Here is a 72089-nt window from a genome sequence, read left to right as displayed (position 1 = left end):
AGTTTGCCCACTGACAAAGACATGAGCAGCCCATAATTGAAGGGTAGGTTATTGGTAACAGTGAGAGATAGCACATCACAAATTAAATCCGGAAAATCACATTGTGGAAAGTATATGAATTTATTTGCATTCTGCAGAGGGAAATAAGTATTTAATCCCTCTGGCAAACAAGACCTAATACTTGGTGGCAAAACCCTTGTTGGCAAGCACAGCGGTCAGACGTCTTCTGTAGTTGATGATGAGGTTTGCACACATGTCAGGAGGAATTTTGGTCCACTCCTCTTTGCAGATCATCTCTAAATCATTAAGAGTTCTGGGCTGTCGCTTGGCAACTCGCAGCTTCAGCTCCCTCCATAAGTTTTCAATGGGATTAAGGTCTGGTGACTGGCTAGGCCACTCCATGACCCTAATGTGCTTCTTCCTGAGCCACTCCTTTGTTGCCTTGGCTGTATGTTTTGGGTCATTGTCGTGCTGGAAGACCCAGCCACGACCCATTTTTAAGGCCCTGGCGGAGGGAAGGAGGTTGTCACTCAGAATTGTACGGTACATGGCCCCATCCATTCTCCCATTGATGCGGTGAAGTAGTCCTGTGCCCTTAGCAGAGAAACACCCCCAAAACATAACATTTCCACCTCCATGCTTGACAGTAGGGACGGTGTTCTTTGGGTCATAGGCAGCATTTCTCTTCCTCCAAACACGGCGAGTTGAGTTCATGCCAAAGAGCTCAATTTGTGTCTCATCTGACCACAGCACCTTCTCCCAATCACTCTCGGCATCATCCAGGTGTTCACTGGCAAACTTCAGACGGGCCGTCACATGTGCCTTCCGGAGCAGGGGGACCTTGCGGGCACTGCAGGATTGCAATCCGTTATGTCGTAATGTGTTACCAATGGTTTTCGTGGTGACAGTGGTCCCAGCTGCCTTGAGATCATTGACAAGTTCCCCCCTTGTAGTTGTAGGCTGATTTCTAACCTTCCTCATGATCAAGGATACCCCACGAGGTGAGATTTTGCGTGGAGCCCCAGATCTTTGTCGATTGACAGTCATTTTGTACTTCTTCCATTTTCTTACTATGGCACCAACAGTTGTCTCCTTCTCGCCCAGCGTCTTACTGATGGTTTTGTAGCCCATTCCAGCCTTGTGCAGGTGTATGATCTTGTCCCTGACATCCTTAGACAGCTCCTTGCTCTTGGCCATTTTGTAGAGGTTAGAGTCTGACTGATTCACTGAGTCTGTGGACAGGTGTCTTTCATACAGGTGACCATTGCCGACAGCTGTCTGTCATGCAGGTAACGAGTTGATTTGGAGCATCTACCTGGTCTGTAGGGGCCAGATCTCTTACTGGTTGGTGGGGGATCAAATACTTATTTCCCTCTGCAGAATGCAAATAAATTCATATACTTTCCACAATGTGATTTTCCGGATTTAATTTGTGATGTGCTATCTCTCACTGTTACCAATAACCTACCCTTCAATTATGGGCTGCTCATGTCTTTGTCAGTGGGCAAACTTACAAAATCAGCAAGGGATCAAATACTTATTTCCACCACTGTATGTCCATATGGCAAGGAGGGATCTGGGCATGTTTTGAGTGGACTTAGGGAGGGCCCAAAATATGGACATCCAGCTCCAATTACAGAAGGAGAAGAGACATCCAAGTCTAAAAAGATAGATGTTTATATTTATACCTGGTACTTGGCATGCCTAGTAAGTGCTCTGGCTGAGCAGTTCTCCATTGAATGAAGATAAAAGAAGTCAATGTAGGTATTTTTCTGTTCCTGGAGTGCTCACAATTAAAAATTACAAAAAGTTGCAGTTGAACTAGCAACCTCCAGATTTCTGCTTTGGTTCTCTGCTGATTGCCTTAACTACTAGGCTATTCCTCTACACAGATACCTCTGTGTCTGTTTTATAATATGTATGTTCATCTGTTGCTACAAAGACGCCCATGTCTCTCTTTTGCCCAGTTCATAATTTGGATGTTTCAGTTTGTAAATGGATGTTCATGCTGGACATTTTCAGCATATGGACATTGTGACTGAATAGATAGGGATGGGCTGGAGTGTAAAGTTTAAGGGGCTTCGATGTTAGCTTCAGAACTTAGTACAAGAACACTACTGGGCAGACTTCTACGGTCTGTGCCCTGAGAAAGGCAAGAACACATCAAACTTGGGTATACATATGTGGTATCACATACCATGTAAAATGAGTTTATTTTGTTGGGCAGACTGATTGGACTGCACAGGTCTTTATATGTCATCATTTACTATGTTACATGTATTTTAGAACAGACTGTATCCCATTATTAAATACATATGAGATGGACCTCCATTTATGACGTACTGACTTGGACATCCATATTCTGAGTTGGACATCTTTCCTAAAATGACGCTCCACATAAATTGTACTAGGGGGAAGTGAGGGCAGAATGCCCATTTATATGAATACTGGCAATATTTAGCCACTATCCATATAGGCCAAAAGGAACGATATCTAAAATTACACTACATAACTATGTATAATATCTGAATATTGCTGTTATACATATTGCTAGTTACAATGAGAACACTTTAAGAGTAATTCTATAAATGGGCACCTAGATCAAGGCTCTAGAAAAGGATCTATTTGAAGCCTGCTCTATAATGAAAAGTAGCCCCCCATTAAAACCGGATATTCAATGTCAGGCTGTTTCCGGCAACCAGCATTGAAAATATTGGGGGGTTTTAACTGCTAAAAGTTAAATAGTTATGCTGATATTCAGTGCTAACTGGTTATATTTTTAGCAGTCAAAGGTCCTATTTGACTGCTAAATGTATCTGGTTAGGAGCTGCATATCGGCAACTAATCGGATAAGTCATGTGATATTGCTGGTTATGTGCTAGACATTAACCAGCAATATTCAGCGGAGATGACCAGTTATCTCTCACTGAATATTAGTGATTAGGTGCTGATATGCTCTTTAATTGGTCAGCAGCTATGTCTGGCCAGTTAAATAGCCTTGAATATCGGGAGTGAGGGGGTGGAGGTGTCTATTTTTCTTTATAGAATACTAACATATGGCTAAAAGTGCTCCTACATTTAAGGCTTTTATAATATACCCTGCCAACACTTTGCCAAAACTCCTCCTATGTGAACACCCACTCAAAAAGTACAGGTCATCTCATCTAGGCACATACTAATAGAATACCTCTTAGCCAGGAACTGCTCATGGAAGTGTATATGTTTTCAGATATAGTAAATGACTAGAACACTAACTAAAACTATGCAGATCATTACAGAATTACCTCCATATGTATACTCAGAACTGCTGTCTCTCTGGATAATAGCACTAAATACACATGGCAGCATATTTTCAAAACACCAGACTTATAAAGTTACTTGGAGACATATTTTCAAAGCACTTAGACTTACAAAGTTACATAGAGGGGCATTTTCGATATGACATCTAAGTCCAACTTTGGACGTTTTGCTAAAAACATCCAAAATTCAAGTGGGGAAAATAGCCATTTTCAAAACAAAAAAAATCTTTTTTTTTTTTTTTCAAAAATGGCTGTTTGCTAGATGTTTTTGTGCTCTGTGCATTATCTTTTTGGTCCATTAAAAAAAAAATGTCCAAGTGAAAAACACACAAAATCAAGCCATTGGGATGTAGGCAGAGCCAGCATTCTTAGTAGACTGGCCACACAGACATCCCAGGAAAGCAATAGTTCACCCTAGGGGGTTCTGCAGTAGACGTCAAATAAATGCTCCCAGGTACACATCTCACAACTGATCCCCTATCTTGTCTCACAAGCCTCACAAATCCCACCCAAAACCTACTACCCCCAACTGCACACCACTAAATTAGCCCTTATGAGTGAAGGAGGCACCTATATGTGGGTACAGGGGGTTTCTGGTGAGTTTTGGAGGGCTCACAGTTTTCACCACATGTGTAAGAGGTAGTGGGAAGTATGGGACTGGGTCCACCTGTCTGCAGTGCACTGGAACCACTACTAGACTACTCCAGGGACCTGCATGCAGCTGTAATGGACCGGAGTATAACATCTGAGGATAGCATAGAAGCTGGTAAGTAATGTTTTTAATCACATTTTTGGGGGTGGGAGGGAGTTAGTGACTACTGGGGGAGTAAGGCGAGGTCATCCTTGATTCTCTCCAGTAGTGATCTGGTCATTTTGTGGCTTATTCGTTAATTAAACAGGTCTAGACCAAAACATCCAACTTATAGCCCTAGATGTTTTTGTTTTGTTCCATTACGGCAGAAAAATGTCCAAGTGTTAGGAACGCCCAGATCCTACCCCTGACATGTCCCCTTATGATTTGAATGCACTTCTGATGGACTTCATAAAGAAACATCTAAAAATTGGTTTCAAAAATACCAGTTTGGATGTTTTTGTGAGAAAAATGTCCAAATGCAGATTTATGCCACTTTTTGGACATTTTTCTCCTTTGAAAATGAGCCCCATAGTAACCTATGGAACTTTGTAAGTCTAAGTGCTTTGAAAATGAGCCCCATGTTTTTCCAAAGGCCATGGTCAGCATTTAGAAAAAGACATATGATTGCAGCCTTCACTGAATATTAACTCAATTTGAAAAAACTATAGATTTATAAATAGGGAGTGCAATTTTGAAAGCCTTTCCATAGTAAAACAAGGCATTACCCAAGGAAATTAGCTTTTGTAAAACTGTCAACCCTATACATTCACAATTTCAAAAATGTGTGTCTCATACAGACTGGTGATGCCTCTGCTCTCAGCACAGACTATAGCTGCTGGAGACTTGGCCAGAGTTTCCTTTTCAGTCTCCCTTCATGCACTTATCCCAGGGTCTACTTTTCTTTGATAGGTTCATGAACAAAGAATTAATTTTTGGCCAAATCACTAATTAGGTAGATGAATTTCCAAGGCTTAATTTCTGTGGGAATAGCCTAGAAATTCCACAACATCCTATCAGACTGCAGAGAATCAGAGATGTTCTGCTTCAGCCCTCCCTTCCATGCAGTCTACAGGCAAGATGAGGAGAGTAGATGAGTCTAGAGCAGAGAATAATCAACCAGTACTTCTTCTCTTGTTATTTCTAACACAGACTAGCCTCCTTCACTTTAAGGTTTATAAATCCAGCAAGGTTACTTACATGTAATATGGGTTCTCTGTGGACAACAGTTCAGCCAGAGCTCTGGAGTAGGATATTAAGGGGAGTGCATTTGTTCAGTGCTGTGTTGTAATAGGCTCTAATGACAATTGGACTATAACATAGGGGTTCTCCAGCTTGGGGTGTTATCATCCAGCACAAAGATAATTTTTTTGTTTTTTTGCCATCACACCCTGGGAGGAGAGATGATCGGAGAAGTTTGAAGGCCAGAGACACTGATGAGAGCCCAGAATGTGGGGAAGTCTCAGGCTGAAGCACTGTAAAGGAAGCCAGTGGAGTCTAGGCTATGCGGAAGGTCAACATATCCAGCCATCTTGTCAGGCCCTTGATTTCTCAGGAAGGGGAGAAATGATCTGAAGGGGGAGTGCCGACAGAAGAGGTAATATTACAGATCCACGTGGTAGGCCATTTAAAAAGGCTGGTTAAAAAAATGAGAAAAATAAGTACATGTATTGCAATAGAGGAACAGTCCGAAGGTTCATCAAGCCCAGCATCCTGTTTCCAAAAGGGGTCAATCCAGGTCACATGTACCTGGCAAGATCCCAAAACAGTACAATATATTTTATGCTGCTTATCCTAGAAATAAGCAGTGGGTTTTCCCCAAGTCCATTTTAATAATGGATTATGGACTTTTGTTTTAGGAAGTTATCCAAACCTTTTTTCAACTCCACTAAGCTAACTGCTTTTACTAAATTCTCTGGCAACGAATTCCAGAGTTTAATTACACATTTAGTGAAGAGATATTTTCTCTGGTTTTAAATTTACTACTTTGTAGCTTCATTGCGTGCCCCCTAATCCTAGTAATTTTGGAAAGAGTAAACAAGCGATTCACATCTACCCGTTCCATTCCACTCATTATTTTATAGACTTCTATCATATCTCCCCTTAGTCATCTCTTCTCCAAGCTGAAAAGTCCTAGCTGCTTTAGAATTTCCTCATAGGGAAGTCATCCCATCCCCATCATCATTTTCATCGCCCTTCTCTGTAACATTTCTAATTCTACCATATCCTTTTTGAGATGTGGTTATTATGCAGTTATTCGAGGTGCGGTCGCACCATGGAGCAATACAAAGACATTATAATGCCCTCATTTTTGTTTTCCATTCCTTTCCGAATAATGCCTAACATTCTATTTGCTTTCTTAGCCGCCGCCGCACACTGAGCAGAGGGTTTTAACATATCATCAATGATGCTGCCTAGTTCCCTTTCCTGGTCGGTGACTCTTAATGTGGAACCTTGCATTACGTAGCTATAGTTCAGGTTCCTCTTTCCTACATACATTACTTTGTACTTGCTCACATTAAATGTCTTCTGACATTTGGATGACCAGTCTCCAAGTCTCTAAGGTCCTCGCGATTTAACAACTTTGAATAAATTTGTGACATCAGCAAATTTAATTATCTCACTATTTACTCCCATCTCTAGATCATTTCTAAATATGTTATAAAGCAAAGGTCCCAGCACAGACCCCTGGGAAAACCCCACTATCCACCCTTCTCCATTGAGAAAACTGACCATTTAACCCTACTCTCTGTTTTCCATCTTTTAACCAGTTTTTAATCCACAATACTACCCTACCTCCTATCCCATGACTTTCCAATTTCCTCTCAGTATTTCATGAGGTACTTTGTCAAATGCCTTTTGAAAATCTAGATACACAATCTCGAACAGCTCACCTTTGCCACAAGTTTGTTCACCCTTTCAAAGAAAAGTTATAAATTGGTGAGACAAGATTTCCCCTCACTAAATCCATGTTGGCTTTGTCTCATTAATCCATGCTTTTAAATATGCTCTGTAATTTTGTTGTTTGTAATAGTCTCTACCATTTTGTCTGGCACTGACATCAGACTCACTGGTCTATAATTTCCCGGCTCATCTCTGGAACTTTTTTTTAAAAATCACCGTTGCATTGGCTACCCTCCAATCTTACAGTACCTTGCTTGATTTTAAAGATACATTTCATATTACTAACAATAGTTCTGCAAATTCATCTTTCAATTCTATCAGTACTCTGGGATGAATACCATCTGGTCCAGGTGATTTGCTACTATTCAATTTGTCAAATTGCACCATTATATCTTCCAGGTTTACAGAGATTTCATTCAGTTTTTCTGACTCATCAGCTTTTAATATCTTGTCTGGCAATGATATCGTTCTCAAATCTTCCTCGGTAAAGACCGAAGCAAAGAATTCGTTTAATCTCTCTGCTATGGCTTTGTCTTCCCTGAGTGCCCCTTTTACCCCTCAGTCATCTAGCGGTCCAAACGATTCTTTTGCCGACTTCTTGCTTTTAATATACCTAAAAAAAAATTCTTACTATGTGGTTTTGCCTCCAACACAATTTTTTTTTTCAAAATCCCTCTTTGCCTTCCTTACCAGCGCTTTGCATTTGACTTGCCATTCCATATGCTGTTTCTTATTATTTTCAGTCGGATCCTTCTTCCATTTTCTGAAGGATTTTCTTTTAGTTCTAATAGTTTCCTTCACCTCATAAATGACCTAGAGATGGGAGTAATTAAATTTGCTGATGACATCAAGTTATTTAAAGTCATTAAATCGCAGGTTGATTGTGAAAAATTACAAGAGGACCTTACGAGACTGGGAGACTGGGTGTCTAAATGGCAAATAACGTTTAATGTGAGCAAGTGCAAAGTGATGCATGTGGGAAAGAGGAACCCGAATTATTTTTTTTTTAGTTCAATCAGTTTTTATTGATTTTATAACATATTGTAAATTTTGTACCAATGACAATAACAGTTAACAGAAAGGTCAATGTACTCTGACTATATATATATACATATATGTATATTCGTATGAAGTATGCATGCATATCAGATGTTATAATATTAATGCCAGTATTTGAAAAGTACCTGTACTTTATTTATTTAGCTGGATGAATATTTAGTCACCGGAGACCAAATTTTATCATATGTCATGAAGGAACCACATTTCTCTGCTGCTACTTTTTCGTATTTAGCTGTTAGACATACTGAGTTCCACCACATTTCGTAGGTTAATTTTGTAAAGTCTTTCCAATTTTGACATATTAATTTTATAGCCACTTGGATCAATATACGTAGCAGTTTAATTATGTGTGGTGCTAATATGTTGTTGATGCCAAAATCTCCTGCTATTATCGTTTTGTAAGTTAAAGAAATCTTTAAATTTATTATATGAGAAATTGTTTTCTCTATTTGAGACCAATATTCATCCAGTAGTGGGCAATGATATATTAAATGGTCCAAGGTTCCTATATTGTTGCAGCATGACCAGCAACGATTGGAAGCTTCTTTTGATATCTTAGACAGTTTATATGGTGTCCACATAGCTCTATGTAATATATAAAACGACGATTGTGTTACAGCTGATGATTTTGACGATTTATATAGAGATGACCAGATTTCTTCCCATTGATCTTCTGATAGTTGAGAGTTGATTTCTCTATTCCAAATGTTCTGCAAAGCCAATGGAGGATGAGAAGAATTTTCTTGTAGTATTTTGTACCATATGGAGGCCGTTTTCTTTTTTGTATCCAGTTGATGACATAATGTTAAATAACTTGGTGTATCGTCCTTTAAATTATTAATGTTAAAGCTAGAAGAAATACAGTGTTTTAGTTGGATCCACTGGAAAAGGCAATGTTTATGCAGATTATATGTTTCTTGTAATTTAGAGAAGGGTATCCATTTATGTTTGTCCAAGAGTTGATGTAAATACCAAATTTTAGCTGCCATCCAATTGGGCCATGTAATACACTTCCCATTAATTTTAAGATTTGGATTGTTCCATAGAGGAATCATGGTGGTTGAGTGAATTGGTGCTTTTACACAGGAGTCCAGTGAGTTGAAAGATATTTGAGATGCTGAAATAATTGGATTAGTTTCTGATTTGTTTGTAATTGACCATGGTAGTAAGTATAGTGGGATATCTTTATATAGTTTTGCTTCCCATTTTAGCCATAAAGGTTCTGTTTGGTCTTCTTTAGAGATAATCCATGAGGAGCTTTGTCTAAGTATAAAAGCTTTGTGGTAATCCTTGAAGTTTGGAAAATTAACTCCACCATGTTGTTTAGTAGATTTAAGATACTTTAAGGCTATTCGAGGTGGTTTGTTAGACCATAAAAATTTTGATAGGGTTTGTTCTATATTTTTGTATGTATTATCATTAAGCATAATTGGTAACATGCTCAATATATAATTTACCTTTGGAGTAATCATCATTTTTATGGTATCTAATCTACCCCACCAAGATAATTTGAGTGGTGACCATTTTTTAGACATATCATTAACACAATTCAGTAGATGTGTTGCATTGAGGTTAATTGTATCATTAACATTAGGTCCAAACAATACACCTAAGTACTTCAAGCTGGTAGAGGACCATTTGAATGGTGATTGTGTATATTGATATGATCTTGCTGACATATTCATAGGTAGCATTTCTGTTTTTGTAGAATTTAGTTTGTATCCAGAGATCAGTGAGTAGTTATTTATTACTTCTAATATGTAAGGTATGGATGAGGGAGTGGTGTATAATAGTACGTCATCAGCATATGCCGAAAGTTTAGCTGATAAGTTATCCATTTCTATACCTTTAATATGGTTAGATTGTAGTATTGTTAAGAGTAGGGGTTCTAAGGCTATATTAAATAGTAATGGGGATAGAGGACAACCTTGTCTTGTTCCTCTAGACGGTCTGAAAGGGGATGAGAAATGTCCATTAATGAATAATTTATTGGTTGGGCAAGTATATAGTACTTTTATCATATTTAAAGCGTTTTGTGTAAAACCAAACCATTGTAGAGTATGAAATAGATATTTCCATTCAACACGGTCGAATGCCTTTTCGGCATCAAGACCTATGGCCACATAAGGGATGTTAGAAGATTGTGTCTGTATTAGTAAATTAGTAAATAGTCTAGTATTATTGTGTGATTGTCTGCCATGCATGAAACCTGTCTGATTAGGGTTTATGATTTTAGGTAGAATTACTTGTAGTCTTTCTGCTATGATTTTTGCATAAATTTTTGCGTCAATGTTTATTAGAGATAAAGGTCGATAATTTTGTATTCTTTGGGGATCTTTTCCTGGTTTGGGGAGGACGATGGTAGTTGCTTCTGTGAAGGATCCTGAAACTTCTCCAGATGTGATTAAATAATTGAAAAAGGAACTTAATATTGGAGCAAGTATATCTTGAAAAGTGATATAGAATTCCAAAGTGAAACCATCAGGGCCAGGCGCTTTTTTTTTTGCCATAGCCTTTATGGCTGATAATACTTCCTGATCTGTTATAGGAGTTGTAAATGATATATTATCTTCATGGTTGATGGTTTCATGTTTTATATTGTCTAAAAAGGAGTTATCTATATTATCAGAAGTAGTTTCAGATTTGTAAAGATCATCATAAAATTTACAAAAAGATGTTAATATTTGTTGGTTATCTGTTTGGATAGAATCATTAGAGTCTCTAATATGGGATATATCATTTTTTTCAGCTCTAGTTTTGAGGTAGCTGGCTAACAGATGTCCAGATTTGTTATTACTGGAATAGTATTGGGCTGACTTCATGAAGATTTCTTTATTTGCAGTATTAGCTAATATGGCATTGTATTTATATCTAACTTTCCGTAGTTTGTTTAGGATGTCCATATTGGAAGGGGATGACTGGTGAGTTTTTTCAAGATGAGCTATTGATTTTTCTAGCTCTGTAATTTCTGACCTTTGTTGTTTTTTTTTTCTTTGCTGCGAATCTAATAATTGATCCACGAATAAATGCTTTGAATGCATCCCATCTTGTTATCCAATTAGTATCTTTAAGTGTATTAAACTCAAAGTATTCCAATATATCATTTTTAACTTCATTATTAAATTCAGGATATGATAGTAAACTAGTATTAAATCTCCAGGATTTTGTTTGAGCTTTGGGTGAGAAATCTGATAATTTTATTGATATATGTGCATGATCAGATAGTCTAATAGTGTCAATATGCGTGTCAATTACCTTACTCAGTAATGATTCGGATATTAGGAAGTAATCTATACGAGAGTATGAATTATGTGGTAATGAGTGAAAGGTATAATCTCTTTCATTGTTATGTAAAATTCTCCAAACATCACATAACTTAAGTTGTTGCATTAGTTCTTTCAAAACATTCCATGCTTTAGTTTTCTTAAATGTGAAGCTTGATTTCCTATCTAGCTCAGGGTTTATGATTGTATTGAAGTCTCCTCCTATGATGACTGGGGTATTACCTTCTGCTGTAATTTTGTTTGCTATTTCGTGAAAGAAATCTGGGCTGTCTGTGTTCGGTGCATAGATGTTAAATAATGTTAAAGGATCACCATCTACTGTGATACAGACTTTGATCCATCTTCCTAATAAATCTTTGTCTGTGGAAATGATTTTGATATTATTTTTTTTCCTTATTAATATAGCCACACCATTTTTTTTCCCATCAGCAGCTGAATAATAAGGTATTTCTGACCAAGAAGTTTTTAATTTGAGGGATTCCTGGTCTGATAAATGTGTTTCTTGAAAAAATATTATATCAGGTACATATTTGTTTAGTGCTGTTAAGATTTTTTTTCGTTTTATAGGGTTGTTAAATCCCTTAACATTAAGGGAGATTATGTTAATCATTATATTGTATTAGATATATAGATCAGATATGAGAACATCCTGCATACTCTTTTAACATTGTGAAGTCTTATAAGCTTTGATGGTAATATGCTCTTATAGTCAGGTACATTAACAAAAAACATAACCATGTGTAACCAAAAAGCATGGTATGTTTTAACCATGAGTTGTGGGTACCAAGATAGTCAGCAACATCTCACTGACTCCCATTGTATGTTCCATATGTGAAAATGTTGAATGTGAAAATATTGATTTATATATATGTATTGAGAAACAACTATGACATATCTTGTATAGCTTATTATGAATGATATGAAGTATCGCATTAACTAAACCACTGTTCTCAATAGTTGAATTAACGGAAGTATGTAACATTTTTACATAGTTTGTCTGGTGGTGGGACACAGATCATCCTGCCTTCATTTTTACAACATCATAAATATTAATTGTTGTTGAGTGATAAAACACAGTTATGATTACAACTACATATTATGATTAAATTGTAGCTTAGAAAATCCTGTTAGTGGTAAATGTTAGCTTATCACAGAATATTGAATTTTCTTGTTATTCACTAAATCAATTAAACCTATAGAGCCTCACCATAAAGGCTTATTTAAATTCTGCTTATTGCATATCAGTAGCTATTCCAACTTTGTTGTTATATTGTGAAGGCACAATTATCTGCTATCAATTATAACAAATAACAACACTTATTTTACTTTTAGATATGTAACATGTCTCCTGTATAATAAACAAGTTAATGATGCTGATAAAGCTTATATATGCTGATTAATTATAACGCATTCCTTACATATCAATTGTAGTACCTTAAATTTCTGATTGAAATCTTTGTCATATAACACACATTGTACTTGCATTATGGTCCAATTTGTCACCACTCATATTATTTGGGCATCTCTTCAAGAGGAACCCGAATTATAGCTACGTCATGCAAGGTTCCACGTTAGGAGTCACCGACCAAGAAAGGGATCTAGGTGTCATCGTTGATGATACGTTGAAACCTTCTGCTGCGGCTAAGAAAGCAAAAATAAAATGTTAGGTATTATTAGGAAAGGAATGGAAAACAAAAATGAGGATGTTATAATGCCTTTGTATAGCACCATGGTGCGACCTCACCTTGAATATTGTGTTAAATTCTGGTCGCCATATCGCAAAAAAGATATGAAGGCTTATTTTCGAAAGAGAAGGGCACCCATCTTTCAACACAAATCGGGAGATGGGCGTTCTTCTCCCAGGGTCATCCAAATCGGCATAATCGAAAGCTGATTTTGGGCGTCCTGAACTGCTTTTTTGTCGCGGGGACAACCAAAGTTCGTGAGGGCATGTTGGAAGCATAGCGAAGGCAGGACTGGGGCGTGCCTAACATATGGGTGTCCTCGACCGATAATGGAAAAAAGAAGAGCGTCCCTGACGAGCACTTGGGCGACTGTATTTGGTTCATTTTTTCTTGCGACCAAGCCTCAAAAAGGTGCCCGAACTGACCAGATGACCACCGGAGGGAATCGGGGATGACCTCCCCTTACTCCCCCAGTGGTCACTAACCCCCTCCCACCCTAAAAAAAACTTTAAAAATATGCCAGCCTCAAATGTCATACCCAGCTCCATGACAGCAGTATGCAGGTCCCTGGAGCAGTTTTAGTGGGTGCAGTGCACTTCAGGCAGGCAGACCCAGGCCCACCTCTCCCTACCTGTTACACTTGTGGTGGTGAATGTGAGCCCTTCAAAACCCACCAGAAACACACTGTACCCACATCTAGGTGCCCCCCTTCACCCCTTAGTGCTATGGTAGTGTTGTACTGTTATGGGGAGTGGGTTTTGGGGAGGGGTTGGGGGGCTCAGCACCCAACATATGGGAGCTATGCACCTGGAAGCAATTTCTGAAGTCCACTGCAGTGCCCCCTAGGGTGCCCGGTTGGTGTCCTGGCATGTGAGGGGGACCAGTGCACTACGAATGCTGACTCCTCCCATGACCAAATGGCTTGGATTTGGTCATTTCTGAGATGGGCGTCCTCGGTTTCCATTATCGACCACCAGAGCCCTAAGGGGTGAAGGGGGCACCTAGATGTGGGTACAGTGTGTTTCTGGTGGGTTTTGAAGGGCTCACATTTACCACAAGTGTAACAGGTAGGGGGGGAATGGGCCTGGGTCTGCCTGCCTGCCTGAAGTGCACTGCAGTACACACTAAAACTACTCCAGGGACCTGCATACTGCTGTCCTGGAGCTGGGTATGATACTTGAGACTGGCATAGAGGCTGGAAAAATATTAACAAAAAATGTTTAGGGTGGGAGGGGGTTAGTGACCACTGGGGGAGTAAGGGGAGGTCATCCCTGATTCCCTCCGGTGGTCATCTGGTCATTTAGGGCACATTTTTGAGGCTTGATCATAAAAAAAAAAAGGACCAAGTAAAGTCGTCCAAGTGTTCGTTAGGGATGCCCTTCTTTTTTCCATTATCGGCTGAGGATGCCCCAGTCCCGCCTTCACTATGCTTCCGACACGCCCTTGTGAACTTTGGTTGTCCCCGCGACGGAAAGGAGTTGAGGACGCCCAAAATCGGCTTTCAATTATGCCGATTTGGGCAACCCTGGGAGAAGGACGCCCATCTTCCGATTTGTGTCGAAAGATAGGCGTCCTTCTCTTTTGAAAATAAGCCTGCAGGTCTATTATGGTCTGTATTGCAACCTCGCTATTGGGATACCCTATCTTCCCTGTTTTGGTGATATCTTTGAAAGATACCTTCTTCCGAACCATGCACTTTTGAACAACTGTCGGCCTTCCCCCAGGTTTTAGTTTAAAAGCTGCTCTATCTCCTTTTTAAATGCCGATGCCAGCAGCCTGGTCCCACCCTGGTTAAGGTGGAGCCCATCATTCCAGAATAGGCTCCCCCTTCCTCAGAAGTTTGCCCAATTCCTTACAAATCTAAACCCCTCCTCCCTAGACCATTGACTCATCCATGCATTGAGACTCTGGAACTCCGCTTGTATCTTTGGCCCTGAGCGTGGAACAGAGAGCACTTCAGAAAATGCTACCCTAGAGGTTCTGGATTTGAGCTTTCTACCTAGTTTGGCTTCCAGAACCTCTATACCACGTTTTCCTATGTCATTGGTACCCACATGTATCAAGACATCCAGCTCCTCCCCAGCACTATCTAAAATCCTATCTAGGTGATACCTGAGGTCCTCCACATTTGCACCAGGCAGGCAAGTATCAAGGAGATCCTCACATCTACCAGCCACCCAGCTATCTACATGCCTAATAATCAAATCACCAACGACAACAGGCAGAAGCTCCTGGAGACACATCCTCGGTGCGAGAGGATATTGCATCTCTTGGTGTGCTGGTTCTGGCTACAGGATTACTTCCAGCTTCAACAGGGTGATGCTCTCCTTTTAGACCTCCCTCCCTTCTCCAAGGCAGCACAGGGTCTGTCAGTCTGGAGGTGGGACTTCTCTACAATATGCCTGTACGCCTCCTTTATATACCTCTCTGTCTCCCTCTGCTCCACCAAGAGGCATATTTTCAAAGCACTTAGCCTTTCAAAGTTCCATAGAAACCTATGGAACTTTGGAAGGCTAAGTGCTTTGAAAATATGCCTCTTCAAGTGTACTACTCTAGCCTCAAGAGATCAGATTAATTCTCCGAGAGCTAGGCGTTCTTTGCATTGAGCAAACACCTATAACCTCTCACCAAATAGGAGATAATCATACATGTGGCACTCAATGCAACAGATTGGATAGCACCCCTCTCACTGCTGGACTTCTGTCTGCACCTTAGTATTATAGTTCTTTAATTAAAACTTCTTAAGTTACTAGGGATATCAGATGAATATAAAGAGCCTTAAGATTATATGTTGTAATATGTAAATTTAGTGTTTGCTTCTCAGAAACTAATTAAACGTAATTGGAGCTTCAATTAAAATGCTCCTCTTGTTGTTCTAATTAGAATAATTGACTATAAATGAAGAGTTGAGCTGGGGTTGGGTGGGAGCTGGGGTGGGTGGGAATATGGACTGAACTAGGCATAGCCGCCGAGAGGGAGAGGCGGGGGGGGGGGGGGGGGCAAAATTCCCTGGGCCCGGACCTCCAGGAGGACCCGGAACAGGGGTCTCTTTTTCTCTTCTGCTCCTGATGGGACCCAGGTGATCGCATCCCAACAAGAGCAGGAGAGAGAAAACTCCAGCGCTGGGCCTCCTTGCATTGCCTGCCTAGCAGCTGCTGGGCCCTAAGGCTGCGCATGCTCAGTTTTGAGACTGAGCATGTACGACCTGAGGAAAGCAGCTGCAGGGGCAGGCAATGCTGGGATGAGGAAGGAGCCACACTGCCTGCAACTGGCAGGGCCAGCCAAGGTACTTCAGGCAGGCGGGAGGGTGCATTGGCAGTTGCAATGATGATTTTTTGGGGGGGGCGGCGGCGGCGATGATGATTCTGCCCCGGGCCCGGCGGTGGTGGCGGCCCTGCCCCAGCTTGGCAGCCCTGGAACTAGGCCCTTCTGTTCCTTCTACAGTCTATCTGTTGATGCTTGTTATGTCTGGGGAAGTGAACCCTTGTGCCCCGGCAGAGCACGGCAAAGATGGAGCAGCACCGCGCTCGGTCAGGCAGCCAGACAACCCCTAGCTTCACCTTGGAAGCGACCACCGTTCCCTGAGAGTTGAGCCCCCAGGTGCAGGCGGCCACCAGTACTTCTGGGACCGGCGGGGTTGCATGGCCACTGACCCGACAGGCGGGCGAGCAGACACAGTCCTGGAGCAAGGAGTCAGTGAAGCAGCAAAAACAGGAAACAGTCCGAGGTCTGGGCAGGCAGCAACACAGCATGTAGTCGAGAAGCAGTCCGAAGGTCTGGGCAGGCAGCAACACAGCATGTAGTCGAGAAGCAGTCCGAAGGTCTGGGCAGGCAGCAACACAGCATGTAGTCAAGAAACAGTCCGAAGGTCTGGGCAGGCAGCAACACAGCACATGGTCAATAAGTAATCCGAGGTCAGGAACACAGGCAACCACTGGAACAGATGAAGACCACAACCTCTACGTAAATAGAAGCCGAAGCATGGAAGGACTGGAGGCAAGGCTTTAAATAGTGTAGGGAATTAGGCTCAAACATGGGCAGCTGATTCAAGATGGCAGCCTCCATCAGAAGAGATGTTCTTTGCCCAAATATGTACTTCCTTCCTGGGGCTGCCTAGCACCAAGATGGCCGCACTCAAAGGCTGATCAAACTGCACTTCCCAAGATGGCCACCCCCACAACTGAACCAACCAAGATGGCCGCCACCTGGAGTAGCCAGGTAGAAGTGTAACAATGCTGTGGCAGAAAATTCAGGTTTTAAAACTACGGGGGGAAATGTTATGGATACTAGCTAATAAAGTTTGCTTCTTTTTTTTTAAATTCTAACTGTGGTTATTAATATCCTACAGTTCCTCTTTTAAACCCATTCTTTAAGTTACCAAGCACAGAGGAGAGCAGAAAGATCAGTCTGCCTGGCAGGGCAGATGGAACAAACTGGAAAAAATGGGCAAAAACAATAGTAGGGGATAAGTTGCATATGATCAGCAAGGCTCTTTCCAGGCTTTTCTGAGCATAAGGAGAGCTAATCCATACATGGCACTGCTTGTCCATATAGAACTTACAGCTTTACTCATTCCACATGGTTTAATGTCCTCTTACTGTTTTGTAATTAGAGAAGTAATGAGTAACCCTTTTGGAACCTAAATATATAGGTATTGGTTTTAAAAACAAAGAAAGGATTTTTTCTTGGACAGTAAAATAATGCTGCATGCATGATTCCTCACAAGCATCATTATTCATATATCACAGAAGACAGTATCCTATGGTACTGAAATACTCCCATGGTACATTAAGGTGTGATAAAAACCTGACTTTTACCAAATCTTAAGAGCTACCGCCCATCATTGGGTGCAGCGAAGTTGAATGCATTTTATAAATCACATGGGTACCCAAGTACAGTATATGCACACATTTACTTAAGCAGGAAAGCTGAAAATCTGTACATAATTATTTGCATGCTATTGTAGTATATTCTGGGAGCCCACATGCCAATATTGCAGTTATGAAATATATACCTTTAGGACTTATCTTATACATGCCCTATTAAAAAATTGTCCACAATCCCTCTTACTCTATAGCTTGGCAACCAAATTTGTGTGCCAATGGTAAATTTATAGAATACTAGCACTTGTCCAGGTACGTACATACTTATATGCATAAGTGCTAGTTAAACACTAATTAGGGCCCTGTTAAAAGATGCAGTAGTGTTTTTAGTGCAAGCTAAATGCTAGAGATGCCCATGTTTCTATGGGTGACTTAGAGTTTAGCTTGTGCTAATCATTTGTGTGCACTACAAATGCTAGCTTGCCCTTAGTGTGGCTTAGAAAACAGGGCTCTAAACAGTATTTTATATTTTACATGCACAATCCAATGCATAAATGCAAAGGAGTGTTCACAGGGGAGGGGCATGGGTAGGACAAACATTTACATGCAATACTTATAGAATACGTTAAGTGGCTAAACGCAACGTTTAGGCACACTCACTTAAGCCTGCTATTGGCCTGGGACATGACAGGAACCTGGCAAACACAATGTACTTATCCTAAATTTATTTATTTATTACATTTGTATCCCGCGCTTTCCCGCTCTTCGCAGGCTCAATGCGGCTTACATAGTAACAAGAGAATATAATCTGTAGTATCTGAATCAACAAAGGAGGTATGTGGTAGGACAAATGAACAAGGGTAAATGGGATAAAAGAGGTATGAGAGAAAGGATAGGGATAGGTAAGGAAGTGGAGCGATGAAGAAGAGGTAGGGAAAGAGCATGGAGGGTAAGAAGATTGGTAGGAAGTAATTTCTGAGCCATTGTTGTTAATGATTAGATTAACCTGTAAATGGATGGGTCAGAACATGCTTCTGTATTTCAAAGTTTACCCATTGCATTATCTCTGTGCCATATTTGTGGTCTTTTAAACATCTTGGTTGGGGGGGGGGGGGCAGAGATAGTAGATACGTTTTACAATTGGCTTAGATGTACAGCCTTGCATGGCTCTAGATGTATTTGCTAAAATGTTGATAGTCCTACTTGTATGAACTATCTAAAATGGTGCTGCACATCTTTTTTAAGACGTGGCAACCACAGTTTAACAAAATACTCAAGAAGTGGTCTCATCTTGGAGCATTAAAGAGGGATTATGATATTATTTTATTCTCGCCATATATTGCTTTCCTAATAATTCCTAACATTCTGTTTGCTTGTTTTGGATGATCAGTTTTACAGCCTCTGCATGTGATTTAAAAACTTTGAATAGTTTTGTGTCATCTGCAAATGTTATCACCTTATCTACTAAATGGACTTGGGAAAAATCCACACTTTCGGGAATAACTTGTGTAAAATGTTTGTACGTTTGGGTAACTTGCCAGGTGCCATTGACCTGGATTGGCCGCTGTCGGGGACAGGATGCTGGGCTCGATGGACCTTTGGTCTTTTCCCAGTATGGCATTACTTATGTATCTGTTGTTCCCATTTGCAGATCATTTATAAATAATACCTTCAAAAGAACTGGTCCCAGTACAAATCTTTGCGGCACTTCACTACTCACCTTCCCCCACTGAGAACATTGACCATTTAATCCTACTTTCTATTTTAACTAGTTCCAAATCCACAAAAGAACATTGCCTTCCATCCCATGGCTTTTCAGTTTTTTCAGGAGTATCTCATTTGGGACTCTGTCAAAAAGCTATCTGAAAATCCAGACACATCAACTAGCTTGCCTTTATCGACGTTTATTCGTACCTTCAAAAAAATGTAACAAATTGGTAAGGCAAGATTTCCCTTGGCTGAACCCATGTTGACTCTGTTCCATTAAATCATGCTTGTCTACATGTTCAGTAAATTTGTTCTTTATAAGTTTCTCTCATTTTGCCTGACACTGACTTCAGGCTTAAAATGAAAAAATAAAACAAAACAGGAGAATGACCTCTGAAAAACCAGTAAGAGTTCCAAAGATAGTAAAGGTAGTCCAAGAAAGAAGGAAACCAGTAGTTCACTTAACAAAATTTTATTGAAGAAGGATCTGACTTAGCCATGTTTTGATGATAGCCTTCGTCAGGGGTCATTGGATTCTTCAATACAGAGTGAAATGAATATAACAATTCATTTCCTGTATTCCTTCTTCTCCAGACATCACTTGATCAATTTAAAACTGACCTTAAAACATAAGGATGCCTATAAATAAGTTTTCATTCTCCCTAGCAGGCATACGGGAGGTACCCTGGAAGATACTTGGAGCATTCCCTTTTGTTTTTTTTCCCTCCCCCTCTATCCTATGAATTATTGTTTTCCCTCTACCCTAATAGTCATGTCTGTGTTTTTTGACCATGTTGCTTATTTTCCACTATGTTTAGATTATAAGCCACTCTGAAGGTACCTCAATAGGGCGGGATTGTAGAACTATAATGAGCTTGAAACTTGACAGATTGAACCTTACATAATCAACACCTGTAGAAGATGTTTCTATTTTCTTTCATTTTAAAACCAGATCAGAAATAGGTATACAAGTGCTGTGTGTGTGTGTTAATAAAAATAAGCTTTGACTGGGTTTTGCCATCCCTTAGTAACGTGACTTTAACTAAGAGGAATCAATTTATTTAGCAGAGCTAAACTATACGGTTAACTTATCCTGATAGCAGCTAAAAATTACTGCTATTTGGATAATTTCCTCTGCCCACCCTTGCTAAACTTCAAACCCAACCCTTCACTATATAGGGAAGTATCAGGCCAGTCAAAGTGATTTTCACCCTATTTATCATCTATTTAGTGGCAGAAGCTCAATGGATAGCAAAGCTAATATGTTCACTGGCCACCACTGAACATAACAGGTTTATAGTGACCTATTAAAACATGGCAAGGCATTCCTAGTGAAATTCAAGAACATTGTGAGTGGAGTAAGGAGGTCCAGGAAGACTATAGAAAGGCAAAGGCAGCTGACAATAAACATGGAGAAAGGACCATATAGAAAAGGAAGAAAAACACACACACAAAAAAAAAAAACAGAGATAAAGAGAACCTCTCTTTCATGAAGGCAGAACTATATTTTTTAAGTATGTAAAACTGAGATTTCTCTATTAATCTTGTCTGTTAGAAATAGAGAAAAGGTTATATCTGAATGGATCTGGGCATAGAAGATTCTGGGGCAGTGGCATTTCCAACTGTGCTTAAGAGGAAATGTAATAGGGAAATGAGATTTTCTACCGATATGTAAAAAGCAAATAAGATTTATTTTCTGCCAAATATGTAATAAAAGGCAGATAATATAAAATGTGAACAGAAACAGGTTTATTGATGGATTGCAATATAATACATTCTCTTGGATCCTCAGCAATATTGTTATGCACGATTATTCCTTCTATCAGAAATCATTTATTTAAAAAAAATGTATAGCCCACATTATCTTAAAATCTAACCCCCCCCCCCCCCCCCCCCCCGTTTACTAAGCTGTACAGCAGTGCTGACACAGCCCATTCAAAGTGAATGGGCTGTGACAAGATTACTGCACCGATAGGTATTAGCACAGCTTAGTAAACAGAGGGTAAGTGGGCTACCAACAACATACATAATCAAATAATAACATGTCTAAAAAGCAAAACATATTATCTACAAAAACAGACTATAAAACATACATAATGCCCTGTTTACTAAGCCACATTATAGGTGTGTTAACATTTTTAATGTGCGTTAACCATGTGTGTGCCTACAATATCCCTATAGGCACCTACACAGTTAGCAAGCATGCTAATTGTAGGCGCGTTAAAAATGCTAATGCGCCTTAGTAAACAGAGCCCATAATTAATTGACTGCTGTGATCATGTTGTTGTCTAATCAGAATATATCAACACTCGAGGAAGAGAGGGTATTATATGTAAATATACAACAAAAAAGAACTCTCTCATGTAATAGTAAAAAATAGTAATTTCAACTGTAGACTATGGATTCTGTAGAGTGCATCTATTTTAAAGGGAGTTAAGGGAAAGGCCTCTGAGATTAACCCAACCTCCAACCCAAGTAGTCATTTAGTAATAACAACCAGTAAAAATGGTTTTCAGTCATCTCTGTCTCAGAATATGTAGTTAAATATTGTATTTAAAATACTTAAAAAGGTATTTTGTTACAGAGATGTAGAGGTTATTATTGTTAATATGTTTACAGTGAATGCAAATTAATGCAAATAAGTCTTAAAATGTAACACCTACTTAGACCAGGATGTATTTTTCAGTGTGCACAGCTTATAAATGTTCCCGTGAATAATATATATCATGGGTTCAAAATGGAGAAAATGCGTCTCCTGGGAGAAACTGTGGCAGGAGTGGAGAACAGGAAAAGGAGAGAAAAGACAGAGGAGACAGGGAAAGGAGGAGATAAAGATGAGAGAAGAGGATGATGAAGTGCCATACCATGGGCTCTGCAAGTAGTGCAGCCACACAGGATGCAAATATGGAGAAGCACAAAATAGTTTCCAGCCCATCATCTTCTTTCCTTGATGGTAGTGAAGTAGGCAGGGCAGGAAGGGAGATACATGCGATGGGCAAAAACAAAAAAGGAATACAATCCCTGAAGCTGATGGAGGACAGGAACAACAGGCCAAGGACTCCTGACCATCTTACAGGGCCTTCCACAGTATAATGAATTCAGTTAGAAATAAGCTAAAAGGAAAGGTGCAAGTCTTAAATGTTTGCATGTAGTAGGTGCATATGATGTTAGATGCTCAGATTAACCCCCCCCCCCCCCCCTTTTACAAAGCAGTGCGGCAATGCGGATACAGCCCAATCAAAGGGGTAAATGGTAAATGTATTATGAAAGAAAGAATTCCCACACAAATATTAAATCAAACATAATATGAATACAAGGTTTTCAAACATTCATAATTAGTGAGAGGAAAAAATCTCTCTCATACATTTTAATCATTGCATTGAACCATTAAAAAAATCATCTGTAACACTTTTTTTAATTGCAAAACTTCAAAAAAGAAAGAGCACAGAGTTGTAAGTGAAGGCATCCAAAGTGCACAAAATTTTCAATGAAACCATTTCAAATAGAAAAATATTTAACAGAGCGACACTTACCTGGACTGATAATCTGAATGCCAAATCTTAAATATTCAAAGTATGAAGTATCAGAACCTGATCTCTAAGCAGATGACTTGATCAACAACTGGGTTATTTAATTTTCCCAGCTTTCATAAAAAGTTGGGTGGGTTTTATACCACTTCACTTGGATATATAAAAATAAAGTTCATCAATAAAGATGTATTATAGACTAACTTGATAAGTCTTACTCTTCTATACAAGAATGTTATCAGGTACAACTAGCTAGTTGACCTTTATTTTAGTGCTGAGAATAGAAATTGCTGACAACTCTTCTAAAAATGGAGTTCAGAGAACAATGAAAGACAAGATAGGACAGAACAGAGCAAAAACAATAGATATAGAACATATACTGCTACAGAGCAGTATCACATTCAAAAATATACATAACATTAATATGAGGTCACTCTGATTTCTAAACAAACTCTGAATTGATCAGTTCAAGATGAGAATTGAGATGTCCAATCCTTGGCATTCTCAGTTTCCCTTGTATTTTACAAAATGTTCTTCCCCTTTGCAAATACAAAGGTATTTTCTGGGAGGAGTAAGGATGGGAATTTATAATTTATTGTCTGTATAGGGACAATATTCAGCCGTTATGGAGTTTAACCCCATAGGACTAGATTCTATATATCGTACAGAAATTTTCCGCGCAGAGATCAAGTGCGCGTAAGCGCATTCTATAAACACAACATGCTATATATATATATAATGCACTTACATGCAAATCTACACGTATTACATACAACACACTTTTTGCACTTAATTGTGAGCACTATATAAAATACACCCAAAATGTTATCACGTATCAGTGTCCTGACGTCACTACGCGGATATCCAGAGATGCCTCCTAAAAAAAGAAGAACAACAAATTTCTCCCCTAATGACAATGAATTACTTGCAAGACTGTTCCTCAGTATTTTGTAGTGCATGGGAGAAGAAGAGCATTTATCACCTGCTATCTCACCTTTGCTGGTCTGGGGCCTATACAAGCCTGAACCATTCTTTTATAACTAATACTAGTAAAAGAGGCCCGTTTCCAACAGAAAGGGAACGGGCGCTAGCAAGGTTCCAGGGCCCCCTCCCCATCCCCCTCCTCTACCCTCTCCCCCCCTCGTCTCAGAACCCCCCTGTTTTCGCAGGACCCCCTCCCCCCCTATCGTCTCAGGACCCCTCTCTCCCCCCCTCTCTCTCGTCTCAGGACCCCCCCTCATCACAATCATGGCCTTCTCTCCAAGCACCCTTCCTTCTCGAATGTAAAATGGGAAAGATCAAATACAAAATGGCGCCACTCACTTTTACCGGCGCAAGCACGGTCTTAAAACCCTGCCCCTCCTCCTGCAAGGCCCCATAGCTGTAGCTCCTCTTAACTTAGTTCCGTTTCTATGTAACCATTTCACCAATCATTAACTGGGGCCTGCCTTTGTTTACCGTATCCCACCAATTATCATACCCAAAAGCAACATCCGGTTTTGTTTCAGCCACTTAAAGCTCGAGGAAGTTTGACTTAATATAGGATACCTAATCCAATTTTTCCACTGAAGTCCCACCATAAGTCGAGCCTTTCTTACCTGCACCCTTTTTGGCCTATGAACATTTGTGGAGCGACATAACCAATGGAAATCCCAGTCTCAAGCCGCCAAACAGGGTTTCCGAAAGCGTGTTCGGCGTAATGGCCCAATCGGATTTCAAGAAGTACTGCTCCAGTTCAACAGCTTGTTATTTCGTTTATTGCTCGCAATTCTGTGCGAGTGGGGAGTAGAGGTAGGCGAGTATGCAAGTGAACTTTTGTTGATTTCTTTTCTAAAATGGTTTGGCTGGTGGTTGGTGTTGACAGGCGATGCGCCGCCAGCTGCTTGAGGGTGCATAGCTTTGGCACCCAGGCTGACAGCAGCTTACTTCTTTACTGGAGTTTAAAGGTATGTCGTGGTGTAGGCAATTGAATGGCAAGCAGGTGCAATTCCAGCACTTCTTCTTTCAGTAAGTGAGAGAAAATTAAAGCTTGGGTTGTTTACCCCAAAGGGGGTGCCCTGTTAAAAATGCCTGCGAGTTTCTGGGGACCAGGGGGGGTGTGTGGTGGAGGATAGGAGGGAGGGAGTTATCGTTGCTCTGCTGCTGCATCTTAAGTTTTTTAATCGCTGCCATCGGGAGGGGATGGAGATGATGGTGCGAACTCGTAGTGCCCGTGCTTGAGACGCGTTGCGGTTTCCCAGGCAACACGGTGACATCACCGGAAGGCTTCAGACATTATGAACCGGGCTTCAACTTTCTGGCAGTCAGCTTCCGAATGTTGGAGGTGCAAATTATTATAGTAGATAGATTCTACAGCTTGTGCTCCTTGTGATCTTGAGCAAGTCACTTAACCCTCCATTGCCTCAGGTACAAACTTAGATTGTGAGCCCTCCTGGGACAGAGAAACATCCAGCGTACCTGAATGTAACTCACCTTGAGCTACTACTGTAAAAGGTGTGAGCAAAATCTAAATAATAAAATAAATAAATGTGGACAAATGCAAGGTGATGCACATTGCAAAGAATAATCCAAATCACAGTTACCTAATACTAGGGTCCACCTTGGAGGTCAGTGCTCAAGAAAAAGATGTGGGTGTCATTGTAGATAATAGAAATCTTCTGCTCAGTGTGCAGTGGTGGCCAAAAAAAGCAAACAGGATGATAGGAATTATTAGGAAAGGGGTGGTGAATAAGATTGAAAATACTATAATGCCCTTGTATTGCTCCATGGTGCGCCCCTGAGTATTGCATTCAGTTCTGGTCGCTGTATCTCAAAAAAGATAGCGGAATTAGAAAAGGTTCAAAGAAAAGCGACTAAAATGATAAAGGGGAAGGAACTCCTCTGTGTCTTGCCTTCCTCTGATGATGTATCTCCTGTTTTCGCGAGGGTGGGACACTGAGAGGGACGGGAAGGGCTGGATGCGACCCCGCTGCAAAGTTTTCAGTGCCATCGCTGCGACTTAAAAGGTTTAAACACAGGGCGGCAGGAACGGAGAGGAGGGCTGTCGGGGAGCTGATGGTGGAGGGACCGAGAGCTGCTAGCAGCCGGGTTGCGCCGGCCCTGTGTTTTTTTTTTTTTTTTGGGGGGGGGAATACCCCTCCCACACTACACCCATGCTATCAGCTATAATATTTTTAATAAAGCTGTTTTAGTGATATTCATTTTTTATTTCATGATCTTTATACCTACACATGGGAAGCATTAAATTAAAAAGCTGTCATATAAAAATAAATATATATATCTTCCCCCCCACAATTTTTAAGGCACTGCCTATCCAACTGAAACAGCTTTAAACTTTTTACAGATGGTCCACGAACAGGCAGTCCGTTATTTCTAATAATCTTTTGCTATTTATTTTCAATAGCGTTTGCTATTGTTTAAGGCGAGTGAAAATGGCGGCAATCTCCGCCTACTGGCTTCAGCCCATATAATAGGCTAGATAAACTGATGCCGTCTCCTGTCCTCAATATATAACCTCTTTGAAATGATCCCGCCATCGTCCATGAAGATTTGGCGGGGGCGGGGGCGGGGGCAGGCAGTTGGGCAGTTGTCAGTTCCGGTTAGGTACACATGCTGAAATGAAATGGGGGGAGGGGACCACGCCACGTGACGCCACTATTTCTAATTTTTATTCCTTTTAAGTTTTACCTGTGTAGTATCTGGGATCTGTGACGCAACATTAGCTGAAAGCGCGCTCTCGAGTTCTCCGTTTGGCGCCGCTGGGGCTTCCGCTGCTGTGCCGGAAGTGGCAGTTAGTGGCGGCGGTTAGCATGTGCAGCTCTATGAGGACCGTGAGACTTTATGCTGTATCTTGGCTGCTGCAGCTTAACTTTGTATTCATAGTGAAGGCAATTGAGGTGTACACACCACGGGAGATCACAGCCTGGAATGGGATAGAGATAAAGCTTTTCTGCACCTTCAAGTCAACAGTGGCCGTGAGCGATACCACAGCGGTCACCTGGGTCTTTAAGCCCGACGATGGAGGACGTTCTGTCTCGTTCTTCTATTATGTTGCTTGGAAAGATTACAATCGGAACGTCGATCCCTTCAAGGATAGAGTCTCATGGGCTGGAGACCTCCACGAGAACGATGCATCTATTTACGTGGCAAATATGCAGTTTCAAGACAACGGTACCTACTTGTGTGACGTCAAGAATCCTCCAGATATTGATGCTACTGTTATAGGGGAGATACAACTCAAAGTTATTCCGAAAGAAGATGTGACATTAACTGGAAATGTGACATTAACTGGAAATGTGACATTAACTGGAGCAGCGTCTTGTTTACATTGTGTGGTACCTGTGGCTTTTTCCCACTCCTTGGCAGTCTGTTCTCTTCTGTTCATCGTAAGCTGTCAGGCTGTTTGTTTTTGGTTGGGGACTACTGCATCTTCAGTCTTCTCCTTTTTCCTCGTCTCCCCATTGCGAGGGATTCTCACCCACGGATTATTTCATCGTTTGAATTGATAGAACGCATTGTCTAACTACTTCAAAGAATCGATTTACCGATGTTAATTGCATTATTTTTCTTCTCTGTTTGCTTTATTCCGTTTATATGGCGTTAAATTTTGTTGCATTTGTAGGGTACATAAAGAAATAGGGCAGAGTTAAAAAGACAAATGCTCATTAGGAAATGGCAGGTTCACCTGATGCCACCAGATGAGGGCAATTACACCCAGGCATCAGACTTGTAAGGCAAGCATCCTTGCTTGAATGGAGCAAGTTGCCTGAAAAACTAATGAGGCAGTGATGACTAGAGATTTGTACAGAGATATAACTCCCTGTGGGAATCTAATATGGCCCCACCCCTCCCCGCCACAAGTAATCGCCTCCATCCCAGCCCCCCTGCTGCACTGCACTCATTTTGCCCCCCCCCCCCCCCAAGAAACAGATCTGTATCAAATATTTATTTTTATTATTTTGACTTATGAAAACCACTTGTCCCTGAAACATGCTCAAAACAGAATAATTCATTTATACAAAAGAGATGAGGTGAAGATGTGATCCCATGTGTCCCAATGAAAGATATTAATTTTACTTCCATAGTAACATAGTAGATGATGGCAGGAAAAAAGACCTGCACGGTCCATCTAGTCTGCCCAACGAGATAAACTCATATGTGCTACTTCTTGTGTATACCTTACCTTGATTTGTATCTGCCATTTTCAGGGCACGGACCGTAGAAGTCTTGCCCCGCCTCCCAAACACCAGCCCCACCACCCAATCTCCGCTAAGCTTCTGAGGAACCATTCCTTCTGAACAGGATTCCTTTATGTTTAAACCACGCATGCTTGAATTCTGCTTCCGTTTTCATCTCCACCACCTCCCGCAGGAGGGCATTCCAAGTATCTACCACTCTCTCCGTGAAAAAAATACTTCCTGACATTTTTCTTGAGTCTGCCCCCCTTCAATCTCATATCATGTCCTCTAGTTCTACTGCCTTCCCATCAACAGAAAATGTTTGTTTGTGGATTAATACCTTTCAAATATTTTAACGTCTGTATCATATCACCCCTGTTTCTCCTTTCCTCCAGGGTGTACATGTTCAGGTCAGCAAGTCTCTCATATGTCTTGTAACGCAAATCCCATACCATTCTTGTAGCTTTTCTTTGCACCGCTTCAATTCTTTTTACATCCTTAGCAAGGTATGGCCTCCAAAACTGAACACAATACTCCAGGTGGGGCCTCACTAACGACTTATATAGGGGCATTAATACCTCTTTTCTTCTGCTGGTCACACCTCTCTATACAGCGTAGCAACCTTCTCGCTACGGCCATCGCCTTGTCACACTGTTTCATCGCCTTCAGATCCTCAGATACTATCACCCCAAGATCCCTCTCCCCGTCCAAACCTATCAGACTCTCCCTGCCTAACACATGTCTCCCTTGAATTTCTACTCCCTAAGTGCATCACTTTGCATTTCTTTGCATTGAATTTTAATTGCCAAACCTTAGACCATTCTTCTAGCTTCCGCAGATCCTTTTTCATGTTTTCCACTCCCTCCCTGGTGTCCACTCTGTTGCAAATCTTAGCATCGTCCTCAAAAAGGCAAACTTTACCTTCTAACCCTTCGGCAATGTCGCTCACAAATATATTGAACAGAATCGGCCCCAGCACTGATTCCTGAGGCACTCCACTACTCACCTTTCCTTCGAGCGAATTCCATTAACCACCACCCTCTAGCTTCTGTCCGTCAACTAGTTCCTAACCCAGTTAACCACTTCAGGTCCTATCTTGAGCCTGTCCAGTTTATTCAAGAGCCTCCTGTGGGGATCCGTGTCAAAAGCTTTGCTGAAATCTAAGTATATTACGTCTATAACACGTCCTTCAATTCTCCAGTCACCCAGTCAAAGAATTCAATGACATTCGTTTGACACGATTTCCCTTTGGTAAAACCATGTTGTTTCGGATCTTGCAACTTATTGGCTTCCAGGAAATTCAGTATCCTGTCCTTCAGCATTGCTTCCATTACTTTTCCAATAACCAAAGTGAGGCTTACCGGCCTGTAGTTTCCAGCTTCTTCCCTATCACCACTTTTGTGAAGAGGGACCACCTCTGCCGTTCTCCAATCGCACGGAACCTCTCCCGTCTCCAAGGATTTATTCAATCTTTTAGAGGACCCGCCAGAACCTCGAGTTCCCTCAATATCCTGGGGTGGATCCTGTCCGGTTCCATGGCTTTGTCCACCTTTAGGTTGCCTAGTTGTTCATGTACACTCTCTTCCGTGAATGGTGCTATATCCACTCCACTCTCGTATGTACTTTTGCCAGTCCATCATGGTCCTTCTCTAAGATTTTCTTCTGTGAAAACAGAACAAAAGTATCTATGTAGCAAATTTGCCTTTTCTTCATCGTTATCTACATAGCAGTTCGCAGCATCTTTCAGTCTCACAATTCCCTTTTAGTCATTTTCCTTTCACTAATATACCTGAAGAAATTTTTGTCACCCCTTACCTTTCTAGCCATTTGTTCTTCCGCTTGCGCCAGATGTATCTCTCTCTTGGCTTCCTTCAGTTTCATCCGGTATTGCTCTCCGTGTTCCTCTTCTTGAGTTTTTCTGTATTTCATGAACGCCAACTCTTTAGCCTTTATTTTCTCAGCCACTTGCTTGGAGAACCATATCGGTTTCCTTTTTCTCTTGCTTTTATTTACTCTCCTTACATAAAGGTTTGTGGCCCTATTTATAGTATCTTTCAGCCTGGACCACTGCCCTTCCACTTATCTTATGTCCTCCCAGCCCATCAGCTCCTTCCTCAGGTATTCCCCCATTTTACTAAAGTCAGCATGCTTGAAATCCAGGACTTTGAGTTTTGAGTGGCCACCCTCCTCTTCAGCCGTCATAACAAACCAAACCGTTTTTTGATGGTCACTGCTGCCCAGGTGAGCACCTACTCGGACATTTGACACACTATCCCCATTTGTGAGTACCAGATCCAGCGTCGCTCCCTCCCTCGTGGGTTCCGTCACCATTTGTCTGAGCAGAACACTTTGAAAAGCTTCCACGATCTCTCTACTTCTTTCTGATTCCGCAGAGGGAACCTTCCAATCTACATCCGGCAGATTGAAATCTCCCAGCAACAGTACCTCTCTCTTCTTCCCCAACTTTTGAATATTTGCAATCAGATCTTTATCTAGTTCTCCAATTGTGTTGGGGGTCTATAGACAACAGCTACGTGGACAGAGGTTCTATCCTCTCTTTTTAAGGTGATCCATATCGCTTCTTCCTTTCCCCAGTTCCCTGTCATTTCAGTTGCTGTGATATTTCTCACATACAGAGCTACTCCTCCTCCTTTACGAACATCTCTATCCTTCCTAAAAAGATTATAGCCTGGTATATTTGCATCCCATTCATGGGAACCATTGAGCCATGTCTCCGTGACTGCAACTATGTCTAAGTCTGCCTCCAACATCAGGGTTTGAAGGTCATGAACTTTATTACTTAGACTGCGAGCATTTGTGGTCATCGCTTTCCATCTACATTTCCTAGTATGTGTTTCAATTTTAGTGATTTGGGGGTGTCGTTTCTCTTTGGGTACCTTCATATCTTTTTGTTCCACCTTCATTGCTTTTTCTTTTTCTTCCGCCTCAATTCTATTTTCAGGAACATCACAGTGCTGTAATGGAGCAAAAGAATTCTGTAGGGGCAACACTTGTGAGGGCGGATGCTTCTGTGTCACATAACGAAGCCTGCCTGAGCCTACTGTGAACCATCTATTCTTAGGTGGTTTTATCCTTTGAGGCATTGGTGAGAATTTGGTATGATTCTGTGCAGTATGATTTTGTCCAGTCCTAGAAGTTGCTTTAAGTGCATTCAATTCCTGCTTTTCTTTGCTGAGCTCCTGTTTTAAACTAGCGAGCTGGAGACAGATAGGACAAGCTTTAAGTCTCCAGATGCTTGGCCTTGAAACTAAAGCACCACAATTATTACAGAGAATAAAAGTCATTCTGATTGGTTGAAATGGGTATGAACAGGTGTACTATGATGGGGTTGTAATTAGGGTGGAGTTAATTTGTGATACATAGTATATTTGGGAAAGCTATTTAGGAGGTGTCAGTCTTAAGACCTGTGGAATGTGTTTACTGTACTGTAACCTATCTCTAGAACAGCATTGAAATGCCCAGAGCCACAGCTTTAAGGTAGGGGTAATCAGAAAATAGTACTACTACTACTACTTAGCATTTCTATAGCGCTACAAGGGTTATGCAGCGCTGTACAAGTTAAAACATGGGGAAGGACAGTCCCTGCTCAAGAGAGCTTACAATCTAAAGTCTTATCTGTGAGCTCCCAGATCCTTCCAGCTTCTGTGCAGAGACAAAACCTTGTGGAGAGAAGCCATACCTCTGCTTTACAAATGACTTACAACAAAACGCAGGTGGGGAAGGGGAGGGGCTCCACACACTATGGAAACCGAAAAAAAGGAACTAATACCGATTTTAAAGCACTTGTTAAATCCAGTTCTCAGATTATCAACTATCAAATACAAATAGCCAATAAGCAGTTTTAAAATCTGTTACATAGATTACAGATATCAATTAGAAATAGCCACTAAGCAGTCAGTTAGGAAACACAGATTATCAGATCACAAGTTTGGAAGATTTATCTGCTCAGCTAATCTTTATAACTCCAGGCTTCCCAAGGTAGATTACAACAACAGTTAAGATGAACCCATCAGTAAACAGGATATCCACACTGAAATTTGGCCATGCATTACTGCATTTGGATTTAGATTTATTATTTTTAATTTGTCTTTGTCCAAGGCGGCTTGTACAGAACAGTGTAGAAAAATGAGCACAAAACACAGCCTTTATTTGTGCTGTTTCTATCAGTAATACTTTTGAAGCTGTTTTAGTGATACTCAGTTTTTATTTCATGCTATTTAATTTTGAGCTTGTGAGCTGTCTGAGCTATGCTGCGCAGTTTCAGACATGGTTTGATTGTAAACTGTTGTGTCTTAATATCTTCCTGATAATCTGCTGACTTTGCTTCCTATTCTATCCTATTAAAAAATAGATCTGTCTTTTCCCTTGCAGAGGGTCTGACCTTTAAAAATTTCTAATCTATCTTCATCCTATTACCTATAATTTAAAATTGTTGTTGCATTATGATTTCATATTTTTATGCTGGTACTGTTTTAAAGGTTCTTTTATTGAACTGTGTTTTGAACTTCTGTGCCAGTGATTTAATATTTTTATGCTGGAATTGTCTTAAAGGTGCTCTCATTAGAACTATGTTTTGAACCTGCGCCAAGTGATTTAAGCTAATCAATTTGGTTACACAGAATTTGGTGACTGGTGAATCTGTTTTTTGTCTTAAAGGTGTGTTTATTAGAATTGTGTTTTGAAACTCAGTGCCAGAGACTTAATCAATTTGGTTATCTAGCATCTGGTGACTCATAGACTGCATACCTCTGGAAGAGGAGCAATTGTATACAGCTGTGTGGTAAAAGAAAAAAAAACAAAACTTAAGTTTACCTTGTGAGTTGTCTGAGCAATGCTGGGCTTGATGGACCTTTGGTCTTTCCCAGTATGGCAATACTTATGTACTTAAGAATAGAAGGCAAAGTCAGCAGATTATCAGGAAGATATTAAGACACACGTAACATCAGTTTACAATCAAACCAAGTCTGAAAGCGCCCAGCATCCTGTTTCTAATCTATAAAAAAAAAAAAAATAGACCTCTCTTTTCACTTGCAGAGGGTCTGACTCTATAGTCCTACTCACCCCTAGGTGAAATCCCTTTATATAGGGCAATCAAGGGACTAGTATCTTCATTACACCATAATTGGTCAATCCTACTCTTTGTTATCCTCTGTCATAGTTCACCTTTTCACTATTGTGATTTACATCAACATGAATGTTATTCAGTGCAATACATGTTCTGCTTTAATCCTAAGGCAAACTATCTGGAACCTTAGATCATGTCCTATCTGTCTCCAGGTATCAGCTTTGAAAGATGAGATCAACAAACTCAAGAAGGAATTAGCTACAATTAAAGAAGCATCCAAGATTATTCAATTCCCAACCAATTTACTACCAAAGAGAGTGAAACAACAGAGGAATAGATGGGTCACAGTAGGCTCTGGTAGACTAAGATCTGTCAATTTCTTTTGCTGTGTTGCATCATTATGATTCTGAAAAAAGAATTACTGTGGTGGAACCAGATGCAATGAAAGTAACACAACCCAAGAAACACCCCCCAACCAATAACAGATTGGTGAAAAGCAGACAATTCTTGCTGCTCAGAGACTCCATTATCAGAGGCATTAACTTAGGAACACAGTTCGAAGGTTCCAACCTAGTGAAATGCCTTCCAGGATCTTCAGCTACCATATGTACTAACCAAATACTGAAAGTAATAAGAGAAGACAGCAAGGCTTCAAATACTGATGTAATTCACCTGGGGATGGACAAATGACCTGGCCAACAATAGCAAGTTTACATCACAGAGAGAATTCCAGAAGCTTAGGGAGGGACTGAAATCTTTGGTTCAGACTGTGACTTTTTCCGAAGTGATTCCTACATGGGGGAAGGGAGAGGAAAGATTACGCAAACCAGTGGAATTCAATAAGTGACTTGAGTCTTGGTGTAAAGAAGAAGGTTTTTGATACACATAGGAGTATGGGGTAATACGTGGAAAAATAACAGGATGTACTGTAATGATGGGCTACATCTTTCTGTGACAGGAAACAGGATCCTTTGGGAGAAATTCAGACAGTATGTTTCTAGGCATTTAAACTAGAGAGTGGGGGGTGACAAAAGGAAACGAGAATTCAGAAAGTCACCCCCAGAATAAACATGATTGCAGAGGGAACAGTCAACTAAATATAGAAAAACACCTAAACTCACTAAGCCCAAGGAAAACAATGAGCACAAATGTTCATAGTCTAAGTAAAAAGGTTCAAGACTTGCAAGCCCTGATGTTTGAAGAAAACTTGGATATTGTTGCTATTACAGAGACGTGGTTCAATGATTCCCATGAATGGGATGTGTTCATACCAGGCTATAATCTTTTTAGGAAGGATAGAGAGGGCCGAAGAGGTGGAGGGAGTGGCACTGTAGGTGACAGACAATATCAGAGCTGCTGAAATGCGGGGAACCTGGGAAAAGGAAGAAGCTTTATGGATCGTCCTAGAAAGAGAAAATGGAACCTCCATCCACACGGGTGTTATCTACAGACGTCCGGCACAAATGGAGAAGCTAGACAAGGATCTAATAGAAGATATTCAAGAGATTGGTATGAAAGGGGAGGTGCTACTGTTGGGAGATCTTAACTTGTCCCTATGTGAATTGGAACGTCCCATCTGCAGAATCGGAAAGAAGTAGGGAGATTGTGGATGCCTGTCAAAGTACCTTGTTCAGATAAATGGTGATTGAACCCACGAGATAAGGGTTGATGCTGGATGTAGTGCACACGATTGGAGGAAGTGTTTCCAATATCTGGGTGGGTGCCCACCTATGTAATAGTGGTCACCACACCGTATGGTTTGATATAACTGCAAAGGTGGAGTGCAGACGCACAGAACTCAAAGTACTGGATTTCAGACGTACTGATTTTGATAAAACGGAATACCTGAAGAAGGAGCTGTTGGCATGGGAAGGCATAAGAGAAGTGGAAAATCAGTGATCAAAGCTAAAGGCTGCTATAAATATGGCAACTGATCTTTATGCAAGGAAAGTAAACCCAAACAAGAGAAACAGGAAGCCTATATGGTTCTCCAAATAAGTAGCTGAAAAAATAAGATCAAAAGTGGCTTTGTTCAAGAAATAGAAAAGAATGCAACGAGAGGATTATGGAAAAGATTATCAGATTGAACTCAAAGAAACGGAGAGGGAAATATGGCTAGTGAAAGTGGAAGAAAAAATGGGTAAAGATATAGAGGTGACAATACCTTTTTCAGATATATTGGAGAAAGGAGAAAAGATAGGAATGGAATTGCGATACTGAAAGATAATGAGAGTAGATATGTGGAGAATGATGAGGATAAAGCGAACATGCTAAACAATTACTTCAGTGTTCATGGAGGAAAACCCTGGAGAAGGACTGCATTCGGCTGCCGAGGAAACATCTGGGAATGGAGTGGATACTGCGTCGTTTATGTAAGAAAGAGTTTATAAACAGTTTGTGAATGTGAAGGTGGACAAACCTATGGGGATACATCCCAGGATAAGGGATCTCAGAGAGGTCCTGGCGGGACCTCTTAAAAATTTATTTAATAGATCTTTAGAGACGGGAGAGGTTCCACTAGATTGGAGACGAGTGGATGTGCTCCCTCTTCACAATAGTGAAGACAGGGAAGAAGTGTGAAACTACAGACCAGTAAGTCTCACATCGGTAGTAGGAAAAATAATAGAGTCGCTGCTGAAAGAAAGGATAGTTAACTTTCTAGAAGCCAATGGGACCGAGGCATCATGGCTTTACCAAAGGAAAATCCTGCCAAACAAATCTTAATGACTTATTTGACTGGATGACCAAAGAACTGGATGAAGGACGTGCGCTAGATGTAATCTACTTGGATTTCAGCAAATCCTTTGATACAATCCCCCATAGAAGACTCGTGAATAAGCTAAAAGGGCTGAACTTAGGACCAAAAGGGCTGAACTGGATAGGAACATGGTTGACCAACAGGTGGTAGAGGGTGGTGGTAAATGGAATCCGCTTGGAGGAAAGGAAGGTGAGCAGTGGAGTTCCTCAGGGGTCAGTGCTGGGGCTGATCCTGTTTAATATCTTTGTGGGAGATATTGCTGAAGGGTTAAAAGGAAAGGTTTGCCTTTTTGTGGATGACACAAAGATAGCCAATAGAGTGGATAACCTGGAGGGAGTAGAAACAATGAGAAGGGATTGCCAGACGTTAGAAGAATGGTCGGGGGTCTGACAGTTAAAAATTTAATTTCTCTAATTATCTTTATGGGTCAAAAAACGTATCTGGTGTATTTTTAATTTGACTCTATGTTTCTTTACACCAGTATTACTAAATGTTACTCAATTTTATATACAATTTTTTATAAAATAATTTTTTTGGTGCTCAGTATATGTGAAATGCTGAACCACCATGTGTATCATTTCTCTGGCACTTCAACTTCCAACATCATAGCACCAGTTCCCTACCTCCCTAATTACTCATATTATCCCAGTGTTCGTTGTAATTTCATTCTTTTTTTTTTTGTTCTCAATGTCTTTTTATAACAGTCAATGAAATTCCATTAGTATATATTCTCTGTTATAACACTTATCTTTTTGCAGGAATCCGGTGCTTGGGTGCCAGTGATTATTGTTGATCATGTCCCTTATCATCCGTGCTGTGTAAAGATCCTGTCCCCTCGCTTTGTTCCCAACGCAGGACTGTGTTTCGCTATTACAGCATCTTCAGGAGAACACACTGCAATAAATCATTATAAATCATATAATGAGCTCTTGAAAGTCTTTTAAAGATACTACAATTGATATTACATCTACTAATTCAAAACATAACTATATCGCTAGTGCTCAGCTCTTCCCGGTGGAGGTTCAAATAATCCAACTCCACCCTTCAAAATGCTGACGCATACTCCTTGACATTTTATTTAAAGATTTACCGGTAGCATTACTCATTCCCTGATTGGATCAGCTTGTTGTTCATCTTTTCCCGTCAACCAATCCAGCTCTTTATTTAAACCATTAGGTATTACATTCCCCATTCATATAGAAAGCGCTGTTCTTTTTGAACAACCAAAGTTGAGACATCTCCCCATTCTAAATGTATTTGTTATAAAACAACATGCCTCAAGTCCATATCTGGTTGTTTGCAGGTTACCCAATGGTCCACAAAAGGCACATCTCGTTTTACTGTCCTCAGATTATCGAGGTGTTTGGCTGTCCGCTGTTTTACCCTTTAGTTTGGCCGATGTACCACTTTGGGCAGGGCATTGTATTGCATAAATCACTTGAGCTGAATTGCAATCAGTCAATGAACGTAATTGGAATAATATGCCAGTTTTAGGGTTTGTAACTGTTTGAGTGATAATAGCATGTCTGCAATATACACAGTTGTGACAACAAGTGTGCCCCTCCTTATTTTGGCCATAATTATCCACTCGAAATATAGAGAGCATTTCTTCCATATTGTTTGATCTTGTATAAGCCACTTGAGTTTTTCTTTGAAGCAGGGGTATAGTGATAATATGGACCAATGACGATTAATAATCTGCCTAATACTATTACCATGTGTGGAGTAGGGGAGTATACATTGTGTTATATTATCTTTGCCTCTGGTCGATGGTTTATCTCATAATAACCATTGTCTTTGGACATTGCTTGCCCTCTTATATGCTCTTCAGATTACTCCAGTGGGGTAAGCTCTTTGTTTGAACTTAGTTATCTTAGATGCCTGTTGGTTAAAAATATAATCTGTGCTGCACAGCCGTTTGACTGTTAAAAACTGCCCAATCGGTACTCCATCCTTCAACTTCTTCGGATGGTAATTCTTATAATGCAAAATTGTGTTTGTGTCCATTGATTTTCTAAACACTGATGTTACAAAATTATGTTGTTCTTATGTAATATGTAAATCTAGAAAATATATCTTCTATATGTGCTGAAAATGTTGTATCAGAATGGTTAAGGTGCTGTAAAAATACTTTTAGATCTTCTATAGAACCATCCCATATTAAAAGGACATAATCAATAAAACGTCTCCACACTCGTATATTTTGATGGAACATTGGTGGGTAAATATATCTATTTTCAAAATCGGACATATACAAACATGCTATTATTGGGGCTACAGTTGGTCTCATAGCCACACACATAGTTTGTAAATAGAAATCTTTCCCAAACCTAAAATAGCTATTTGATTTAAGAGAACTTTTCTATCCATTGCTATAGCCAGATCTTGGACTTAAAACTCAATAACTCTCATAGCTCCCTGTTGGGGTATATTTGTATTTATTTCATCCCGAAGATACATAAATCGTTATAGCAACCACCAGGGTGACCAATAGTATCTAGTGTAAATTCTTTATTTGAATCTCTGTCCCAGTATTTAGACCACTATCTTCAATCATGTTTGCTTCAGATTCAGTTCTGTCTACAGGATTCTACCCACTTGGAGTAATCCGAAGAGCATATAAGAGGGCAAGCAATGTCCAAAGACAATGGTTATTATGGGATAAACCATCGACCAGAGGCAAAGATAATATAACACAATGTATATTCCCCTACTTCACACATGATAATATTAGGCAGATTATTAATCGTCATTGGTCCATATTATCACTATGCCCCTGCTTCAAAGAAAAACTCAAGTGGCTTATACAAGATCAAAAAATATGGGATAAATGCTCTCTATATTTCGAGTGGAAAATTATGGCCAAAATAAGGGGGGGGCACACTTGTTGTCACAACTGTGTATATTGCAGACATGCTATTATCACTCAAACAGTTACAAACCCTAAAACTGGCAGATTATTCCAATTACGTTCATTGACTGATTGCAATTCAGCTCAAGTGATTTATGCAATACAATGCCCTGCCCAAAGTGGTACATCGGCCAAACTAAAAGAAAGGTGAAACAGCGAATAACCGAACACATCGGTAATCTGAGGACAGTAAAACGAGATGTGCCTTCAGTGGACCATTGGGTAACCTGCAAACACCCAGATATGGACTTGAAGTATGTTGTTTTATAACAAATACATTTAGAATGGGGAGGAGATGTCTCAACTTTGCTTGTTCAAAAAGAACTGCGCTTTCTATACGAATGGGGAATTGTAATACCTAATCCTATATAATGTTTTGCACCTCCAACATTCTGAAGCTGACTGCCAGGAAGTTGAAGCCTGGTTCGTAATGTCTGAAGCCTTCCGGTGACATCTCCATGTTGTCTGGGAAACCGCGACATGTCTCAAGCACGGGCGCTACGAGTTCGCACCACCATCTCCATCCCCTCCCAGTTCAGCAGTTCTGCACCCCCATACATCACCGTGTTGCAAAGGAAATGATCGCGACGCATCTCAAGGCCGAGGCGCAAATGGATTGAAACCGAAAAGCAGCAGCAGCTGAGTCCCGGCCGCCGCCCGCACAAACCATAGAGAGGGGGCCTGAACATGAACAGCCGTGCCTAACGTTCTATCAAGGACGTGTGGCTGCCCTTGATGTTGTGGTGACGTGCACACTAACGTGCTACTCGCTCACTCACCACTCTTCACTGAAGCAGAAGCCGCCAAAATTCAAAATGGCGAATACAGCGCAGAATACAGTAACCTGGTGAGCAGTGTTTCAACTGTCAAATGTGAAACACACTATTGGCGCAACCTAAGTACTCTGGGCACCAGCGCTGACCAGGTACACAAAAATAAAAGGGAGGGCAGGGGATAGAAGAATACTGCAGGACATGGATGGATGCACATACTCTCTCACTGTCACTGTGCCTGACTAAGTTTATCAAAAAGAACAAAAAAAAGGCAAGGGGATAGAAGACTACTGCAGGACATGAATGGATGCACTCTTAGGAACAGCGTTGAACAGTTATGCTTTCCAGAAAAAAAAAAAAACAGTTTGAAGGGGATACAGGGGAAGAATTTAAAAACCAAAACAAAAAAGTGTCTTGGACAGGGCAAACGGAGAATGCAGGATAGGGATGGATGGCCACACTCAATCATTCTCAATCACTCTCACTGTCTCTCACAGTCACTCACTGTCACACACACACACATTATTTATGTGACACACACACACTGGATCTGTCAGAGACACTCTCCATCTCACACAGTCTCACTGCTCTCAATCACAATCAGACTATCAATGTATCTCACACACTCACTGTCACACACACACACCGAATCTCACTCTGTATCTCACATACACACTGTCACACACACTTGCTATATGTCTCTATGGCACACACACAGTATCAATCTGTCTAAAACAAACTCACACACAAACATAGTAACATAGTAGATGACGGCAGAAAAAGACCTGCACGGTCCATCCAGTCTGCCCAAGAAGATAAATTCATATGTGCTACTTTTTTATTTGTACTGTCCTCTTCAGGGCACAGACCGTATAAGTCTGGCCAGCCCTATCCCCGCCTCCCAACCACCAACCCCGCCTCCCACCACCAGCTCTGGCACAGACTGTATAAGTCTGCCCAGCACTATCCTCGCCTCCCAACTACCAGTCCTGCCTCCCACCACCAGCTCTGGCACAGACCGTATAAGTCTGCCCTGCACTAGTCCCGCCTCCCAGCCCCAGCACAGACCGTATAAGTCTGCCCAGCACTAGCCCCGCCTCCCAACCACCAGCACTGCCACCCATTCTAGGCTAAGCTCCTGAGGATCCCTTCCTTCAGACACTATGACTCACACATACACACTGATACAGCACATGGATAGATGGATACACGCTCTCTATGTTCATACACACTCACACACACACATACTTACATACAGGTCAATCACAGATTCACTTTCATAATGCCCCTTTCATTGGTTTCACATAAGCGGACACACAGATAGCAAGCACAGTGCTGCGAACCACACAATTGGACTGTGCCACTCATCTACAGTACCACACATTGCAGCAACTCCATTGAGACTGAGAGTTGACGGACAGTACTTTACAGACAAGTGTGACAGGAAATATGTAAGATGAAAAAACATTGATCACTCTTTCGCTCTCTCTCTCTCTCTAACTGTCACAAAGTATGTAAAAATGTACAAAAATCTGCATACTCTTTCCCTGTTACAAAAACCAATACATACAACTCACTCACAAACACAAAGAATGAAAACAATAGAAATACATAACAAAAAACACATCTCATTGTCATGCATCAGATTAGTCATAAAACAATCTGGGAAATTATTCATTAACATCACAGGAAATATCTAAAAAATCTTCCATTAAAAACATTCATGGCAAAAATCAGATTACCTTGCTAGCGCCCGTTTCATTTCTAACAGAAACGGACCTTTTTCTCTAGTGGTTTAAATAAAGAGCTGGATTGGTTAACAGGAAAAGATGGACAACAATCTGATCCAATCAGGGAATGAGTAATGCTACTGGTAAATCTTTAAATAAAATGTCAAGGAGCATGTGTCAGCGTTTTGAAAGGTGGAGTTGGATTATTTGAACCTCCACTGGGAAGAGCTGAGCACTAGCGATATAGTTATGTTTTGAATTAGTAGATGTAATATCAATTGTATTATCTTTAAAAGACTTGCAAGAGCTCATTATATGCTTTATAACAAAATTTATTGCAGTTCTCCTGAAGACGCTGTAATAGCGAAACTCAGTCCTGCATTGGGAACAAAGCGAGGGGATTAGACAGGATCTTTACACAGCACGGACGATAAGGGACACGATCAACAATAATCACTGGCACCCAAGCACCAGATTCCTGCGAAAAGATAAGTGTTGTAACAGAGAATATATACTAATGGAATTTCATTGATTGCTATAAAAAGATATTGGGAACGAAAAAAAGAATGAAATTAGAATGAACATTGGGATAATTTGAATAGTTAGGGAGGCAGGGAACTGGTGCTATGATGTTGGAAGTTGAAGTTTCAGAGAAATACGCATGGTGGTTCGGCAATTCACATATACGGAGCACCAAAAAAAATGATTTTATAAAAAATTGTTGTAAATAAAATTTAGAGTAAGAGTAATATTTAGTAATACTGGTATAAAGATAGATTTAAAATTTAATTCCAAGATGTGCAGAGTGATGCACTTGGGGTGCAGGTTCCCAAAAGAGAGATACTGAATAGGAGGGGAGAGATTAGTAAGCTTGTCTCAGGAGAGAGAGAGACATTGGGGTGCTGGTGTCTGTGGATTTGAAGATGAAGAAACATATGTGACAAGGTGATGGCTGTGGCCAGAAGGATGCTAGGCTGCATAGAGAGTGGTATAACCGGCAGAAGAAAGGAGGTGTTGATGCCTCTCTATAAGTCGTTCTTGAGGCCCCACTTGGAGTATTGTGTTCCGTTTTGGAGGCTGTATCTTGCTAAAGATGTAAAAAGACTGGAAGCGGTGCAATGAAAAATTACAAAAATGGTACGGGATTTGTGTTGCAAATTGTACGAGGAAAGACTTGCCGACCTGAACTTGTATACCTTGGGGGAAAGGTGAAACAGGGGTGACATGATACAGACATTTAAATATTTGAAAGGCATTAATCCACAAACAAACCTTTTTCCGGAGACAGGAAATAGAGGACTTGAATTGAAGTTATAGGGGGGCAGACTCAGGAGTAATGTCAGGAAGTATTTTTTTCATGGAAAGGGTGGTGGATATGTGCAATGCCCTCCCGCGGGAGGTGGTAGATATTAAAATGGTAATAGAATTCAAACATGCGTGGGATAAACACAAAGGAATCCTGTTTATAAGGAATAGATCCGAGGAATCTTAGGGAAGATTGGGTGGCAACACTGGTAATTGGAAAGCAAAACCAGTGCTGGGCAAACTGGTCAGGCTTCTACGGTCTATTCCCTGGTCATGACTGAATAGATATGGATGGGCTACAGTTTAAATTTTAAGGAGCTTCGACGTTAGCTTCAGAACTTTTAGTATAAGAAGAGTGCTGGGCAGACTTCTACGGTCTGTGCCCTGAGAATGGCTAGCACAAATCAAACTCGCTAATGCACCTTAGTAAACATACCCCTAAATGTCATAAGTAAATAAATAGAGGGATAGAAACTCTGAATGTTGAGCACCTGATTCTCATAACATGATGTCTGTTTTAGTGGCCCTTTACCAGGAGAAAAAAAAATCTCTGCACAAATATAACAGTGCTAGGGTGTCCCTATAACCAGCCCCTCCAAATGACACACTGATTACGATTTATAGCAAATTACTACTCTACCTATGAAAAGTTATTCCATTATTATACTTCCTCTGTGTACATCTGTATGCTGCACAAGCTGGCATGTTTGAAAATGTAAGTGAGATTAAGTAAAAATGCTACTACCAACAATAAAGAACGACAACGTGGATGCAGCAGCTTATAGGTTTGTTTGCTTTTGCATGTACGGCGATCACTGCTGCATGATGAAGGGTAAACAGAGATTGACCTAATTCACTTCAACTCCCTCCCTCCCACCCACACACAACATCATCCATCCAGCTCTCCTCCCCGGGTGCTCTCCCCACACATACCTCGTCACCCTGGTGAATTAGTAGCTTGCTTTGGGGCAGGAAAGATCCCCACTCTTTCCTGACCACTGTCGCTGATCCTGTTGCCGCCACCACTTGTTTAAAGTGGCTGCCGAGACTTCAAGCTGCGGCCTCGCAAGACTTCCTCTGAAGTCTCGTGAGGCCACCACTTGAAGTCTCAGCAGCCATTTTAAAAAAGCAGCTGCAGCAAGAGGGTCAGTGGCAGTGGGGAGGAAAGAGTGGGGATCTTTCCTGCCCTGAAGCAAGCTGCTACTTGACCACCAGGGTGATCTGAGGTATGTGTGGGGAGGGAAAGCAAAGCTTGGTTTGTTTTATCATTCCGCCCCGCTTGATTTGTTTTACCATTCCTCGGGAACCCCACAGGACCCGAGTCCATCTCCACAGAATCCCCGCAGACCTGGAAGGGATCCCCGCTGGATTCCTGCGGTACTCGCGGGTTTCCTGCTGTTCCTGTTCCTGTGCAGTTCTCTAGTGATGACTGATATCTGGGTTTCACATGCTGGTGCAGACCAAGGGACAATGTATTTTCTTCTTCCCCTGCAGTGTAATCTTGCACAAATGCTAACACTGGGCTTGGGTGCGCTGTTAGATTTTCTTGTCAGGGTAATCCGATAAAACTATGGCTTTATCAGTTTAACTGAGTTCATCATATTGTTTGTTACATTGTGCTTTTTGTAGTGGGCTGCAGTCCCAGATGTCACCATTATAATCATTGACAGATAAAACTTTTGTGCTGTGGAACATTTTTCTTAACATCTTTTTTTCTTGTTTTTTTTTTCAGAATTCCTGGTGTGAGCTTTTATATTATCAGGTTAGTATTCACCTAGGATGTCATCAGGGGCACTAAGTACTTGTTTCAAAATAATCTGTGCCAACTAATGGATAAATCATGGCCAGGCAACTCAATATCTGGCCAAAATTCATTAGTTTAAAACTAGGAAGAACATTCCAAGGGCAGGGAGAAAACGTATTAAAATAACAGTGATGTTGAACTTCTAAACCTGATAGTTTTAGGGTAACTGCAAGACAGCAGTCCTTAAATGAATAAATTATCTGAGTTGCTGAATATAAGACATAAAGATAAGCAAATTAATTATCTGTTTATCTGTATGTGGTGGTCATATTTTTGAATATTTTCCCCCATTTTATTTTATTTGGTGGGATTTATTAACCGCCTTTATGAAGAGATTCACCAAAGGTGGTATACAGCAGGTACAGTTTAACATAAAACTTACAATTTTGTTAACAGCATAACAATAGTAAAATAACCAACAATAAATATAAATAAAATAAATGAGGTAAACTTGAAAACAGTAAATTGAAACGAAATAATAGAACTACCGTGAAACATCAAAAATATACACAGGTCGTGCCCCTCACCTAGTTGGCGCCAATGTCCTTTAGCGGCGCGGAACTTTCCGCTGCCATAGTTGGCCGACGCTCCTGGTGGCACAGTGCTTCCCCGCCCGCCATTGCCCACGCTTGGCGCGCGCTGCCCTCAGTCCCTCGACACGCTTCTCTCCTGTGTGTGCTGGTTTGGTCCTGCCTCGCTGGGATTGACGCGATCTGGTTGGGTCCCATCTATCTGCCCCGCTGGGATTGGTCAGCAGCCATTTCTCTCCCCCGCTGGGATTGATCACCTTCGTGGGGGATTTCTGGTTCCCCTCTCACTCTGCCTTAGTCCATCCCTATCTTCTCCGAGGCTCTCATATTGGTGGCTTTCTGACCCCTTGTTTCCACTGCCCTATGGCTGCTCTCCCAGTCAGCTGGTTCCTCATGACATCAGACGCCAACACTATTTCTCTGGAGCCCTCCTCTGCATCTTTGCTTCAGCTTCTACTTTGGTAAGCTCTTCTTTTGTGTGTGTTACTATTCGCTCTCTATCTCTTGGCTACTGGTCCTCTGCCTGTACCTGGACCTCTCTCTTGCCTTTTGCCTGCCTGTTTGACGCTGACTGTACCTGGACCTCTCTCTTGCCTGCAGTCTGCCTGGCTGATTCCTTTGGCACCCCTCTTCCAGCCTCGTCTCTTAAGTCCTCCTGGCCGCCTGCACCTGGGTGCTCAATCTCTGGGGAATGGCGGTCATCGCAAGTGAAGCCCGGGGTTGCCCGGCCACCAAGCAGAAGGGTCCACTTCACCGGACTCAGCAGTGCTGTACTTGGTACAAAACTCACAAATCTGACAACATTTAACATCACTGGAATTCAAATACCAGAGATGTAATACAATATTACCATAATACAAATAAAACACCTAATAAGCACACATTAGAACATTCAACTAACATAGAAATGATGCTAAAGAATTTCTACAATACAGCGTACCATATAGATGAGGGACCAAGAGCAGTGTGTGTACAAGCTTGTCCAGATGCAGAATGAGTGTATAGTCAGTCATGTTATGTATTAAAGGCTTGGGAAAAAAAACAGGCTTTCACCTGCTTCCTGAAGTAGAGGAAGCCCGTCTAGGAGTAAATTCCACAGTGTGGGGGCTACTCTTGAGAAGGCTCGCTGGTGTGTATCACATCATACAATTTCTTTTGATGAGTGTACAGATAGTGATGATCCTTGAGAGGACCTTAGAGTTCTTAAAGGTGTGTAAAGGGCTAACTTATTCTTTAAGTAATATGGCCCATTTTGTCTGAGGACCTTGAAAATTAAACATAGAGTTTTAAGTTTAGCCCTGTAAGGTACTCATAGCCAGTGTAACTTTTGCAGGAAGGGTGTGGTGTGGTCACGCCACTTGCAGCCTTCCATCAGTCGTGATGCAGCATTCTGAATTAGTTGGAGCAGATGCAGACTCTCTTTGGTTTGACCAGTATAAAGGGCATTACAGTAGTCTAGTCATGATGTTGTCATGGCATGGACCACTGTGGTTAGACTCGTCTTTTCAATATATAGAGAGATATTTCTTAGCTGCTATAGGTGATAGAGACAATTTTTGAAGGTTGTTTGAATTTTCAGGATCAGAGTGAGTGATGAGTGTAGCAGTATCCCATGATTCCTGACCTGTGATTTTAGGGGGAGTTTCAGTGAAAACTATTCAAATGGTTTTGGAAATACAAAACTATGCTTATTGTTGCAATCCCTTACTGCAGGAACGGCTTCGCTTATTGCAAGGAAAAATTAGAGGTTTGTGCCCCAAATTTTCATTTAGCTTAGTTTCCCATACATTCGGTTTAGTTTTTGTTTTCTTTTCAGGGGCCAGTGTTGTCAGTAGCTTAGATACAAAAGCCTAGGTTGTGAGCCCACCAGAGACAGAGAAAGTATCTGCATATAATATATATAAACCATTGGTTGTACCACAGAAAGGGTGGTTTATCAAATCCATGACTCTTAGCTTAAACTATTGCTCATTAGTGCGTATTGTCGCTCAATAATGCACCCTATTGTTTGATAGTTAATCTAGGTATTAAATTAGACAGAATGACAATGAGGGCAAGCTTCATCCACATATCAAAGACCTAGAGCAAACAAAAATAGGAAGAGTGATTTTCAGTATGCTTGTGGCATCATTATTTTTGTTTCACTGAGAAGAGTATTTATATTCCAATTGCACAATTTGGTTGGTACTTATATGAAGTAGCTCAGCAATCAAGTTTAACCTACAAAGACATCAATTTGTACTCTAGAAAAGTGCCTACCTATAAATGTTTTGACTATCCCTCATACTAAAACAGAAATATCATAAACATAGTTTTCATTTGAAATGATTACTTTATTCCCACTAATGAAGCATATGAACATATGGAAAGACAATACCAATTATTCATTTCTATTCCTTTTTCTACTTGTGCCTCTGAAAGTGAAAAACTGCAACTAGCTAAACTCGATTAACTGACTTTTTCATTTAATTTATGTCACTCTTCCAGTGACACCAAGGGCTCCTTTTATTAAGGTGTGCTAATGGATTTAGTACGCACTAAATGGTAAGATGCCCATTATATTCTTATGGGCGTCTTATTATTTAGTGCGCAAATCTGTTAGTGTACCTTAGTAAATGGATCCCTAAGTGTGTTATTAGAAATTTCACCATAATAATCTTTATTTGTTTTTTGCAGTCTTATAAAAGTATAATTTATTCTAATTATAATTTTCTATTTCAAGTTTTAGCTATCTTATTGGGAATGTTAAATACTGCTAAACTTTAAGAAGGACCATAAAGTCATTGGCTTGTCGTAGATAGCAGGGTTGGTTCTGACATCATCCTGTAGTGATTCAAGAAGATAAATCCCCAACATGCTGAATCTAAGATATTCATTTCTGAGAGATGGGAAAAGTGAGTGGAAGTGAAGAAAAGGATGTGTAGAAAGAAGTTACGGCAGTTGTGTATAACTTCCACTAGTGGTCCTTTTATTCTTGGCTAGTTTATATTTATACTCCTTTTGTTAATTTGTTATTATTGATGTGTTATTGTTTTATATGAAATGGTTTTAATAAACCTATCAGACTTGTTAATTAAAAACATGTATCCAGATAACTGCAATTACTATTCATATAGAGGTCTTAAGTGGCTCTATCCATAGAGCTAGTGCTGCTGAAAATTTCTACAGACCACCTCAGTACTACCCTGATAGTGCCAGGATGGAGTGAGAGTGTTCCTCCTAACTGTATGGAGAAAGGAGATATTAAGTCCTATATTGCTATCCAGATACATTTAGGACAGCAAAAAAGGCTTGTCCTACTTGTCTCTCTATGGAGTCCTTTTACTAAGCTGTAGTATGCACTAACGCATGCTTACCAGAGCTAAATATGCCTTAATTTTGAAATCAGCACACACTAAAGAAAATTTTTTTTCTTCGAGACAAGCAGGCCTATGTATTCTTACACATGGGTAATGTAATCCCACGTTGCCCGGTCTGGAGCTTATGGAGTACGAGACACGTTCTGCCACACGTGCGAGTGCTTCCCGCCCACTGCGAGAGTGCGGTTACCGCAGTTCTTTTTTTTACCTCTGTGAGGAGTAGTTGCGTTTAGCTGCTATTCACATCTTGGTCTGAAAGAGCTTTTTTCAGTGTTTTTTTGTTCCCTTGTTCGGGTTACCTCTTTCCTTTTCTCTGATTGTTTTAGTTTCTCTTTTTCCCACTTCTTAAGTTTCCTTTGTTTTCCGTGTCAGGCTGCTTTTAGGCCTTGATTTTGGCCAAGTTCTCCAGTTCTTTTTTCTCTGCTGCCTTGCCCATCTTGTGGCACCATCGCTTCATTTAATGAACTTCCATTCTTGGTGTCTTCAGTGCCTAGGGCCTGACCATAGTCCTGTATCTTCTTATAAAGAAAAGGACCCAGTTGGACAAAGAGGCTCAGCAGGAGCAGATTTTTGGAGACCAGTCCGAATCCTTGATGTTTGTGGCATCAGTGTCGATGTTGGGTGTTGCATCGGGAGCATCAGTACATATGGCTGCTAGACCTGTGGACACTGGGAGCAGTTGTGCTTCGAGTGGGTCTCCATGTGCCTCAACGCTGACTGCTGTTCAGGGCCCTGGAACTAACCTACATCAGATCTGACACTGAGCCGACATGAGCATTCTGTGTCATCCATGTCAGATGACTGGTTTCAGTCGAAGGCCAAGAAGCATCGGCATTGATCCCCCTTGACACAGTCTGCTTGGGAGCTCTGGGGCACTGAGGAATTCAACATCCAAGAAGCGCTGGCACCAGGAGGATCGAGGATCGCTCCCCCCTCCCCCCTCCATACAAGAGGTGCCGATGCGGAGGTCTTCAAGCAGCCAGGACCAGCCTCTCGTCTCAAACCAGCAGTTCTGTACCTGTTTCTGAGCCAATACCCCAGTCTTTCCCAGTGCCAGCCTTCGATGAGCGCATACGGGCTTTTTTCCGTGAATTGCTGGTTGGCTACCATGCTTCTTGTTGTGGCTGTGCTTGGCCCTGCATGCAGCTCCAATGTCGACTGCCACCCAAGCCGGAACCCCGTCGACATTGGTAGAGGAAGTTTTGCCAGAGTCGAGGCGGGAGAAGACTCCTTGACATTCTTCTCGGGGACATCGTTCCTCTACTTTATTTATTGGGATTTCTTAACCGCCTTTATGAAGCGATTCTCCAAAGGTGGTGTACAGCAGGTAAATAACCAAGAATTCAAATACCAGAGATATAGTACAATGTTAACATAATACTAATGATACACCTAATAAGCATGCATTAGAACATTCAACTAACATAGATATGATGCTAAAGATTTTTTATAATATGGCTTACCATATAGCTGAGGCAGGCTCGGTCTCAGCCCTCCGATGAGTAATTTTTAACTGACACCGATGAACGCTCATGAGAGTCGGAGGAGGATCCATGGTACTTCTCGGAGGATGAATCCTATGGCATCACCTACAACCCCTCCCCTCCACAGGAAAGGAGAAAGTCTCCTCCAGTGATCCTTTCCTTTCCCTCTTTTGTCAAGGAAATGGTGACTGCCATTCTGTTTCCTTTGGAGATGGAGGATGAGCCCAGGTTGTGACTGTACCATTGCACTACTACTACTACTTAACATTTCTAGAGCGCTACTAGGGTTACGCAGCGCTGTACAGTTTAATAAAAGAGGGACAGTCCCTGCTCAAAGGAGCTTACAATCTAAAGGACGAAATGTCAAGTTGGGCAGTCTAGATTTCATGAATAGAGGTATAGTGGTTAGGTGCCGAAGGCGACATTGAAGAGGTGTGCTTTGAGCAAGGATTTGAAGATGGGCAAGGAGGGGGCCTGGTGTATGGGCTCAGGGAGTTTATTCCAGGCATGGGGTGAGGCGAGGCAGAATGGGCGGAGCCTGGAGTTGGTGGTGGTGGAGAAGGGTACTGAAAGGAGGGATTTGTCTTGAGAGCAGAGGTTATGGGTAGGGATGTAAGGGGAGATGAGGGTAGAGAGGTAAGGAGGGGCTGCAGATCGAGTGCATTTGTAGGGTAGTAGGAGAAGCTTGAACTGTATGCGGTACTTGATCGGCAGCCAGTGAAGTGACTTGAGGAGAGGGGTGATATGAGTATATCGGTCCAGGCGGAAGATAAGACGTGCAGCAGAGTTCTGAACGGACTGAAGGGGGGATGGATGGCTAAATGGGAGGCCAGTGAGGAGTAGGTTGCAGTAGTCAAGGCGAGAGGTAATGAGAGAGTGGATGAGAGGTCGGGTGGTGTGCTCAGAGAGGAAAGGGCAAAATTTTGCTAATGTTATAGAGGAAGAAGCGACAGGTCTTGGTTATCTGCTGGATATGCGCAGAGAAGGAGAGGGAGGAGTCGAAGATGACTCCGAGGTTGTGGGCAGATGAGACGGGGACGATGAGGGTGCCATCAACTGAGACAGAGAGTGGAGGGAGAGGAGAAGTGGGTTTGGGTGGGAAGACAATAAGACAAAATCCTGCAGGTGATTCTGCTCATGCAGAATTGGGAGTCCTCCCTGTCAAAGTCTTGCTGGCTTCCAGGAAAGATTCCACTAATAGCTGTTACTTTTTTAAATGGAGGAGGTTTGTCATCTGGTGTGAGGGCAAGGCCCTAGATCCCATTTTATGTCCTGCACAGATTCTGCTTGAGTATCTTCTGTACTTTTCCGAGTTTGGACCTAAGACCAGATCTGTAAGGGTTCGCCTCAATGCAGTTAGTGTTTATAATCAACATGTAGAGGGTGCGCCTATCTCTTGACAGCCTCTAGTTGTTTGCTTCATGAGAGGTTTGCTTTGGCAAAGCCCATGTGACCTCAGTGTTTTTCTCACCCAGCTGATGAAAGCTCCCTATTTTCTTGGTGGCTGTTACTTCAGCTCATAGAGTCAGTGAGCTTCAGGCCTTGGTAGTGTATATGCCTTTTATAAAATTTAATCACAACAGAGTAGTCCACACTCACCCTAAGTTCCTGCCCAAAGGTAGTGTTGGAGTGTCCATCTGAACCAGTTGATTGTCTTGCCAACATTTTTTCCCCGACCTTGGACTGAAAGTGAGCATTGCTCTATTATATGGATCGGACTAAGCCCCACAGACAGTCTGCCATACTTTTTGTTTCTTTTAATCACAACATGATGGGGATCGCCATCGGAAAACACTCTAATTGGCTGGCAGATTGCATTTCTTTCACGTATGCCCAGGCTGGGCTGACCCTGTCAGAGCCACAATTGCATCAGTAACCCATTTGCGGTCAGCCTACATTGAAGAAATTTGCAAGGCTGCAACATTGTCTTCGTTCCACACCTTCACATCACACTACTGCTTTGAGCAGGGTACCCGATGCGATAGTTGGTTTGCACAGACAGTATTGCAGAATCTGTTTGGGTTCTAGAATCCAACTCCATCACCCTAGGCCCGTTTTCATCTGTTCCAGGCTGCACACTCACATAGACTGTATATAGTTTCAGGTTAATCTCTGTTATGTCCTTGCCATTGCAATGCCCAATTGACCTCTGGTTGTTTTTCTTGGTGACAAATACACAAAAAAAGGAGGTAAAAACCCTCATGATACCGTGAGATATGGAACAAAAAAGTGAGGAAAAACCAATTGAGGATACCAAAAAAACACTTTATTGTATTAAAAAACGACCCGACACGGCCTTGTTTCGGCCCGCCTCAGGGGTCTTGAACAATCTAAACAAAACATAATAAATAATATATATTATGAAATGACACATAAATATCAAACCATAAATGTTTGTTAGAAATAATTAAAAATGATTAAAAATAATTAAAAACATCACTAGTAAGAACAAACATACGAAAATATTGTACAAAAATATTACTTAATGGGTTAACTATTAGAACGCATGGTGTGAAATCTACATGAAACACAGAGAGGGTAATATAGCATACACAGAAAGTATACAGACAAAAAAAGCAACACTGGGCCTTCAAGACTGGGACAAATAAAGCACTTTATTGATGACCCGACACGGGCTGTGTTTCGGCACTAAACAGCGCCTGCTTCAGGGGTCTAACAAGACGATGCAAGAAAAATAACCACATAAATATACATAAACATTAATAAATCATCCTAAGCATTTAGATCTCTAAAATAAATAATATATAACAATTGAATGATAAAAACATCAAAAGTATGTATATAAATAATGTGGACTCATTACTATGAACAAAAATAATGCAAACTTCATTGCATATTAAAAACAAAAATAAATTTGACATATTAAAACATAAATAGCATCCCACAAATCAATTATAAACATTAGGATTGTATCACATGACAGTATTAACAAAGAGATATACGTGTTTTATGTAAGTTAATAAATGAATTGATTAATTATCAATTTTCAAGTACAGTGTAAATTCTGTCCAAGATGAGTTCAATATTGCACTATATGATTGCTGATACCTCTATAAATAATCAATTGTGATGTATGGAAACAAAATAATTGATTGATAAGTAATACTTGATGATAAATTGTACTATATGAGAACATAATGATTGATTGTAATAAGTAATACTTGATAATAATAAACCTATCATAATCAGACTCATTAGTGTAATACTAAAATGTTAAAGGTCTTATTCTCACCAAGAAGGGTCACAATAAGGTGTACTTGAAGTCAATTCGATGCCTGTGCAAGGAGATGAAAATACATCTTAAGTGATAGAACTATGGAGTGTAAAAGGTCATAATTGTTGAGATGCTTAGACCAGTGAGGTTACCATCTTTACAATATCTTTTGGATTATAAACTGCAAGTGATAATATGCCCAGCTCATAATGGTATTAGAAGCATGGAAATAAAAATAAAAGCGGAACTGTCTGCTCTCCCCAGCGCGTGATATAAAATAAACAACGTTTACCGCAATAAGTTGGTCAGTGTAGAAATATCTGCTCACCCCAGCGTATAATGCTGTTCACCGCAAAAATGTAACCAACTTTGTAGGTAAATGCTAAAGTATCTATCTGAAACTCGTGTTAAGAGCGTATATAAGTGGTAAAGGTAAAAATGTCTGCTTACCCCAGCGTGTAGTATAAAAAAAATTGCCGTTTGCCACAGTTGCGAAGATGTAGCTCTGTAGAGAGCCATCTCGTGTGCTTAGAAGTGAAAGTGAGAGGAACGCCAAGCTGAGGAGTTAAATTCAAAAAGGCGCCAAAAAGCTGTGAGCATAAGAGGCGGTATTAGTGTAAATACATCATCATCTGGATAGCAAATAAAAACCTTTTATAATCGGAGATAGCTGTATGGGGATAACAAAGAGAATATGTAAAATATGAGGAAAGACCTAGCTATGAGTAACATGACATACATGGCATACATTCTTGAAAAGAATGCTATAGAGAATAAAAAGGTATAAAATGACGTAATCGCGTCAGAAATGATGAATCATATGGTAATAGCGTCCCAAAGGAACATAATAAATACTCCAGTTCAGACATAAGTAAAAGACATAATAACATGTGTGATGTATTCTTAGTGAATCTATTGTATGTATACATTGAAATATAAAACTTGTTATTATTTGATGATGATGTATTGCTGTATTAGAGCATGAATTGCAGCAATTTTCATGTTGAAAACAGCAGACATAAACACAATCATAATTATTATTACATCTAGCATTATATAAAAATATTTAACATATATAAATTAATTAATATGTATATAAATAAAATTGAAGTAAATCATAATTATTGCACCTAACACACAAAAATAACTTAGATTCATATACAAATCATTAATATGTTAATATGATGATTAATACATGCACAATAAGACATTGAAACAAATAAAAAAGTATACATGACACAATATTTAAAATTAAAAGTACCTTGGATGATCTAGTGTATGAACGTACACTGTTGAAATTTTACTTAAAAACTTCTTTGGTCTGTTTGTAGATATGAGGATGAGATTAATAAAAAGGAAAAAAAAAACATTTTTTGTGTGTTTATGCCATATATATAAATTAAACTTACAACACGGGCATTCGGCATTCACTCAGTCACCCCCTTCAATCCAAACACCACACCAGAAGCCAATTTCTTTAACGAATGTGGATTTATTTAGGCCGCAGCCAGGTCCCAAAATTTTATTTACCGTAAACCTTCACATAAACAATCATTGGTAAACATCATTGATAAACATCATTGATAAACATCTCCCTCCGAGTACACAGCCCTTCTTGCTTATATTACTACAGGCTGTGCCGTCCAAGCACCCTGTTCCTCCTCAGTGCTGTCTGCTATAGCACGCTGTCCAATCAAATGCATCCCGTACAAGGATGCATTTACCACTTTCACCAAAGCTATTGGCCCCCTGGCCGTCCAAGCCAGGAGACTAGCCGTGTCCATCTTGTTCTGTAATCCTGCCCGCATGCAGGCATAACATTTCGCTCAGTATTGTAACTTTCAACAGGTCATTAACATATACATAGTAACTCACTTTGCCATATTATCCGCTGAGGTGCTGTGTACTCGTCGCTAATGTTACCTAAGTTCCATAGCTTATGCCTTGCTGCGACAACGACCCTTCCCCCGTACCTCATGGGCGGGAGGGCGGGTCAACACTGCTCCCTCTGCTTGCTGAAATCCAAATGGCGCTGTGTCTCCCTTCACAGCCGTTCTTCACCCCTCCTCCCTACCCGCCCCTTTTCCCATCACCCTTCAATCTCTTATCCTTCCTATCCACTCCCACTCCTCCCTCCCTCTCCCCCCCCCCCCCCCCCCCACCCCAGGTTCTTCCTGAGCCTTCAGCCCGGTTGTAATCGGCTCCCCTTAAAGGGTGAGCCTTTCCATCAACACGGGCATTCGGCATTCACTCAGTCACCCCCTTCTATCCAAACACCACACCAGAAGCCAATTTCTTTAACGAATGTGGATTTATTTAGGCCGCAGCCAGGTCCCAAAATTTTATTTACCGTAAACCTTCACATAAACAATCATTGGTAAACATCATTGATAAACATCATTGATAAACATCTCCCTCCGAGTACACAGCCCTTCTTGCTTATATTACTACAGGCTGTGCCGTCCAAGCACCCTGTTCCTCCTCAGTGCTGTCTGCTATAGCACGCTGTCCAATCAAATGCATCCCGTACAAGGATGCATTTACCACTTTCACCAAAGCTATTGGCCCCCTGGCCGTCCAAGCCAGGAGACTAGCCGTGTCCATCTTGTTCTGTAATCCTGCCCGCATGCAGGCATAACATTTCGCTCAGTATTGTAACTTTCAACAGGTCATTAACATATACATAGTAACTCACTTTGCCATATTATCCGCTGAGGTGCTGTGTACTCGTCGCTAATGTTACCTAAGTTCCATAGCTTATGCCACAGCCCACGGCAACGACTCCTCGTTCGCCGCGGGCTCCCCCCAAACCCTGGCTGCGACCTACCACCAGCGTAATGGCTTCAATAAAATTATGTAAATCAAAGTTGAATATATCCAGGCCCACATCAGACAGGTGGACCCCATCCGATCTATATAAACCCGCACAAGATTCTTTAAGGAACTCATGCACAATCACTTGCCCTTTAACTGACCCCATAAATTTACCCATCCACCTATTAATTTTTTTGCGTGTGCCATCGATCGCTGTATGCGACCTCTCGCCCCTCCAAACTCGTCGTGGAATAATATCCGACCAGACGAGTCTGGTCCGGGGCAGCAAACATGCCAATTTTAATAAATCATTCTGTATTGTTTTCACTAATAGCACACTGTTCATCCCCGCTAAATCATTGCCCCCTAAATGCAGGATGAGAAACTGTGGCGCACTGGAAGTCATCAACTCCCACTCTATGGTTGGCAACAATTGAGCCCACAGCATCCCTCTCTTACCCAACCATCGTACAGCCACCTTCCCCCTCGGAAAGCCCAAATTCACCCCATCAGGCCGTACAGCTGCCCTCTTATGTGCCCAATGCACATAAGAGTGACCACAGATCCATATCTGGTACTGTTCCACCACGTCACCTGCAAGTCACATGCAATTAACATATTATCAAATATGGCAAGTCACATGCAATTAACATATTATCAACTATGGCAACAACAGGAAAGCCAACCCAAGTAAAGAACCACCCACCCTAACAGGGCTAACCCTAACAGGGGTACTAACGTGGAGGCCGAATGTATCTTTTGTACGCATTCGATCCCCACCGGCCTAACCGTTTAATTTGTTCACATGGAACCCCATGCAGAGCAGCCGAAGTCGCCGCCCCAATCCTGAATGAGTGCGAACTAAATGTCGCAGATTCCAAGCCCGCCCGAGTAACACACAACTGCAATACTTTGATGAATTGAAATCGAGTCAATGGGGACGCATTAGCATGAAGCAGCAGCCAGACACCCCCCATTGGTCTAATCTGCAGGTACTGCTGCAGATTATATAAAGGACATGTAGTTTCCGGTGAGTGTGGTCTAATCCACATGTGTGTACCTCTAGCCAACTGGTCAGTTTTTGAGCTCCGTATGAGTAAATCAATCCCCGTCTGTGTAATAGTCACATCCCGCATTAACAAACCCTTGTCAGCCCCCGCAGACTTAGACTGGGCCACCAACTCACTCACCCTAAGGGCCCCATGAAAAGCCAATGCGAAGGCACAGCGGAATAGCCGTACCTCAAATGGCGAATCACACACCTCATCCATAACTGCAAACAAGGCACCCAGATCACCATGTAAAATAGGCTGACGCTTATCCACTGAGGAACCCACTACCCTGTGCCACCCTTTCATCATCCTTGACACTACAAAAGCCTTGGTGGGATTCTCCCAGCCAAACAATTTGGAGAAAAAATTAATACTAGCAATTGTAATGGCCACCTGTGCCCTATGCGACCCTCCCTTCGAGCCGCTGATATAAAGACCACTAATGCGTCCGTGGTGAACAACCCTCCATTACCAGACTCCATCATGTGCTGCATATAAAACAGAAAAGCTGAGATATACTTCTTCCTTGTTGCCGGCGACAATGCCTGAAGAGCTAACTCCCACACTTCACGGGGCCATAAGTCCAAACGATGTCTGGCACTGTTGTCGGCCTGTTGTCTGCCATGGGAGCCTTGGATCTGAAATCTGCAAACTTAAAGCGAGAAAGAGCATCCGCTATAATATTCTGCTTCCCAGGAATATGCTTCGCCTTTAAGGATATATTCCAACGCAGACACTGCAACACTATCGCTCTTATCAAATTAATAACTGGCACTGTATTGGCAGATAATCTGTTCAAACTCTCTCCTACTGCCATATTATCTGAATTAAAGACAATAGCTTTATTTGCCAAACCCGACCCCCAAATATGTAAAGCCACCAATATGGGGAATAACTCCAAAAAGGTTATATCCCGTACAATCCCTGCCTGAATCCATGCCTCCGGCCACTTTTCAGCACACCACGCTCCTTGAAAATATATACCAAAACCTTCACCCCCTGCCGCATCTATAAACAGTTCCAATGCATCTGCGGGCTGCGGAAGGTCGTGCCAAAAAGTTCTACCATTAAACTGCTCTAAGAATACACCCCAGACCTCTAGATCCTGCCTAATACTTTGTGTCACTCGAATATGATAGTGAGCTTTCAGTACCCCCCTTGTCGCTAAAGCCAGCTTTCTGGCGAAAATGCGACCCATTGGCATTACCCTGGTAGCAAAACATAACAAACCTAAGAGCTCCTGAAATTGTTTAAGAGTAGCTTTTTTAACTTGTTGCATCGCCCGCACTGCCTCCAGCAAGCGTGTAATTTTTTCCGCTGGCAGACGAGAACACTGGGCCGGCACATCCAACTCTATACCTAGGAACGTTATCACATTCACAGGCCCAACAGTCTTATCCTCAGCCAACGGTATCCCAAAATGAGCCGCCACTCGCTTGAAAGTGCTCAACAAAACCGCGCAGTCTCCCGCATCCTTACCCACTAACAAGAAATCATCCAAATAATGGACTACCGCCCCTACTGAAGTGACCTGCTCAACCACCCAATGTACAAAGGAACTAAATTGCTCAAAAAAGGCACAGGAAATAGAGCAGCCCATCGGGACACATTTATCAAAGTAAAAGTGCTCATTGAAACGGAACCCCAGCAGCGGAAAAGAATCTGGATGCACCGGTAACAAGCGAAAAGCCGACTCCACGTCAGCCTTCGCTAAAGAAGCCTGACTCCCATGACCCCTGATTACTTCTATCGCCTTATCCACAGAAGCATAGTGCACCGAACAAGTTATAGGATCGATAAAATCATTAACCGACTGCCCCACGGGATAAGAAAGATTATGTATTAATCGAAACTTCCCGGGCTCCTTTTTTGGAACAATCCCAATTGGCGAAACTATCATGGCTTCAAAAGGTGGCTCACGAAACGGCCCTGCTATTCTACCCTTAAGCAACTCCTTCTGAATTTTCTCTGCTGCAATCTGATGATGAGCATGTATTGAGACAACATTTCTGGGGTAATGTGTAGAATGCAATAAAGGGCCCTGATAAGGAATAACATAACCCAAAGTAAAACCGGATGTGATGGCCTCCGCACTTACCCTATCATAGTAACGTGCCAGCCATACCTGCATACGCTCTAACTTAATTGGCGAAGGCGCCAGCTGACCCCAACTACTGACCAGTGTATCCCGACGGCATAGTCGAGTACCCTGGCTGCTGCTTCCTGTCCCTTTGCTGCCGACATTGCCCTGCTGAATGTCCCCCCCCCCCCCCACACACTGCACAGACATGCCTGAATTTACAGGGGTGCCATGCGCAATGTCCATTGTTGAATTGTCTACAAATTCGCTTTCCTGCCGGAGCCCCAAATTGCCTTTGAGATGCCGGCCCAGACTGAAAGGGCTGGCTGCCCCGCCACCCCGTACCTTCCATGTAATTAAACCCCCTATCCTGTGTGAAAGGTCTCTGTACGGACATCTCATCCAGCCATAGATCCACCACTCGATGCTTCCAAGAGATATCAGGATTATCGGCCATGCTTTTCCGAAACTTAATATCATAGTTTAGCCAAGCCCATCCCCCATATCTCTTGTGTGCCCGAATGATGGAATCCATGTACCTTATTAAATAAGGACTCATGTCCGGCTCCTTTTCAATAACCACTGTCATAAATATATGAAATGCCGATGTCCAGTTGGCAATAGACCGGAATATCTTGGGTTTCTTTTCCCTGGTCTGTTTGTAGATATGAGGATGAGATTAATAAAAAGGAAAAAAAAAACATTTTTTGTGTGTTTATGCCATATATATAAATTAAACTTATTGTATCTGAATTTCATCGTACCGATTTAATGTTTTTTTAATATAAAAAAGGTATTATAATAAGTACATAAGTAATGCCACACTGGGAAAAGACCAAGGGTCCATCGAGCCCAGCATCCTGTTCACGACAGCGGCCAATCCAGGCCAAGGGCACCTGGCAAGCTTCCCAAACGTACAAATATTCTATACATGTTATTCCCAGAATTGTGGATTTTTCCCAAGTCCATTTAGTAGCGGTTTATGGACTTGTCTAACCCCTTTTTAAACTCTGCCAAGCTAACCGCCTTCACCACGTACTCCGGCAACGAATTCCAGAGTTTAATTACAAGTTGGGTGAAGAAAAATTTTCTCTGATTTGTTTTAATTTACTACACTGTAGTCTCATTGCATGCCCCCTAGTCCTAGTATTTTTGGAAAGTGTGAACACAAGCTTCATATCCAACTGTTCCACTCCACTCATTATTTTATATACCTCTATCATGTCTCCCCTCAGCCGTCTCTTCTCCAAGCTGAAAAGCCCTAGCCTCCTTAGTCTTTCTTCATAGGGAAGTCGTCCCATCCCCGCTATCATTTTAGTCGCCCTTCGCTGCACCTTTTCCAATTCTACTATATCTTTCTTGAGATGCGGCGACCAGAATTGAACACATTACTCAAAGTGCGGTCACACCATGGAGCGATATAACGGCATTATAACATCCTCACACCTGTTTTCCATACCTTTCCTAATAATACCCAACATTCTATTCGCTTTCCGAGCCACAGCAGCACACTGAGCAGAAGGTTTCAGTGTATTATCGACGACGACGACGACACCCAGATCCCTTTCTTGGTCCGTAACTCCTAACGTGGAACCTTGCATGATGTAGCTATAATTCGGGTTCTTTTTTCCCACATGCATCACCTTGCACTTGCTCACATTAAACGTCATCTGTAATTTAGCCGCCCAGTCTCCAAGTCTCGTAAGGTCCTCCTGTAATTTTTCACAATCCTGTCGCGAGTTGATTATAATATAATATATAAAATATAATGCTTATAGTTGTCCATTTCCTCTTTTAAAGTTGTCCATTTTCTTTTTTAATTCATTCCTTTTTGATCTTATACACAATCATGACCGTCTTTAAGAAGTAGCACTAGATCATCCGAGGTACTTTTAATTTTAAATAATGTGTCATGTATAATTTTTTATTTGTTTCAATGTCTTATTGTGCATGTATTAATCATCATATTAACATGTTAATGATTTGTATATGAATCTAAGTTATTTTTATGTAAGCATTAGGTGCAATAATAATAATAGTGATTTAGTTCAATTTTATTTATATACATATTAATTTATATATGTTAAATATTTTTATATAAATGCTAGATGTAATAATAATAATTATGATTGCGTTTATTTCAATTTATATGCATGTATAACTTATTGTTAGATTTCAAAATATTTCATGTATCATGTAGATTTCACACCATGCGTTCTAATAGTTAACCCATTAAGTATTATTTTTGTACAATATTTTCGTATGTTCTTACTAGTGATGTTTTTAATTATTTTTAATCATTTCTAACAAACATTTATGGTTTGATATTTGTGTCATTTCATAATATATAATATTTATTATGTTTTGTTTAGGTTGTTCAAGACCTCTGAGGCAAGCCTTAGGGCTGAAACACGGCCGTGTCGGGTCATTTTTTAATACAATAAAGTGTTTTTTTGGTATCCTCACTTGGTTTTTCCTCACATTTTTTGTTTCATATTTCATGTTTTTCTTGGTGAGCCTGGACACTAGGGATTCCCCATATGTGAGAATGCATAGGCCCGCTTGTCCTTGGAGAAAGCGAAGATACTGACCTGTAACAACTATTCTTTGAGGAGAGCAGGTCTTATATTCTTACAACCTTCTCACCTCCCCTTGGAGTTTTCTCCTTTAATTGTCTTTTTATTACGTATGCTGTAGTATTGTATTGTGTTAACCTCTTTCTCGTGGCAGGCGGGAAGGCACTTGTGCATGTGCGGTGGAGCTTATACACTCCACAAAGTTCTTTACAGCTTGTCATAAGCTCTGGACCAGATAACACGGGATCGTGTTACCCATGTATGAGAATATAAGGCCTGCTATCCTCGGAGAATATCTGCTACAGGTATCTTCGCTTTAGTCCTGGGGCAGAGAGTGGACATGCTCTGCAATAATTGGTTAGCACAGCTCCTTTGCCATATGCTAACCAATTGGTGTGTGGCGGTAGGGGCTCACACACTAATGGGAAAATTAGTGCATGGCCATTAATACAGAAAATAGAAAAATGGACTATTTTACCCCTGCAATGAAAAAGGCCTTAGTGCATATGAATGACCCTCGTAAGGTGCGCTAAAGCCACTTTTTACCACAGTTTGGTAACTGGGTCCCTAATATGTGCTGCTCATTGTCTGGCTAGCAGTGCTGAATATTCCTGAATAATTGAAAAACCATAGCTGACAGTAAAAAAAAAAACCCACTGACTATGCTGTGAAAATATTGACACACTTGAATATAAATGAACATGTGAAAAGTAAAATTTTAGGTTTTTGATTAGTTTCACCTATTGTGAGTAGGGAAATGCTTGCAAAAATGTATGCACCAGTCAGATCATTCAGGTCTACTAAAGTCAGTGGGACAAATAATTTGTAAACAAATATGTTGGCAAGCATCTGCCACAGAGGCAACAACATTCCAAGACATCATCATAAGGTGTGAGGGGGGTCAATGGCACTAAAAGTGGCATGAAAATACTAAGCCACTGTGAAAAGAGCAAGGAGGCACAAATAGTGGCATGAAGATCCAGTGCATAGGTAGAGGGGCAATATTACATCAACATTGTCAGGAAAGAAGCAAAACAGCACCAACATTGGTACCAAGAACCCAAGACTTTGGGAGAAATGTAAACTAGTGCCAACATTGGCATGAAGACCTCAAGACAGGTGGGAGGAAGAGAAAGCAGTACCGGCATTATTACGAAGACAATAAAAAGCCAGTAGAAGGGTAAAGTGCTACCAGCATTGACTTAAAGACCCCAAGACACTGGGAGAGGGATAAAATGGCATCAACATTGGCATGAAGACCCCAAAGCCTCTGCACATGGTACAAAGAAGCACCAAGGGTTAGGTGAGGATTAGAATGTTATGGAAAAATGAGCCCAAAATGAGGGATGTTTGGAGAGTTAAACAGGAGCACAATGGAGTCAAAAGAAAGCACAATATAAAACAGAAACAGCAGCTGTGGTTTGCAATGCACCTCTAAGGGAGAGAGAATAACATTTTCTGCTCAAGTCTTATATCTTCATATGGTGGCCCCACTGTATATCATCTATACCAAATCTCAGTAAGGAGACACTACAATTAAAGTATAGTTGGAAAGAAAAGGATAAGTACATACTGGCCACATGTTGCCCAGGATAAAATTATCCCGCTCATACCTTATGCACTAGGGCTAGAAATGGTAGCAAAGAATGCAGACACTGCAGATAAAGATAACATTTTTGCTACAGATAATAGTTATGGTAGACTTGTTCATGGACCCACAGCTGCAAGAGATAGAGGATTAACTACAATTAAATCACTTCCTGTGTATGAAGAGGTATGCTATGTACCTTGAGATATTAAAATAATTTGTCCAGGTAGGAGAGGCTCCTGTTCAATTAAATTGCCTTGGTCAGTTCTGCAGTTAATAATTACCAAAACTTAACATTTATAGTTTGTTGATTAGATTATAACTGTTTTTATTGAAAGAATGGTATATTCAAAAAGAAGAATCATAGGCAGTATATAACTCTGCAAGTTGGTCAATGTAAACAAGTGTGGGAATTGTGCTATTTACGGATACAGAGCATGTACATTGTTTTTTGTAGTAAGTCTGCAGCAAGTTTACCTAATTACTCCTCTCTTTTCTAGAGGCGTAATTAGATAAACTTTGAGTTGCTTTAACTTTTCTCATACTGATTGCAAATAGATCATATGAGGAAAGTTATGAAATTGTGCAACAAAGTACTTTATTAGCTGAGATGATAAAAGGAGGTCCCCATAAGTTAAAAACTAGGGGGTTGATATTCTGCTGACTGCCGCTGGTTTTATGCCTGGATATTCAATGCTGAACCGTGTCTGAGATACAGTATATAAGAATTGATATGTTATATTCTCCGAGGACAAGCAGGCTGCTTGTTCTCACTGATGGGTGACGTCCACGGCAGCCCCTCCAATCGGAATCTTCACTAGCAAAGTCCTTTGCTAGCCCTCGCGCGCCCGCGCGGCCGTCTTCCCGCCCGAAACCGGCTCGAGCCGGCCAGTCTTCTTTCGTCCGCACTCGGTACGGCTGTGTTTTTTGCCGTGTCGAGCCACGGAGAGTCGACCTCGCGCGTCCTTTGTACAAATCGACGTGTTTTTTCTTCGGAAAAGATTTAAATTCGTTCGGAAAGTGCTCCGCAAACCCCCTTGGGTTTCGTTTGCCCCTTCCCGTATTTCCAGTCTTTGCCCCGGTAAGTTTTCTTTCGTCGTCGGGGTAGGCCTCTTTTCGGCCTCGGTCGAGATTTTTCTCCCTCAAAGTTTTTGGTGCTCAAATTCGTCATTTCGGATTTTGATTTCGCCGGCGTGATTTTTACGCCCATGACATCGAAGCCTTCCAGCGGCTTCAAGAAGTGCACCCAGTGCGCCCGGGTAATCTCGCTCACTGATAGGCACTCTTCGTGTCTTCAGTGTCTGGGGGCCGAGCACCGTCCTCAGAACTGTAGCCTGTGTTCCCTGTTACAAAGGCGGACTCAGGTAGCGAGATTGGCCCAGTGGAACGTTTTGTTCTCGGGCTCTTCGTCGGCATCGGCACCGGGGTCATCGAGTGCATCGACGTCGTCAGCGTCCAGACCTTCATCCTCGGCCGCCAGTGCATCGAGTGCATCAAGGCATCGGTCCTCTGCATCGGCGCCGAGACATCGGATAGCTGCATCGGCGTCGGTGGTACCGGGACCTCGTCTGCTGATGTCGTCGGACGGTGGTGCATCGTCAGGAGTGCAGGTGAGGGCTGTCCATTCCCCTGCTGGTGGCGGTGAGCCTTCGGGTGGGTCTCCCCCTACCCTGAGGGCTCCTGCGGTACAGCCCCCCCGGGATCGACCTGCTTCGACCTCGGCCCCGAGGAAGCGACGGATGGATTCTACGTCCTCCTCGTCAGTGCCGGGGAGCTCCGGTGACATGCTTCGGAAGAAGTCGAAGAAGCATCGACACCGGTCTCCTCCCCGCGTCGGCACCGAGAGCTCTGGGTCGCCGAGGGAGTTGGCACCCAGCAGGCATCGGCACCGAGAGGACCGCTCACCCTCTGTTCAGGAGGTGTCGATGCGCTCCACTCTGGACAGCCCGGAACAGCCTCCACGCCCGGAACAGGTTCTGACGTCGACGCCTGCATCGGCCTCCATGCCTTTCTCTGCAGCCGCTCTGAACGAGAGCCTCCGGGCCGTTCTCCCAGAGATTCTGGGAGAGCTGTTGCGCCCTACCCCTCCGGTACCGGCGGTGCTTGCGCCTCCGGTACCGTCGAGCGTGGCGCCGGCTGGCCCATCGCCCGGGGTGAGGTCCCCGACGTCGGTACCGCGTGCGGTGCCGACTGCGGCCACCTCCCAGGAGGGCTCCCCGACTACATCGGCGGAGGGAGCTTCGCCGATGCGGGCGAGGGATTCTACCTCTCGATGCCCCCATCGTGGACGTGGCTCCACGGAGTCGAGCCGGGCGAGGTTGCAGACACAGGTCCGTGAACTTGTGTCTGACACCGAGGGTGAGGCCTCGTGGGAAGAGGAAGAAGACCCCAGATATTTCTCTGACGAGGAGTCTGAGGGTCTTCCTTCCGATCCCACTCCCTCTCCTGAGAGACAGCTTTCTCCTCCCGAGAGTCTGTCTTTTGCTTCCTTTGTCCGGGAGATGTCTACGGCCATCCCCTTCCCGGTGGTTGTGGAGGACGAGCCCAGGGCTGAAATGTTTGAGCTCCTGGACTATCCTTCTCCACCTAAGGAAGCGTCCACTGTTCCCTTGCACCATGTCCTGAAAAAGACATTGCTTGCGAACTGGACCAAGCCACTAAGTAATCCCCACATCCCCAAGAAGATCGAGTCCCAGTACCGGATCCATGGGGACCCAGAGCTGATGCACACTCAGTTGCCTCACGACTCTGGAGTTGTGGATCTGGCCCTAAAGAAGGCTAAGAGTTCTAGGGAGCATGCTTCGGCGCCCCCGGGCAAAGACTCTAGAACCTTAGACTCCTTTGGGAGGAAGGCCTACCATTCCTCTATGCTCGTGGCCAAAATCCAGTCTTACCAGCTCTACACGAGCATACACATGCGGAACAATGTGCGGCAGTTGGCGGGCTTGGTTGATGCTCTCCCCCCTGAGCAAGCCAAGCCTTTTCAGGAGGTGGTCAGGCAGCTGAAGGCGTGCAGAAAATTCCTGGCCAGAGGGGTGTATGACACCTTTGATGTTGCGTCCAGGGCCGCTGCTCAAGGTGTGGTGATGCGCAGGCTCTCATGGCTGCGTGCCTCCGACCTGGAGAATAGACTCCAGCAGCGGATTGCGGACTCGCCTTGCCGTGCAGACAATATTTTTGGAGAGAAGGTCGAGCAGGTGGTAGAGCATCTCCACCAGCGGGATACCGCATTCGACAAGTTCTCCCGCCGGCAGCCTTCAGCATCTACCTCTACAGGTAGAAGATTTTTTGGGGGAAGGAGGACTGTTCCCTACTCTTCTGGCAAGCGTAGGTACAATCCTCCTTCTCGACAGCCTGCGGCCCAGGCTAAGCCCCAGCGCGCTCGCTCTCGTCAGCAGCGTGCGCCTCAGCAAGGCCCCGCGGCTCCCCAGCAAAAGCAAGGGGCGAGCTTTTGACTGGCTCCAGCAGAGCATAGCCGACATCCAAGTGTCAGTGCCGGGCGACCTGCCGGTCGGGGGGAGGTTGAAAGCTTTTCACCAAAGGTGGCCTCTCATAACCTCCGATCAGTGGGTTCTGCAAATAGTCCGGCAAGGATACACCCTCAATTTGGCCTCAAAACCTCCAAATTGTCCACCGGGAGCTCAGTCTTACAGCTTCCAGCACAAGCAGGTACTTGCAGAGGAACTCTCCGCCCTTCTCAGCGCCAATGCGGTCGAGCCCGTGCCATCCGGGCAAGAAGGGCTGGGATTCTATTCCAGGTACTTCCTTGTGGAAAAGAAAACAGGGGGGATGCGTCCCATCCTAGACCTAAGGGCCCTGAACAAATATCTCGTAAAAGAAAAGTTCAGGATGCTTTCCCTGGGCACCCTTCTTCCCATGATTCAGGAAAACGATTGGCTATGCTCTCTGGACTTGAAGGATGCCTACACACACATCCCGATACTGCCAGCTCACAGACAGTATCTGCGATTTCAGCTGGGCACACGTCACTTCCAGTACTGTGTGCTACCCTTTGGGCTCGCCTCTGCGCCCAGGGTGTTCACAAAGTGCCTGGCTGTAGTAGCAGCGGCACTTCGCAGGCTGGGGGTGCACGTGTTCCCGTATCTCGACGATTGGCTGGTGAAGAACACGTCCGAGGCAGGAGCCCTGCAGTCCATGCAGATGACTATTCGTCTCCTGGAGCTACTGGGGTTTGTAATAAATTACCCAAAGGTCCCATCTTCGCCCAGTGCAGAGACTCGAATTCATAGGAGCTCTACTGGATTCTCGGACGGCTCGCGCCTATCTCCCAGAGACGCGAGCCAACAACTTGTTGTCCCTCGTCTCGCGGGTGCGAGCGTCCCAGCAGATCACAGCTCGGCAGATGTTGAGATTGCTGGGCCACATGGCCTCCACAGTTCATGTGACTCCCATGGCCCGCCTTCACATGAGATCTGCTCAATGGACCCTAGCTTCCCAGTGGTTTCAGGCTGCTGGGGATCTAGAAGACGTGATCCACCTGTCCACGAGTTTTCTCAAATCCCTGTATTGGTGGACGATTTGGTCCAATTTGACTCTGGGACGTCCTTTCCAAATTCCTCAGCCACCACGGATGCGTCTCTCCTGGGATGGGGAGCTCATGTCGATGGGCTTCACACCCAAGGAAGCTGGTCCCTCCAGGAACGCGGTCTACAGATCAATCTCCTGGAGTTGCGAGCGATCTGGAACGCTCTGAAGGCTTTCAGAGATCGGCTGTCCCACCAAATTATCCAAATTCAGACAGACAACCAGGTTGCCATGTACTATGTCAACAAGCAGGGGGGCACCGGATCTCGCCCCCTGTGTCAGGAAGCCGTCAGCATGTGGCTCTGGGCTCGCCGTCTCGGCATGGTGCTCCAAGCCACATATCTGGCAGGCGTAAACAACAGTCTGGCCGACAGACTGAGCAGGATTATGCAACCTCACGAATGGTCGCTCAACTCCCGAGTGGTGCGCCAGATCTTCCAAGCATGGGGCACCCCCTTGGTGGATCTCTTCGCATCTCGAGCCAACCACAAAGTCCCTCAGTTCTGTTCCAGGCTTCAGGCCCCCGGCAGACTGGCATCGGATGCCTTCCTCCTGGATTGGGGGGAGGGCCTGCTGTATGCTTATCCTCCCATTCCTCTGGTGGGGAAGACTTTGTTGAAACTCAAGCAAGACCGAGGCACCATGATTCTGATTGCTCCTTTTTGGCCACGTCAGATCTGGTTCCCTCTTCTTCTGGAGTTATCCTCCGAAGAACCGTGGAGATTGGAGTGTTTTCCGACCCTCATCACGCAGGACGAAGGGGCTCTTCTGCATCCCAGCCTCCGGTCCCTGGCTCTCACGGCCTGGATGTTGAGAGCGTAGACTTTGCCTCTTTGGGTCTGTCAGAGGGTGTCTCCCGCATCTTGCTTGCTTCCAGGAAAGATTCCACTAAGAGGAGTTACTTCTTTCTGTGGAGGAGGTTTGCCGTCTGGTGTGACAGCAAGGCCCTAGCTCCTCGCTCTTGTCCTACATAGACCCTGCTTGAATACCTTCTGCACTTGTCTGAGTCTGGTCTCAAGACCAACTCTGTAAGAGTTCACCTTAGCGCAATCAGTGCGCATACCATTACCATGTGGAAGGTAAGCCGATCTCAGGACAGCCTTTAGTTGTTCGCTTCATGAGAGGTTTGCTTTTGTCAAAGCCCCCTGTCAAGCCTCCTACAGTGTCATGGGATCTCAATGTCGTTCTCACCCAGCTGATGAAACCTCCTTTTGAGCCACTGAATTCCTGCCATCTGAAGTACTTGACCTGGAAGGTCATTTTCTTGGTGGCAGTTACTTCAGCTCGTAGAGTCAGTGAGCTTCAGGCCCTGGTAGCCCAGGCCCCTTACACCAAATTTCATCATAACAGAGTAGTCCTCCACACTCACCCTAAGTTCTTGCCAAAGGTCGTGTCGGAGTTCCATCTGAACCAGTCAATTGTCTTGCCAACATTTTTTTCCCCGTCCTCATTCCTGCCCTGCTGAACGTCAGCTGCACACATTGGACTGCAAGAGAGCATTGGCCTTCTACCTGGAGCGGACACAGCCCCACAGACAGTCCGCCCAATTGTTTGTTTCTTTTGATCCCAATAGGAGGGGAGTGGCTGTAGGGAAACGCACCATATCCAATTGGCTAGCAGATTGCATTTCCTTCACTTACGCCCAGGCGGGGCTGGCTCTTGAGGGTCATGTCACGGCTCATAATGTTAGAGCCATGGCTGCGTCGGTAGCCCACTTGAAGTCAGCCTCAATTGAAGAAATTTGCAAAGCTGCGACGTGGTCATCTGTCCACACATTCACATCTCATTACTGCCTGCAGCAGGATACCCGACGCGACAGTCGGTTCGGGCAGTCAGTTCTTCAGAACCTGTTTGGGCTTTAGGATCCAACTCCACCCCCCGAGGGCCCTGTTTGTTCTGTTCCAGGCTGCACTCTCAGTTAGTTGGTAAAATTTTTAGGTCAATCTCAGTTATGTCCTCGCCGTTGCGAGGCCCAATTGACCTTGGTTGTTGTTTTGAGTGAGCCTGGGGGCTAGGGATACCCCATCAGTGAGAACAAGCAGCCTGCTTGTCCTCGGAGAAAGCGAATGCTACATACCTGTAGAAGGTATTCTCCGAGGACAGCAGGCTGATTGTTCTCACAAACCCGCCCGCCTCCCCTTTGGAGTTGTGTCTTCCCTTGTATTGTCTTGCTACATACTGGACTGGCCGGCTCGAGCTGGTTTCGGGCGGGAAGACGGCCGCGCATGCGCGGTGCGCGCGGGTGCGCGAGGGCTAGCAAAGGACTTTGCTAGTGAAGATTCCGATTGGAGGGGCTGCCGTGGACGTCACCCATCAGTGAGAACAATCAGCCTGCTGTCCTCGGAGAATACCTTCTACAGGTATGTAGCATTCGCTTTACCTGTTAGGTACTAGGAGGATCAAACAGATGGTACCTGAAAGGAAGGGGGGAGTTATCAATGTGGGTTATCATTAAGATGTGTTATTTTACCACTAACTCATGCTATTTCCCCACAGGTTCCATTTTATACAGTGAGAGCTAGTTACTAATAACTGAGGTTAACAGTAAAATAGCACATCTTAATGGCAGCCCACACTGATAACTGTCTCCTCCCTTCAATAATAAACTCCTCAACCACAGCAGCCCCTTCATCTCTTTCTCTTTGACACTCCTATCTCTGCTGTGGATGCATTGACTTAGGACTTTCCTTCCATAAGCAAATCTCAGATGTTTAGGTATGCTGGCATCTGTGCATTGCATCAAATTCATTCACTCCATAATGTCCTTGATGCTCCTGCTCTTCATAAACTTGTGCATTTCTGATGTCACACATTGATTACTGCAATACAGCTTATGCAGGTTTAACTAAGTTCACATTAATTGATTTGATTTGCTTACTTTATTTATTTTTTGTCTATTAGATTGTAAGCTCTTAGAGCAGGGACTGTCTTTCTTCTATGTTTGTGCAGCGCTGCGTATGCCTTGTAGCGCTGTAGAAATGCTAAATAGTAGTAGTAGTAGTGATTACTGCAATACAGCTTATGCAGGTTTAACTAAGTGTCACTTAAGCACCTTCAGACACTGCAAAGTACTGTAGGCCATTTCCTGTGTGGTGTGAGACAATCTGATCATGCATCTCAACTATTATTCCACCTGTCCATGCTCGAGTTCAGTTTAAGGTTCTTTCACTAGAGCTTACTATCTAGGGACTCCCTTCTGTTTGTCTTCACACACAATTCCCTATACCCCTCACATACACTATCCACAATGGATGCTCACCACCTGGTACTTCTCCCCCCCCCCCCCCCCCCCCCCATTTTGTTTATCTGGAGTCCACCAGACACGCAGCCTTTTAAGTTGCAGTGTTTTAGAGCCATGAAATCAAACATTTAAAAAAAGGATATAAAGAAGCTTCTTGTGGCCACAAAGAATTTTCTTTAGCATTCCTGTGCCTTTTTTTTTTCTTTTTATAAAGGACTGTAGCTTTAGTAATCAGAAAACTCAGAGCAGAAAAAGGAAACATCGTCAGGAACAAAGAAAAAATTCAAAGAATGTGAACAAAGATTTGATACAGAGCTCAAATTATATAAAATATATTCCCTAACAGAATAGCAATTATATACTTACGAATTCTGGTGAAATTGGGGGGGAAATGGGTGTGGGTGTGGCTAGCGTCATTAGCTTTCAATTCATTTACAGTCATAACAATTCCTGATCTTTACTGCAATAGCTACAAACAGCAAATGCAAAACTTGGGACAGGAAAAAGGATATCATTAAAAATAGATTTCTATAAATTAAACTACAATCTTCTCTCTGACCAGCAGATAGAAGTTTCAATAGACGTAGTGGGTCACCATTTGTACTAGGCTGCACATTTGATTTGCTATTCTCTAAAAAAAAAAAAAAAACTTACAAATTTTATAAAATATAGAAAAAAGTTATACAGGAATCAGAGAGAAAAGTCTATTTCATTACTCACCCACCATTACAGCATCAGACATCAGTTTCAAGTTATAACAAACTTACAAAATCTAACATCAGTACCTCTGGTAATAATAAGTAATTAGACTATTATATAAAGAAGAAAAAAGAAGGAAGGAAAGAGATTGTTACTCATACAAAGGTCACAGAACAGAGAGAAAGAAAGAATAAATGAAAGAAAGATTCTTAGATATAGAGAATTAGATTCTACGAAGTGGGGGAAAGCAAACCCCTCTGGGAAAAAGCATAGGTCATTGGATGGATCTGAAACTCTCTCCCCAAGCCTAGTTTTTCAGAGTTCCTTTGCATCGTTATTTTATAGGCTGTGGTGAGCATCCACCTCTCCTCTATCCTGGACCAATCATAGGTGCTGCATATGGGCTGGAGACTTGTAATTGGG

General features: G+C 42.3%; 1 protein-coding gene across 1 annotated transcript; it reads left to right on the top strand.

Annotated features, from left to right (window-relative positions):
* The first annotated feature begins 26740 nt into the window (after positions 1 to 26740).
* LOC115476208 (myelin protein zero-like protein 1) lies at positions 26741 to 49110 on the top strand. Its single transcript, XM_030212493.1, has 3 exons — positions 26741 to 27304; positions 44392 to 44421; positions 48880 to 49110. Exons 1-3 carry the CDS (start codon positions 26741 to 26743, stop codon positions 49108 to 49110), a joined length of 825 nt encoding a protein of 274 aa, XP_030068353.1.
* Positions 49111 to 72089: the final 22979 nt, after the last annotated feature.

Source organism: Microcaecilia unicolor, chromosome 1 (assembly GCF_901765095.1).
Source record: "Microcaecilia unicolor chromosome 1, aMicUni1.1, whole genome shotgun sequence".
NCBI lineage: Eukaryota > Metazoa > Chordata > Amphibia > Gymnophiona > Siphonopidae > Microcaecilia > Microcaecilia unicolor.
This window is presented reverse-complemented; position numbering and strand designations above follow the sequence as displayed.

What these genes read in the sequence shown, in the direction of transcription:
- LOC115476208 (XM_030212493.1), top strand. Translation starts at nt 26,741, where the DNA reads ATGAGGACCGTGAGACTTTATGCTGTATCTTGGCTGCTGCAGCTTAAC. An exon ending in TCTGTTCTCTTCTGTTCATC is followed by an intron (nt 27,305 to 44,391) that starts GTAAGCTGTCAG and finishes TTTTTTTTTCAG; the next exon opens with AATTCCTGGTGTGAGCTTTT. An exon ending in GTGAGCTTTTATATTATCAG is followed by an intron (nt 44,422 to 48,879) that starts GTTAGTATTCAC and finishes CTTCTTATAAAG; the next exon opens with AAAAGGACCCAGTTGGACAA.